At 39.1% G+C, this 66,081-nt stretch overlaps 1 protein-coding gene across 1 annotated transcript; it reads left to right on the top strand.

Annotated features, from left to right (window-relative positions):
* Window positions 1-32,391: 32,391 nt before the first annotated feature.
* On the top strand, window positions 32,392-57,569 carry TARS1 (threonyl-tRNA synthetase 1). Its single transcript, XM_007120254.4, has 19 exons — window positions 32,392-32,424; window positions 36,070-36,150; window positions 38,351-38,541; window positions 43,753-43,876; window positions 45,435-45,556; window positions 46,055-46,172; window positions 46,574-46,638; window positions 46,723-46,801; window positions 47,967-48,113; window positions 49,588-49,686; window positions 50,707-50,873; window positions 51,870-52,032; window positions 52,130-52,267; window positions 52,628-52,705; window positions 52,824-52,924; window positions 53,019-53,123; window positions 54,668-54,740; window positions 56,524-56,638; window positions 57,078-57,569. The coding sequence occupies exons 1-19, from the start codon at window positions 32,407-32,409 to the stop codon at window positions 57,224-57,226; spliced, it is 2,133 nt and encodes a 710-aa protein (XP_007120316.1). The 5' UTR covers window positions 32,392-32,406; the 3' UTR covers window positions 57,227-57,569.
* Window positions 57,570-66,081: the final 8,512 nt, after the last annotated feature.

The following is a 66,081-nucleotide window of genomic DNA, read 5'->3' on the forward strand; positions in this document are numbered from 1 at the left end:
CCACAGGCGGGCCCCTTAGTTGAGGCATGCGGCTCCTTAGTTGTGGCACGCGAACTGTTAGTTGTGGCATGCATGTGTGATCTAGTTCCCTGACCAGGGATTGAACCCGGGCCCCCTGCATTGGGAGTGCAGAGTTTATCCACTGTGCCACCAGGGAAGTCCCTACACTAACTGATTTCAGTTCTTACATTAACTCTGATAGAAAGACGGAGTATGTATGAGCTTCCTCCACAACCTGGCATGCAAATATTATCACACTCTTTTATTTATTTAAAATCAAATTTGGTTCAGCCCCACCTGAGATGGCTAAAAATCAGCCACCATTTGATTCCCTCTTGACTCTCCACACCAATCCCCCACTTCCAAACAAAGCTCTGGGTGGTGGTGGCCTTGGGGGAGTTTAAACAAGTTGCCTAAGGCAAACAGACAGCGAGGAATGGCTTTTCAGTGGATATTTGTGGCTAAACCTATAAGTGGAACACTGGAGCCTTGGTGGGATTTGTTGCTCAAAGACAGGCTATAAATGAGATTCTTGTGTATCAGGTGCTATCCACTTTTCTTGCTTCCTCCATTGACATCTGTGCTTTTGATTGGCAGGAAAGTCCCTTGATCCCACTGGGGTAATGCCAGTGGAAAACTTAACAGCTAACTGGCATATTTATTGGGCATCTTTCACGGCAGTCCCTTTTGCCAGCCTACTGAGGGATTCCTGGGAGATTCTGGTCTGCCGTGCTTCCACCAAACAGAGGATATAGAAAAGAGACAGTCCAAAACTTGACATACAGATGATGGAGCCAATAATTAATTAAGATATCTGTTTCTTTAAACCCCAAATCCAGACATTTCCTTTCTGATTCTATCGGTGTTCACACAGTACAAACAACTTGAAATGAAAGATCATTTCGTGAAAGATTGTTTACCTTTTTACCCTCCCCCTGAACTTAGAGTGCATCCCTCAGAGAATAGTCCAGGTTCAATGCTGAGTCAACACTTGGCTTGACTGTCTTCTAGTCAGCCCCTCACCATGACCAGAGGGAAATATTCTAATGCCATAGAAGTCAGTCTTTCTAAGATTTAAGACCTTCAGAACATAGTTATTGAGAGAAAAATCTCATCAGTGACTTCCTTTTTATTATTTCAATTCAAAGTGTATTTTTAAACCATTTCTATCTGCTTGATGCCATAAGATATATAAAAATAAAATACTTGCAATAGAGTTAGGGGTCTAAAATGTGCAAGAGGAACAACTGAGTTTCTCAGCAGCAGAGACAGAGTTTTCACTCTGTAATCCTGGAGCCTGGCCTGATGAGTGGTACTCTGAAAGTGCCTAATGATTGTGAAATGAATTGAATCAGAGTAAATCTAAATAAGTCAAATATAAGGAGATGAGTGGAACCAGAAATAAAAGATAGTCTGACGACCAAGTTAGAGAAGGCCTTACGGATGGGGCAAGCCTGTCTTGAGGGACAGGTAGGTGCTCAGTACAGAGAGGGTATTCTATATCAAGCAAAAGGCAGAAATTAGAAAAATGTGTGTTTTCAGAAGAGGAGAGAATTTTGTAAAGGAAATTGTGAAAGAAAAATCTAGAAATATAAGTTTAGGAAGTTTGGGGAAGTTTTCAAATCCCTGGCTAAAGAGTCAGGCCTTTCTTCTATATGCTGAAGAGTCTTTCTAGAAAGCAGAGATGTTGCTACTACCTCTGCATCTCGTAAAAGACTGTCATACCTCTGAAAGCCTTCCCATTGTAACTTCAGCCCTACATTTACTACAAGGTATTTTGTAAAATATGTAATAAAAACCTTTGTCACTAAGGCTAGGAAGCAGATAGGCAGGTGTTTGTGTGTGTGTGTTTACTTAGGAGGGAAGTTTCAGAGTTATTGCAAAGAATCAGAGAATCCATATCCACAAACTGTACTATCTGTAAAATACACAAATAACACCTCACAGATACAAGTATCACTGTTTTCAAAATGTATATATATATATATATATAGTTGGTATTAAAAAATATAAATTAGTCTAAACATGTGACAATTTAGAATAACTCTTCAGTTGTTTCCTCCGTTTGATCCAGCTAATATCATGTAAGGCTCTGTGAGTACTTTGTGATTAGAGAGAAGTCTTCAACCTCAGGAATCTTGAGAACCACCGTACTGAGGAAAATTCTTCCACGTGCGATCTCATGGGTCATCATAATCCCAGTGTGTAAATACACACATTGTAAAGAAGCAAACTCCCCTTCTCTGAAATTGTCAACGCAGGGATTATCTTTGCAAGAAGAGGTAGCCAGACCTGTCAGTCCCAAATCTTTTAGTTCAGGATCCATCTTCTACTTAAGGAAAGCAGGTAAAGAATAATTGGGTAATTATTGGATAATTGTCACACAAGTTAATAGGAGACAGAAAAGTGAGAGGGGACATGAGCTCCACCACTGTGACAGGTTGACTGCACTAATGGCCTTGATTTTTCACCTGTCCAGGCCCTATAACTCTGCTCATGTGATTTGATTTGCCAAATAGGATGTTAGTAGATATGACATATGTAGAGATTTCAAGATCACTTATATGCTTCTGCTTGTTGCTCTTGCCCTCTGTCATGCCATGAGATGGACATGCCTAGGCTAGCATGCTGTTGGATGAGCAAAAAGTGAAACCAAGGGCTTCCCTGGTGGCGCAGTGGTTGAGAGTCCGCCTGCCGATGCAGGGGACGCGGGTTCGCGCCCCGGTCCGGGAAGATCCCACATGCCGCGGAGCGGCTGGGCCCGTGGGCTGTGGCCGCTGAGCCTGCGCGTCCGGGGCCTGTGGTCCGCAGCGGGGTGGCGGGGTGGGGCACGGGGGGGCCACAGCAGTGAGAGGCCCGCATACCGCAAAAAAAAAAAAAAGTGCTCCGCAGAGGGAGAGGCCACAGCAGTGAGAGGCCCGCGTACCGGGGGAAAAAAAAAAAAAAAAAAAGTGAAACCCAAAACAATTCCCAGTCATTCCAGCAGAGGTCATCCTCTATCAGCCAATAACCAGCCAAACTCCAGACATGTGAGCAAGCCTAACCAAGACGACAGAGCCACATAGCCATCCCAGAGCTGGCCACAAGAGTGAGACCAGCTAAAATAAGCCAAGTCCAGATGACATTAGCTTTACCCCACAGACTCATGTGCAAAAACAGATGTTTACTATTGTATGTCAATGAGGTTTTGTGGTTGTTTATTATGCAGTATTATTGTGGCAACAGATTACTGAAACTACCACTTACCAGTTCTGTAACCATCAGCTATAAAGTGGAGGTGTAAAGGTACTGACTTCAAGGACTGGCACGAGAGCATTAATTGAGACAATATGCATGAAGTTCTTAACACTGTGTTTGGCACCTAGCCTGTACTCCACAAGTGTTTAACAGTGTATGGAGAGCAAGAAAGTAAGAGTGGGAATGAGAGAGAGAGAGAGAGAGAGAGAGAGAGAAAGGGAGGCAGGGAGAGAGAATGAATTACTGCTACCCCCATCACTCTGACCTCAAGGGGCATTACTGTTTTTTGACTCAAATGGCATAGCATAGCCAAGATCAAGTTTAAGCATTCAAATAAAACTTTTGCTGCAGGTTCTCAGATCACCAAAGGAAAACAGAGTAATACGACACAAGATAATCTATCTTCCAGAATATCTCCAGCTGTGTCTTCCAAAATATCTTCTGCAGGAGTGTCTCTTGGTGTGCCCCCTCTGACTCCAGATAAAAGTAAAAATCTTTCCCCAGTACTCGGTAAGGCCCTCAAGCCCATCTCAAAGTCCAGGCTCACAAAGAAGCAGACTTAAAAGAAGCAGGTGTTGTCTCCCTGTCTAAGAGCTGCCTCCGGAAAATTAGGAGAATCAACGTCCAGTCGGAAGAGTGATGCCTTCCACAGATGTTGTACTCAAAGACCCATCCCCCTTTAGAGGGGGACCCCATTACCTAGTCATGGTAGAGTAGCCTTAACAAAACAACCATGTCCGAACACAGTACAATAGTTCATACACCTGTACAAGATGTACAAACAGGCAGGGGGCATTGGGGAGACGAGTCCACAGACAAAAGAGAAAACAATGCTCATGGAGCCTTTGCTCATTACATCTTCCACCTGCAATGCCAGGTCCCTTCTCTCCCTCCCATTTCCACTGTTCAAATTCCAGCTGGTACTTCAAGGCCATCTCATATGGTCTTGTCTCTGAAGTTTTCTCTGACTGTCATCCCAGTTCAAACTTCTGTAGGCATTTGTCCATAGAATAATCTCATAGAAGAGGGGGAAAATATAATTTTGACAGTCAGAATCCCAGCTATCCACTCATTCTCAGAAGAACCTTGGGCAAGTTGCTTACTCCATCTGAGTCTCCATTTCTTCTTCTAAAAATTGAGATGCGGCCCCCCCCTCCGGTAGCACAGTGGCTAAGAATCCACCTGCCAATGCAGGGGACACAGGTTTGAGCCCTGGTCCGGGAAGCTCCCACATGCGCGGAGCAACTAAGCCTGTGCACCACAAGTACTGAGCCTGCGCTCTAGAGCCCGTGCTCCACACCAAAGAGAAGCCACCACGATGAGAAGCCCACGCACTGCAACTAAGTGTAGCCCCCACTCACCGCAACTAGAGAAAGCCCGTGTGCAGCAATGAAGACCCAACACAGCCAAAAGTAATAAATAAATAAATAAATAAATTTATTTTTTAAAAAAATTGAGATGGTAATAGCACCTACCTTGAACAATGAGGAAGTTTTCTATTAAAGTACTTGGTACAGTCTGGCATATAGTAGATATTATTATTATCATTGAAATAATTATCTTGTAGTATGTGGAGTACTAGCACAATATCTGGCACACAGTAGTGAAATATTATTTTTTTATTATTGAAGCGTTTTATAGCCTATATTTTCTACTTTTCCTCTAAGGATTCTTAATTCACACTAAGGACCTCTTTTGTAGTTAGTCACTTACCCATTTTATGAGTCTAAACTCTTGAAGGCACGTTATTCCAAAACATCTTATCTGCGGAGGGCAGAGAAATTTGAGGTATTCATAGTTTAGTGTTATTTGCTCTCTGGTCAGCAATTGCTAACCTCCCTCCTAATGAAAAAAATACCACCCTTAAATGCAAGTCCAACTGTGCTGCTCTGCAGGGGTAACTGAACTCTTGGAGGGACACGTGGTCTCTTTTTCCCTCAGCAACCAGGAAGAATCTAAATTAATGTATCAAATCTCCAGCATTCCCTAGGCAGCCAGACACACAGACAGCCTGGAGAGAGGGACTGTCATTAAATGAGTTGTGACTAAGAAAACAAGAACTTCTTCCCACATTAATAAATATGGCAAATCCCAGCCTGGGTGCCTAGGTTCTGGGCAGAAATTGCTTTAGAATTTTTTTCGCAGTGAGTCATAATTGTTATGGTCCTAACACCTGTCACTAGGAAAAGAAAAAAATCAGTGTAATCACCAGAGCAGTTGCCTCAGGAATACATTCTTTTAGTAATTTGGTTGGAGGAAGTTCAAGAATTCAAGTGATGAGTTAGTTTCAAATGTAGAGTGACCGGAGTTGCCCTAAGTGCTGAGCTCTCTGAATTTAAGGGCAAGGGGGGGAGGAAAGAGAAGTTATAGTATTATTAACAGCACAAAATCAAGTTATTGAAGATTCATTCAGTAATGAGTAAAATCAGCTCTGATACTAATCTTTCTAGTCCACATGAAAATATGAAAAAAAAAATTATTAGATTCCCCAACCAAGCAATTAGTAATGGGGTTGGCCTGATAAAAAGGTAAGAATTAATGGCCTAAAGAACGATGGTCTGGGATTACACCCACCTTTTAAAATAAAGCCAGATGAAAAGATGACTAAGCAGGGGAAGGGTGTTTAGGTGGTAAGGTAGAGCTTACAGTTGATAGCACACTGCTGGCAATATTATTTTCTTGTTGTCCATGTTATTAAATTCCTTAAAGGTCCCGTTGGCCATCTATATGAAACTAAAACCACAAACCAGTGTAGTCATCTTGTTCCTAGACCACTAACAATGAAATTCCTGTTGCTAATGGTCAATTTCCTTGAAATCATTTTAGCAAATCGAATTCTAATAAAGAGCCTCCAGGTTTGATGTTGGCCAGCTTTCAAGCCCTACCCCTCCTACTGCCTCTTTCTGTCCCACACCAGAGCAAGCCATAACAGGGTACACACACTCTCTCCCTTGGCGCCAACAGACTATTCAAACCACACAAATGTTGGCCAGAGATAACACTTATCCTGCCCTGTCCCCTAACCCTAATAAAAACCAAAGTTACTTGTCTCTCCTTTCACTCAAACCATTCCACACACGCCTGAGTACCAGGCCTATCCTTTCCCAGGAAGAAAAGACATAAAAACATACAGATTTGAAAGGAAACATAAAACTGTCTTTATTTGAAGATGGTATGATTATAGAAAATCCTAAGGAATCTACATGAAAGGAACAGGAAGTAATATGTGAGTTTAGCAAACTGGCAGCATACAAGATCAGTGTAAAAATCAATTGTATTTCTATCAACTAGCAGCAATTGTAAATGGAAATTTTTTTTAAATTATCATTTACAGTAATATCAGAACCATAAAATTCTTAGGTATAAACATAACAAAATATATGTCATGACCTGCACATGGAAAACTATAAAGCATTGCTGAGAAAATTTAAAAGACATAAAGAAATTGAGAGATATACCATGCTCATGGATCTGAATATTCAATAACTCAATATTAAGATGTCAATTCTTTCTAAATTAATTTATAGATTCAATGAAATCCCAATCAAAAATCCCAGTTGACAAGCTGATCCTCAAATGTATATAGACATACAAAGGAACTAAACTAGCCAAAATCATTTTGAAAAAAGAACAAAGTTAATTTCATAACTTACTATAATGCTACAGTAAAAAAGAAAGAATGATACTGGCATACAGTTAAATATATAGATCAAAGGAACAGAATTAAAAATCTATAACAGATAAATTTATTCTATAAATATAAAGTATATATATATACATCCAATTGATTTTCAATCAGTTGGATTGAAACAATGTTCCAAGGCAATTCAGTGAGGAAAAGGAAATCTTTCCAACAAATCATGCTGAAATAACTGATTATCAAAAAAGAAAAAAGAAACCTCTCAACTCTTACATTCTCCACTATGTAAAAATTAACTTGAAATGCATCACAGAACCAAATATAGTTTTAGTAAGAGCTAAAACTATAAAATTTCCAGAAGAAATCATAAAAGAAAAATCTTAGTGACTTTGGCTAGGCAAAGTTTTCTTAAATTGGATACAAAAAGCACAAAATATTTAAAAATTTAAAAATTGAATCCCAACAAAATTTAAAACTTTTGCTCTTCCAAAGACACTGTTAAGAAAATGAAAAGGCAATCCACGGGCTATTATATGAAAATATTTGTAAAACATATATCCATTGAAGGACTTTTTATATTTTTTAAAACCCTTAAAATTCATTAAGAAGGAAACAACAACAACATAAAGAGCAAATGTTTTGAACAGACACTTCACCAAAGGAGATATATGGATGGCAAAAGAGTCTCAACATCATTAGTCATCAGGGAAATGTAAATTAAAACCATAATCGAATACTACCACTCAGACTCTAGAACTCTAGAATTTCTAAAATCAAAAAGACTGACAATGCCCAAGGGTTGGCAAGAATGTGGGGCAACTGAAATGCTCATAAATTTAGATTTCTTAAAGAGTTAAGCATACATTTACCATATGACCCAGAAATTAAAATTCTAAATATTTACTCAAGAAAAATGAAAATGCATGCTTACACAAAGACTTGTGCTCATATGTTCATAAAAGCTTTCCTAATAATAGCCAAAAACTGGGAGAAAAAACAAATAATCATCAGACAGGAAATGAAATAAACATATTGTGATATACTCATGCAATAGAATACTACTCCGTAATAAAAAGAAACGGACTATGATAAACCCACAATATAGATGTGAATCTCAAAAGCATCATAAGTAAGTAACAGAAGTCAGACCAAAAAACAAACTACATATGGTATGACCTCATTTATATGAAATTCTAGAAAAGGCAGAACTATAGTGAAAGAAAGCAAGTCAGTGGTTAACAGGAGCCAAGAAACAGGGAGAGGGGATGGACTGCAAATGGACACAAGGGAACTTTTTGAGATGACAGAAATGTTCTACATCATTCTTACAATGATTGTTACACAGCTGTGCATATTTGTCGGATTTCACCAAGTTGTGCATTTTGTACCATGAATTCTATTCTAAAGACCTGTTCTAAGGAGAAACCTTTGATATGTGGAAAGAGTTTGCCACAGTGGTATTTATTGCATTTTTTAAAATAATAGCAAAAACTTGGGAATAATGTCCAACTGTAAGGAATCTAATTAAATATATCATGGTATATTTACAAGATGGATTGCTTTGAAGCTATTAAAAAATGACGGTGTTGTTGAATATTTAATAACACAAAGATATATGGTTACTTTAAAGTAGATAACAGAGCAGTATATCCATAGTCCATTTTATTATCCATTTATGTGATTGTTACATGGGCATGTGAATATATATGAGCCTATATAGATATTTAGATCTCTATATATTATTAGAAAGTTATGCAACATTATATTAACTGTTTGTTTTTTTCATTTTGTTTGTTGTTTAAGTGTCTGATAACGAACATATATTTCCTCTGAGGGAAGAGAAAAAACAAAAGTCACTATTTAAAAAAATACATGTCTTGCCTTTAAAAGACTTACAGTCTAGATAGAGAAAGAGACATGTAAATAGTGTAATACATGGTAGAATGAAATGAGCACCCATGGAAATAAGGGACAATTGGTTGGGTCAAGTATACTTTCTAACCAAAGCTGGAACCATTGTTCTCTCCAACATCCAGACAATGACCATGAGGTTCTATCTGAAGCACTGAGCCCACTTTCTTCACTCATGATGATTTTCTCTCAGGGGATCCATGATTCCTGAATGCCACCCTATCCCCTAGCCCAGTGCATCAGACAAGAGTGTCAGTATTTGAACTTCAGTTGTAGGCTGAGTGAAAGTTCCCTCCCACAACAAGCCAAGGATATACTTGGACACTTACTGCAGTGTCCTTGAACTGCAGGTCAAGGACAGTTTCTAGAGGTCCCCTGGAAATTCCATGATAAAAGATGACCTGCTTGGGGAAAAAAGCACTTCTGAAAGGCATCATATGCCCCAATGCCTGGCACACAGTAGGTACTTAGTAATATTTGCTAATTGTTTAGTGGATATATTGAGAATAAAAGCATGGGCTCAAGATTTTATCTTGAGGCTGGTTTTTGCCCTGGCTTAATCAGGGAGGGCTTCCTGAAAGAGCTGTAATTCTTTGGTTTGAAGCAATGTCTGCACACTGCCTCCACCCTTGTTGTGCTCTTACATTTGGGGTAATTCCAAGACAGAAATGTTTCTTGCTGGACACTAGGTGGAGGAAAGCATCCTGCTAGGATGCTTTCCATCTCACCAGTTGGGATATTTGTAGACTAAACCTATTTCCAGTGTTTTCTACCAAACTTTCCTGTAGTGCTGAGCAGGGCTGATCAAGTCAAGCAATGAACAGTTTGGTCCAAATTCTTCAACTCTTTCTCAATATTCTAGATTCACTAAAACCCAAAACAATCCTACCTGGAAGTTTTGTCTTTCATTTTTAAACCTCAGTGGATTTTCAACAAAACTGAATCCCTGTTTCAGATTGATTTATGTTCTAGTCCATCCAAACTCGACTTCGCCAGAATTAGACTTTGCCTTCTAATTAGAATTAGTGATTCTAATTAGAAGCCTCCAAAGCCTCGTGCTGAGAAAAGGATAGCAAGCCATCCCAATTTACATTGAGACAAACTAAAAGTGAAAACAATCAAGTGTGGATAGAGACTGTGTAGTATAATAAAATCCAGATCATGGATCTTAATTTGTGGTGTAGGAAAATGAATGCTGTGTTAGGAGTGAGAGGCTGAGTCCAAAATCTGCTTTTATGGCCTGATTGATTAAGGCAGGTCACTTAAACTTTCTGGGCCTCAGTTTCCCTCTTTCTTGTCTAGGGGAGATGGTTTCTTTTATTTGGGCCACTAAGTTCCCTTTAACTCTAGTATTCCGTGATTTTGTAATGTTCCCTTACAGATGCTTGGGGGAGACAGTCTTTGGCAAGATGCTTTGGCCGTCCCTGCCTTGTCTCATTGCTTGTCAGTGTGTGCAACAACAATAAATAACCCATTGGTTGCAAGAAAAGCATGTGTTGGATCAAGCTGGAGTGTCAGCTCTCTGCCTTCTGGAGAGGAGAGAGGAGGCTTTGATGTTGTCAGAATGGGTTCCACATTTTGACCTAGGGACCCCTCAGTTCCAAGTGGGCCCCATTGCCAAGCAGTATTATGCAAAAATTATTTACAATGAAAGAAGCATTTCATACATCCTTCAAAACTGCCAGAATTATTTTATTTTAAAAAGAAAGAAAAGTATAATCCCAAAGATTAAATCCCTGATCTGGAATTGGAAAAAACAAAAAGAGCCAGAAACCTGCTCTTCGTATACTGTTCCTGTTTAATAGCAGGCAAAGAACAGGCTCAGTGATGCAGCCAGTCTGTCTGTTAATATGGAGCTAAACAAGATTCTTGGTTTATAATGGAGAAAACAGACATGAAACACTGTGTAATCCTACGTGGCACCCAAAGGTTTGAGGCCTTTCTCTGCTCAACCCTGGTCTCCAGATCAACCCTTTCTTTGGGCTGGGGCTTTGTGATGATGGCCTGTGAGATTGGTTACATACAAGATGCAGCACAATTCCTGTCACATGAGAATTGATATTTCTCTTCTCCTTCCCCAAATGTGCTGTTAAAGATATCCAAAGGCCTACCTTCCTCCACATTCACTCAGCTCCATTAAAGTAGAATAGCATTTTCTGGAATGTGTTCTATGGAACTCTAATCCTGACAAATAAATAAAGTGATACATGTAAATACTAATAAATTTGAGATGTGCTGCATAATCTCTCCTATTCTTGAGGTTCACTTATAATACCAAAGGCTCTAAGAAGTTCCACACACAATAAATGGTAGTTTGTTACTGGCCAGGGAGAACAAAGACTATCGCACCAAAGGAGTACTTCACTCTCCGTAAAGATTGTCCGTATTTCCTGATCCCAAACTTCCTTCCTGACTTATCGCTCCTGACTGTTCCCTCCATTGGAAATAATCTCTCCTCCTCTGAACTAGATCTTTATTTGCATTTGTCTCATAAACTTTTCAAATTACTTTTTATATCATGGATATATACAGATAGGTCTTAGCTGTTCTAATTGCCTGTACAATACAAAAGAGCAGATTCCTTGTTCTTTGGTGTTTACCATAGAAGACCTTGTACATGAGAGGAATCTATACAAGCTTGATTAAATGGATCCATCAGTCTAGGAGTTAGCATCTTCTAAATATCCACACCGTCTTTGGCAAATAACAACGGAATGTATGTAAATTCTTAAATCATTTAAAAAAACAGTACTATACTCAAAGCTAAAGTTGGGAAAAGGAAAATTTTAACACTAAAGGCAGAAGTGATAAATGTCTCTCCTCTCTTCACTCACTAATTCAATTACAAAAAAACTAGATATCATCACTCTTTCATCTCTAGGTCTGGAAATATGCTTCATATGCATGAAAGTTATTTACCATAATTGAACATGACTTCGGGGGAAATATCAATTTCGGGAAATATCAATTTCAGGAAATTCCCTATAAAGGGATTATATTATTCTTTGTGAATAGTATTATGTAGGCTCAATATACAGAGAACTATGGTATTAAAGGCTCTGATGCCAAACTTTGTTAGAATGGTGTTTGTTTTAATTTTATATTCTTGTTATTTAAAAAATACCAAATAAAAGATCCACATAGATGATCAATTTTGAAACAATTTTAGTTCCATAAAATATGCCTAATATTAAAACCAGATTGACAGAATTAGGTCAGTTTTTGGAGGATGGGAGAAAGAAGTATTGAGCACTATGGAACAAATACGAATAAGATAAGATATTTACCCTCATTAGGCCTACCACACAGTAGGGTTTCTGAACCTTAGCACTATTTATATTTTGGACCAAAAAATTCTTTGTTGTAAGAAGCTGTTTTGTGCATTGTGGAATCTTTAATGGTAACCCTTAACCACATCCACTAATGCCAGTAGCACTTCCCTAATTTTGACAATCAAAAATGTCTAGTCAAAAAAAAAAAAATGTCTAGTCATTGTTACATATATCTCATAGGGGATAAAATTGCCCCAGTGGAGAAGTATTGCCATGCAGGAAGAGATCCTTAAAATTGTACAGGGTTTCAGAGTCACCTTTTAACCACCAATTTCCCATTTAACAATCCTATTGGATGTAGGAAATGTAGAAAACCTTGGGCTAATTGTAGACTGAGTCCAAAACAGACCAGTAAGTGTCTGATATTAATTCCCCTATTCAAAGATGAATAGAATAAAAAGTAAAATATTTCTTCTTTCTGGGGGTTTGAATCAGCCATTAACTATTCATTTAATGAGTTCTTCTCTGCATACAGCACTTAGCTAGGCATGAGGAAGATAGAAGGGTCTGATAATGGTTCTGCATGCAATTACAATCTCCTTGAGCTGCAGGAGTAATAGAATTAAATTAAAAGCCATCTTAGAGATGATCTACCTACTCCTCTGTTTTTTATATGAGAAAAGTAAGACCCAGAAAAGTCAGAAAGGCATTATGACCTAAGGACGTCTACCTAGTAAATGAACTTGGGCTAAAACATTAAGTGTCTTGACTTCCTGGCTTCAGGGAAGGGCCAATCGTATCTTTTCCATGGACTTGGTGTCAAGCTGGGAATGACATGAGAAGAGACAGAGAGGCAAGACAGCATCTGATATGAGCCAGGAACTGAGTTCACACAGGGAAAAATAAAAATAAGATTTGGGATCATTTTCAAAATCATTCTGAGGAATCCCAGACTACCTTCTTTTCTGGGGATCACCCCCACATTTGTTCTCCAATCTTCAACTGTGAATACCCTACTGGCCCAGAGAGGGCCTTTGGGAGCAGCTTTACTAGAGGTGGAAGGCATCCCCAAGTTTTAAGCACCCTTGGAGCTGCCCAGCCCCAAAAGGCTTCATCCTTATGATTCAAATTATGAACTCAAAAAATTCTCACACACCAAAGCACTAGCAACAGAAATAATCATTGTGCTTCTAAAACCGCAACTTTCATCACCTCCTTCCCTTTAGTATTTGATCTTGAACACTGAAATGGACTTGATTCCTTTTGCCTTACACAAGCTAAATTTTCCCTTTGTATCCACGGATGAGTCTGGCATCAGTGAATGGATTATGTAAATCATAAGAAAAGTGAATCTGACTGTATGGTTTTATAAAGTTGAATTAATCCAATACAATAAAAATAAATAAACCTAAAGCATGAAAATTTCATCAAAACATGAAAAAGATCCATTGACAAGACTTCTTCAGGAAAGAGCTGAGGGAAGTCAGCTCACTAATATTGTCAGCTTCTCAGGAAGATTACTGGGAGAAAAGAAAAAGAGAAAGAGAGAAGCCACACCTCACTCTTTTAGTCCAATAAGCATAGAGGTGATCCTTCTAATGTGTGTGTGCACACATACATGTGGAAAGTGAGAGAGACAGAGAGATTCTGGGATAAAGGAGCGGCATGGATTTCAGAAGGAAAAAATGAAGAAGGTAGCTGGTCTAGCTCAGGTTAAAAAAAAAAAAAATGCAGAGAGGCAAGTACAGCTCCAAATAACCAAGGTAAATAAGGTAGTATCGTCTTTCTCCCACTTTCTCAGGCAAAACAGGCCACTAAGGCATTGAGGTGATTTTGCCCACTCTTCAAGCCTTCTAAAACATATTGGCTGAGTACCAACTGTGTAATTCCTTTTCTCTCTTATGACCAAATTTCACTTGCGTGAAAAATTTTGGAGAGGAGAAATCAGGACACACAAACCCAGAGAAGATATCATCGTGCCTGTTTCAGATATTATTCCCAACCTTATGACTGAGTCCAGTGAAGGGGGGACTACAGGCAAAAGCTGTAGGAAATGTTTGTAAAGGGACTCCATGAGGTGTGGAGACCTGCTCAGTAAGGTATTGATGTTCTGGGTGACAAAGTGTGGCACAGAGCTAGGAAGCGGGGCTTCCTCTACAGCTTTGTGTGAAGCATCTCTCCAGTACTGTGAGAACTTTGGGAAGCATAAGGAGACTGCACTCTTTGTGGGTCAACAGCATCCTCAGAAAGAGTACCAACAGTTGGGACCCTGTTGGGGCATGTCTCTCAGGGAGACTTTGTATTTATTGAACACCAATAAATGCTTATGAGCAGCCTCTGTGCCAATCATTCTTCTACATTCTGAGGATACTGCAAGAAGCAAGGGCAGAAGAAAGCAATCAGAGAAATAGAACAGCCCATGAGAAATTAATTATTGGAGCTCTTTTGGAATATCCCAGAGGCTCCCAGAGTTGACTAGGGTGAAGTGGAGCAGGAGGGCTACAGTTGAAGGCTGAACTATGCAGATGGGGATACAATCCAGTTAAATTTTGGTTCATATTCTTACTGTGACCCCACTGGTATGTGCACACTAGTGTGTGTGCACTGTGTATCCATGCATGGATAAGGGCTGGAAGGAAACATACCAAAATGGTAACAGTTCTTATTTATGAGCAGTAGGATTATGAATATTTTTATATAATTTCATATAATATTATCTTTTCCAAATGTTCTATGGTGGTTATATATATATATATATATATATTTATTATTATTATAAGCAGAAAAAGAATTTTTTCTTTTGTAAAGGAGGAGGTGGTACTACCCTGTCATTAATTTAATTTGCTTTGGATAGCATGATTCTCTAAGGTAATTTCTGACCATGCTAGAAATTTAAAAGAGGTGTCTTTCATGATAAACTTATGAAAACAAGAATTGACAAATTTCTCTGCTGCTTTGTAATTTTTTTTTTTCGTATAAACTCTGGTTTAATCTGTGTCAGACGTTCCCTGGGATGGTGCTAGCTAATGAGACCTGCCACGCCCCCATGCAGGGGCCTTACAGCCATCCCCTGGGGCTGTCCCCTCGGAGTCTTTCCTCCTGGGAACTCCTTCAGCCAGTAATAATAGTAATAACAGTAACAGTGATGGTTACTGAGCATTTCTGGGGTTGGGACCTGTACCTACATTCATGAAAACCCTAGGACAGTGGGGTCGGGGGGGACCGTGCACTGCAGGGAAGCCGCTTTTAAATTGTCTGATGATGCTCTCAGGCGGACGGGTGTTAGGGATGCTGGTTTGGGGTTTTATTGTCTTTTCTTTCATTGTTAAAAATTTTTATTAGAGTAGAGTTGATTTACAACGCTGTGTTCGTTTCAGGTGTACGGCAAAGTGAATCAGTCATACATATACCTGTATCCACTCTTTTTTTTTTCCCCCATATAGGCCATTACAGAGTATTGAGTAGAGTTCCCTGTGCTATACAGCAGGCTCTTATTAGTTATCTATTTTATATATAGTAGTGTGCCTATGTCAATCCCAATCTCCCCATTTATCCCTTCCCCTCATATCCCCTGGTAGCGATGTTTGTTTTCTACATCCATGACTCTACTTCTGTTTTGTAAATATGTTCATTTGTACCCCTTTTTTAGATTCCACATATAAGTGATATCATATGATATTTGTCTTTCTGTGTCTGACTTACTTCACTCAATATGACAGTCTCTAGGTCCATCCATGTTGCTGCAAATGGCATTATTTTGTTCTTTTTTATGGCTGAGTAATATTGCATTTTATATATGTACCACATCTTCTTTATCCATTCATCTGTTGATGGACATTTAGGGTGCTTCCACGTCCTGGCTATTGTAAATAGTGCTGCAATGAACACTGGGGTGTGTGTTCTTTTTGAATTATGGTTTTCTCAGGGTATACACCCAGGAGTGGGATTTGTAACTAAATGTTTAATCTTATTTCATCTTTTACTCCTTCCAGAAAAGTAAATTTTACCAGAAATGAAAAAGAAGAGGGTAATTACCTTTCTCTGGGAACAATCATAAAAATAAGCTCTGTAATTCCTTGGAAGATATATTCTACATGAATAAGTAGATAATTAATTGAACTCTTCAGATAATGCAAGAATTTAAATACCACATCTTTGCCCTGGTGTCTCTATAAAGAGATGAAATGGTTTACATGTGTACCTTGTTTTATATTCTGTTACCATAAACGTGGCAGTTCTAATTCATATGTAAGTAGTTCCCCTTGAAACATCTGGTCTTCAAAAGTTTAGTGTCACCTCTAATGTAACCATGTACCTTAACATTTTATATACATAAATGTTTTATTCTCCTGGAGAACTTTAATTCAGTCTAATACCTGATACAATTGATATTCCTTTGTTAGAAAAAAAAAAAGCAATGAGAAATTTTATCTAGTTTTTCCCCCTTCAGAGCTAATTGCAATTTAAAAAAAAATGGCAGATTAATTTTCTTAAAAACAATGCAATGAGACTTTATGCCAACACAAGAAACATGTCTGTGCCAGGATTAGAGAAATGAATATGAAATAGAGATACATAGCAAGCCTGGAAAGGCCAGGCTTGAGTGGGGCACAGAAATGAGGGTTCAGCATGGGGACCCCAAAATGTGGAGATTCCTGGAAGTGAGAGACTCTGGAAAGAGAGGTGATGGTGCTTATGTACATTGTTGTCCAAACGAATCACTAATTACTGCTTGATGACGGTTTTAGTGGCAGCTATGCACCTGAATCACTACTCCAAGAAAATAAACTATAAACGCTGATTTGGTCGAACCCAACCTTCAACAGAGTTTATCCAAGAAGACCTTCAGAGAATTGCCAAGGATGTTTACTGTCCACAAAACATGCGTGACTCCAATACAAACTCCAGGGCAAACTCGCCAAGCTTCAGAAGCCAGAATGTCTCCATCATAAAGAAAGGATGCTCCAGGTGACCTAGCCATGGAAACATACATACATGGATATGTATGTATACTTTGTTCTGGAAGCCCAGATCTTGGGGTCTGTTTGTGCCCTCCAGACCTAATTGGTTAAGAGTAACCTTTGAAGTGAGGAAGTTCACCTTCCTAGGTCAGGTTCATTGGGAATCTTTGATGTACTACAGACCTTCCTTTGAGCCCATGTTTCCTTTCAGAGGCCCTCTGATAAGATCTCCTGGGAAATCTAAAAGAAGAGCTGTGAAGGGCATCACAGATCACAGCCAATGTACAGAAAGTCTTGACAGTTGGTTCTTTCTACTACATTGAAAATATGGGAACCCTCCAGTCAATACTCTGCTGTTTTCTTTTTCAGTCCCAGACTGCCCTGAGAGCCAGGCAGAGCCAGTTGGAAGACATGAGGTATTGGGGAGCTCTCCCCTCCCTGATGGAGATAAACCAACTTGGATTCTCTGTATACGTCTAAGTCTTGACAGATGAGCTGTTCTGCCTGAGTAACAGTCCAACAACCTTACTGTAAAAATGCACACACTTTCCACATTACAAACGCCAGACAGCTAAAAACACAAGCCCTTCAATGACTGTCAAATCTCACAAGAGGATGCAGATGGCATTCATGTTGAATTACAATACAATTCACCATCTTTATGGCATTTGCCAAAGCTTTCTCATTGTTTCCATTTCTTTTCTTTTTTTCTCTTGGGGGGAAAACAGAAATAACATGCTTTGGGTTTTTTTCACTTAAAATGAGGAACTCAGATCTAAGTAAACAGTACATCTTAACACTTCTTCTCTTGCTTTCAGGGGAGAAAAACAAGTAAAAAAATTGTTAAATACATTTGGAGAGAAGAAGAATCCCTCCCTTGTAAGCTAAAATATGAATGAAACAAGTAGAGTCGTATATCTGAAAAAAGATTATTTTGACCCCTATTACCAAAGCTAAATTACAAGAATCATCTGGAAAATATGTTTGGTGGCAAAACATACTATAGCACTCACCAGCTGGAGTTATTAAGATTTGGGTCACATTTCCCAGTCTACAGTGATGTAGCCTAGCAGTTCTCTTATGGAAGCTCTCTTAGGTAGGTCAGTCTGTCTTGAGGCTGAGGCAGGTGGATGTGATACCAGCACTCAGCTCTGCCATTTACCAGCTACATGTGTTCTTGTGCAAGTGGATTAACCTCTCTGAGCTTTGGCTTCCTCATTCATAGGCTGATGACAATAATAGTACCTTCCTCGGACTTCCCTGGTGGCGCAGTGGTTAAGAATCCGCCTGCCAATGCAGAGGACGCGGGTTCGAGCCCTGGTCCAGGAAGACCCCACATGCCACGGAGCAACTAAGCCTGTGTGCCACAACTACTGAGCCCACGCTCTAGAGCCCGCGAGCCACAACTACTGAGCCCACATGCCACAACTACTGAAGCCCACGCGCCTAGAGCCTGTGCTCCACAACAAGAGAAGCCACTGCAATCAGAAGCCCGCGCACCACAACGAAGAGTAACCCCAGCTCGCGGCAACTAGAGAAAGCCTGCTCGCAGCAACGAAGACCCTATGCCGCCAAAAATAAATAAATAAATAAATAAATTAGAAAAAATAGTATCTTCCTCATTAGATGTACTAATGTATGTAAAGCAGTCAACACGGTGCCTGGCACATAATAAGTATGCAAGCATGCATTAAACCCAGAGACAGCGAATTATGGCCTGCAGACCACCAGTTTTTGTAAAGTTTTACTGGAACACATTCACACTCATCATTTACATATTGTTTACGACTGCTTTCTGTTTACAACAGCACTGAGTAGTTGCAACAGAGGCCATGTGGTCTGTAAAGCTGAAAATATTTGCTACTTGGCCCTTTCCAGAAAGAGTTTCCAATTCCTGGATGAACAATAAAAAACAACTGTTATGATAGTGATAGCTCAATTTTCTTTTCTTTTCTCTCTCTCTCTCTCTCTCTCTCTCTCTCTCTTTGTGTGTGTGTGTGTGTTAGAAAGGAACTGACTTTCAAAGAAGTATAGCAACTTACTGAAAATCACCCAGCAAGGTGGTGACAGGGATTCTCTTATCCCCATTCCCCACCCCATATTCCTTCCTGCACTTACAGAACCTTAAATGAGGTCATTTCTTTCAGGAAGCATGTTTAGCTTGGGGTCCCATAACACATTTGCTGTTTTTTTCAACTGATTGGCTTTCAATTCAAATTGAACTTACTAAAACCAAACATTATCATTTAGGGCTTTGAAGATGAGTAAATGTTGTACTTAGCTTTGTTCATCCCAAGAACCCTACCCCAAAATATTCTTGAAAAAAATTTGGCTCAGACATCCCCCCACTGTGTTTATCTCCCTCTGGGCTCAGTTTGCTTTGAAGTCTGTGAATGCAGAAAACGTCCCCAGGGGCGTGTCCCCAACTGGAGTCTTGATCTCTGAACGTAAGTTCAACAGAAGCCTCAGGGTCACTCCAATTATCACTGAGCCCATAGGTTAAAAACTGAGGAGTGCAGACAAATGGGCAGTTACAAATTAGGTGTCCAGAAAGACAGTTCAACTGAAAAAAGCATTTTACTTCTACAACGCCCGGGCTCACTTACTGATAAGCTCTAAAGAGACACTTTTACAAAGTGAATTTGATGTGTAGCTTTGTTCTCTTCACTTCTATCCCCAGAACACCCTTGCTATTAAAATAAAAAGTAGAATTTGAACTAAATCCTTAAAAAGGGAAAACATATGCAAGTAACTCAAGAGAGAAAAGGTTAATAAACAGGTTTCATAATCCTGCTTATTAAACCCCCTCCATGGGTTTATCACTGAGGTTGAAAAAAGACAGCATCAGAACACACATAAATGGTTTCTCCTGGCCCATTGTGTTGTTTGCCCTTCTACTATGTAACCCTTACAAAGCTACTTTGTTAAAAACAAGAAACTTTTACAAATAGAATTATTTTCTCACCCAGATGTTATGTCAGTTTATTTGCAGAGATACAACGTCTTTCTCTGATCCAAAGATGAACTTCCAAACTATACTAAAAGTCATATAGAATGAAAGAACTTAGTGAATTCAAAAATTATGCTTTAGGGTTTGGAGTTGATAAAAAAAATAGCAACTAGATTTGAACCATTGGAGGTTTTGATGTTAATTTTTTTAAAAATTTTTATTGGAGTATAGTCGATTTACAATGTTGTATTAGTTTCAGGTACACAGCAAGGTGAACCAGTTATACATAAACATATATCCACTCTTTTCAGATTCTTTTTCCATATAGGCCATTGTAGAGTATTGAGTAGCTGTTAATTATTTTGATTCTTTAACATTTTATTCAATTTAAGGTAAATTTATTTTCTTCTTTCCTAAATGGCTCTGGGATTAAGAGCAAGTCTCAGACTTGAGGCAGAATTTTACAGCCAAGTTACAAAAGCCTGACAAACAAAGTTTATAATGGGAACACACAACAACATGACCAGCACTACTATGATGGAATCAAAATATGTGGGAAATAAGTTATTTTCCAGTAATATACAGGAGAATATGAAATTCCCACATTGAAATAAAGTATATTTGCTGGTTATTTACTAGGAATAACCAGTATTTCTATGTTGAGGGAATACAGAAATTCAATCAGCACATGCCTGAAAAATGCAAACACAGGTAATGGCCAACTTGTCTTGCTTCCTCATTGAAACCAAATGGAATTTGCCTACAACAAGCAACTTTTATTTTGTGAGTATAAATTCAACAAGTGATTTAAAAAGAGGGAGAAAAAGACTGAAGCCAGACTACATAAAAGAGGAAAAACAGCAGAATACCCCAGTTGTCCAACCCAGGGCAGATATAAAATAAAACTGAAAATAGCGTAAGGAAGATGTTATACAGGTGCTGGTGTTCCTTCATGTTGCATTTGAGCAGGAAAAAAAAAAAATAGGGAGAATACAAGATCTGGTCCCTTAGCTTCACAAAGCTCCATCCCAGCTGGAGAGCCATAGTGTTAAATGCATTCATGAACACAGATGGGTCACACCTCAGTACTGGTTCAGAGTGTCCCCATTTTCCAATCCCTGGCAGAATCTCTCTGATCATTTCTTATCTTTCAGAAAGTAGAAGATCAGTCCTGTTATTTACCACCACAGAGAAGTTAACCCATGGCCCACTCTCCCTTCTGTTCTTCTGTCTTTTTTAAATTCTGAGCTCTTCTGTTTTCTCAGCTCATCTCCCCACAGAGAGCTTTTCTTGGGAGGGCATGTGCATTCACTTTTCCTTACTGTCATCATCTTAATAGCTTACAGTTATGTAGCACTTTCCACTTTCCACACTCTTTCAAACATCCCATAGCACCCCTATGCAGTAGCATTATTATTCTCAATTTACTCAGGAAATGAAACCAGTATTAACAGACTCATTGTTTATATACATGATCCATTCCCAGCCCCATCCCGAAAAAAGGATTTTATAAATTATAACTTCTCATTTATAAGCATTACAAAAATGACTTTCTCATATAAACAAAACATTCCTTTTGGACACCAAAGCTCCATTTTAATCATTTTGTAAGAAATCCTTCTCAAAAAACTTATATGTCATAAAGGATAGTCAATGCAATTTAACCTTTTCTTGAAGAGCCGAATATAAATATAAATATCATTATTTTATAATTATGTAATATAGTTTTGTTTCTTTGAGTCTAGCAATTTTCCCCCTTATTCCTTTCAGGCTATCTGTTGTAACTTCCTATTTTAGTGGGCCTGCCTCTTACAGTCCCATTTCTGTTTCAAATACGCTGAAGTCATCTAAACCAAGAATTGGATAACCATGTTTATTAAAAACTGCATGTCAGATAAGGTTTAAGGAATGACGTAGAAATTATTGTTAATAAGTTTGGTGCAGAGATCTTAAGAAAGCTATTTCACTTTTCAAAGAAAGCCCTTTTCAACTTTTCCATCCAGGACCGTGTTAAGAAAGGAAAACCTGAGGTTGCCAAAGTCTAACCTTCAGATAAGCTAGGTGGTTGTGAACTTTGATTTGCATTTTCATTCACATCTACCCAGTTTCTTATATCCTCCTGTGAGTTATCTGCCAACAGGTCTCAAAGCGGAGTAGGAATCTATGAACAATATTACTTTTTTGCCCAGTGTTACTGGTACTACATTAAATCACAACAATTTGAACAATCTACTCCAGACCCCCCAAATTACTTTGAATAATTTCAAGAAGAAAAAGAAAAAAAATCAAAGTCGATAACTGATGCAAAAACATCTTTTCCAAGATTTACTTACTTTAATGAGAGGAAAGTCCACTGGAATAGAAGTCAAGAAATCTAGTTTTAATGCTAACTAGCTATGTGATCTTAGCTAAATCACTTGATTTATCTAGTTCAAATAGTCTATTTTTGTTTTTAATTAACTGACATGATTGAACAACATGAATTTTAAGGTCCCATTCAGCTTCCCATATAACCTGGCATTTAAAAATAGGGTTTGATAAGCAAAATCTATGAAGTGTATGACATCTAGTGGCTTCTCAGTTCATGTACATCCTGACTATCCAACAATTCCAGTGAAGTCACCATGGATTAGTACAATCTCATACATGCAAATATTTAGAATTTTAAAAGAGCGATCTAGAGGATAATCTAGTTCAACCTCCTCATTTTACACTCATGACAACAGAACAAATAGTGGTCATATCCTTGCTCTATTAAGGACCCAGAGCTAGAGGTTAGCCACAGTCTGTTGACTCTAAATCCAGTGTGTTTGTCTTCTTTATTTTTATGTTCCCCACAAATGCCAAAAAAGGCAAGAAATAGTACCATAAAAGACCAAGAGGATTTTATTCCTTTATGCAAGATCGTGTCAATGAAAAATTAATCAGTTGATCTAAGAAAGAAATGCAAAATTTTATTCAAGCCAAATTGAGGATTTTAACATGGAACAGCCTCTCAGAAAACTCCAAAAACTACTTCTGGTGTTAGAAGTCAAAGCACAGTTATAGGGCTTCCCTGGTGGTGCAGTGGTTAAGAATCTGCCTGTCAATGCAGGGGACACAGGTTCAAGCCCTGGTCTGGGAAGATCCTACATGCTGTGGAGCAACGAAGCCCGTGCGCCACAACTACTGAGCCTGCGCTCTAGAGCCCGTGAGCCACGACTACCGAGCCTGTGTGCTACAACTACTGAAGCCCGCGCACCTATAGCCCATGCCCCGCAACAAGAGAAGCCACCGCAATGAGAAGCCCGCGCGCCGCAACAAACAGTAGCTCCCGCTCACCGCAACTAGAGAAAGTCCACGTGTAGCAACGAAGACCCAATGAAGCCAAAAATAAATAAATAAAATTTTAAAATTAAAAAGAAAAAGAATTACCAAAAAAAAAAAAAAGCACAGTTATATACGTTTTTGAGATGGGGCTATACATTAAATGACGTAGATAGTTTGCACAATCCAAATCTGAAAATACAAAATGGTGGATCATTGTGACCCTTTACAAGAGGAGACAGGTTAGGGGGTCCCCTGAGAACCAGAAATGGCTTTCTTGACATAAGAGAATCCATTTTGGCCTAAGCCATTTTGTGACCTAAGCCTGGCCACAATGCTTGCCCTTAAACAGGTCAAAGTAATTAATGATTTTAAGGGAGGGAATGCAGAAACTAGGGAGGAGCAGTCAAGAAACAATAGTGCAGCCTTGGGGCAGGGTCCTGGCTCCTCAAGGTATATACATATCTTTGAGTTCTGCAGGAACTAAGGCCCCCCCACCCAGGTGGAGGATAGAATGATGACTTCAATCAACCTGTGCCCCAATTCTAGGCTGAATTCTCCTCTGCTCAAGCCCCTTCATGACTATACATGTACCCTTAGCTTAAAACTTCCCCAATTTTGCTGTTTGGGAGACACTGCTTTGGGAGTGATCTCCAGTGTTCTCCTTACTTCCCGCAAGTAATAAATCCTTCCTTCTCCTGATCTTTAGCTTTGTTGTGTCTACTGGCTCAACACCCACCAAGAGGAGAACCCAGTTTTCAGGTAACAAGATCAAGAAGGAAACTTATCTTTTAGGAGTTGTTGGTGCTAAGAGAAAGCTGCTCTTTATGGTTGAGCCAGTATTTCTGCCAAAAGGGAGGTTTGGTTGATGCATGATGCAGCTACACAATGCACAGTAGAGGCGAAAGAGGAGGCCAAAGGGCAGAGAAAAAATTTTATGTTTAAATGTTCCATAACTTGCCTTAGAATATGAGTTTTTATTTCACCAATCATTATCTGTCATCATACCTGTTAGTGATTATCACACTGTTTTATAATGGTTGTTTCCTTGTTTAAATTTCCTCATTAGTCATGAGTTTCATGAGACTAAGAACACCAGGTCTCACTCATTTTTGTGGCCCCGGTACCTACAGTTATATTGAGCCTATCACTGATGCTAAAATCTATATATTTACTATCTATCTATCATCTATTTATCTACCTACTTATCAATCAAGGATTGGTAACATATTGTCAATATATCCTTTTTAAATGTAGTGAAGAGTGTGCAATTTTATAAAATAAAAATGTAATTGGGTGTTACTTGTGTGGCCAAAAAGAAGATAAGTTTATTGGACTGTTTTTCCCACCTTCCATTGGAAAACCACTTATCTTCATTCTGCATCACTTGGATGGGTCTCCCTTGGCCCCAGAGGAGATTCAGCCCCATAAGTTCATGACCCAGGCTTGGCCAGTTTGTCTTCCCCATTTTTCTGGGTGTGTCTGTGAGGGTATTTCTGGATAAGAGTAACATTTGAATGAATAGACTAAAGCAGATTGTGCCTCCCTAATGAAGTGGGCCTCATCTAATCCACTGAAGATCTGAATAGAATAAAAAAGCTAAGTAAGAGGAAACTCCTCCTGCCTGAATATTTGAGGTGGGACATTGTCTAGTGGAAACTCAATTTCCCACTGACTAACAGGATTAGGCATCCTGGCTAGTACAGGAATGTGGGAAGTTGGGTGGGGCTGGGGAAGTAAAGCTAGATCCCAAATACGGGGGACCAGATCACTCTGCTTCCAGCTTCACTCCACTACAAGCCACTCTCTCTGGTACAGCCAGCATAACATTCCTAAGACAGATCTGATAGATCTAATCCTTCTTATGCCTCTTCATTGGTCCTGAAAAAAAGTGTAAACTCTCTATACATTGGCCATCATCTCTAAATTCTGCTTCTCTGTCCAGGACTTTTTTTTTAACCACGACCCCATTTCTACGTGGCCCGTTATAGACACACAATTTTAAACATCTTTTGGTTTTGCTTTGTTGTTTGTCAGTCATGTGCTGAGATCACTCGTCACTTGTGAGATTGTCACTCAGTGAAGAAAAATTAGAATTATGATCCTAGTTACACTATACATAAAAAAGAAAACAGGTAAAAGAAGCTATTTATTCTTGAAAACCTTTCTGAAACAACTAACCAATAAATATATGGTAAACACATGCTATGCATTAAACCCTTAGTAAAGGTGCATTGGCTAATACAGTGACACATAAAACAATGTTTCTGTCTTTGGTTAGTTTTATAAAGAATACGGAGACAATATTCCTAAATATTAAAATAAAAATTAAAAATGATAAAAGATACAAACACTAAGATCAACATAACAACAGGAATGCCTTCATATGCTTTCATGTGATAGTCCATGATTGCCAGGAAATCCCCCAGTGTTGAGGTAATGCAGTTTGGAAGAGTGGAAGAAACATACATTTTGAAGACAAATAGACCTGTGGTCCACTCCTAGGCCTGATTTCACTAACTCTATAACTGTGACCAAACCACTTAACCTCCCTAAATCTGTTTCCAAAATGATGAGGTACCATGCAGAATAATTATGGGGATTAAATAAGTTGCTCAAAAGTAGTAGAGATTTCCACCTGGAACACAGATGTTTAAATGTGAAGCACCTAGGCTGGAGCCCCTGGGATGTAAATGACCATCCTACAGCCAGAGGGCCCCTGAATGGTGAGGAACTGGAGACGTGGTGCTCCTTGAGCTCTGTGCTGAGATTAAAGAAGCAGATCACAGAGCAGGAAAGGACCCAGAAAACACAGGTGAAGGAAGGAGAATATTAGAACACTGTAAAATTGATCACGTGTCTCCCTATTTGCTACCTCTGTCCTCTGTCATTCCCCCATCTACTCTCTACAAAGGCAAATACTTAAAATAAGAAACACTATGGACTTCATTTCAGCGACATACTCGAGAGAGTAGGTGAGAAGAATCCCATCTCACAATCTGTCTCGGAGGAAGAAAAGTCTCTGGAAAGAAAGTAGCTTCTGGCATCTTCAGAGAAAAGGGAAGTAAGCTGAGTCCTATGAGCCTGCACAGAAAAAGGGAGAAAAGGTGAGAAACGCTGAAAATGTGGCCCTTAATTGCCATGAGGCACATTCAGGTTCCCAACATCTGATTAACTTCCAAAAGAAATATATACCCAACACATGCTCTAGATACAAATGGTAACTATGAGGTTTGCTAAGACCTTATGCTGGGCATAGACAAATGGCAAGATTTAGATGGATGTGAAGGGCTAAGATCATGAGCAAGTGAGCAAAGGCCAGGATACAGAAAAACACTGTCACCTCTCCTGGGGTACATCTATTTCACTGGAATTTATGAGGGCAGAGAAGAAACAGAAACTGGAAAGTTACTAGGGTCTATGTCGTGAAAGTTTATTGCTAGGATAAGGACAACCTTTGCTCTAGGCAATGAAATATCATTGTAAGGTTCTCAGCAAAGAAGAGATATAACAAAACTGAAGATTAATTCAGGGGGATTTTTTAGGATAGTTCCTAATGAACCTAGAGTAAACCTGAGAGGGTAATTAGCCAGAACATTCATTTCCCCAAACATAAATTAACTTTTATAGCCCTTTAGAGTTTGCAAAGGACTTTTCATACATCTAGTTTCATTTTATTCTCCCAACAAGTTCCAGAATCATGTGTTATTCTTATCTACATTTTATAGCTGAAGAACATGAAGATATCAGACAGGGTCTGTAGGATCTGCCTGAGAGAGTAGCTGCTTCAGTTCTTCCATGCACTAAACATTAGGCTGGGGCATTCTGTCAAGTATTGTCAAAAGGAATAATATTTGCTTTTTATAGTCTTTTTCTGCCTATGTGCAGGATATTAAAGCACAAAGGCAGCTAAGATACACACGGACTATAGAGCACTGCTCTATGGTAGTACTAGGACTAGCTGTAGTTTTAGAACTAGGTCTAGGTATCCAGATCTAGATCAGCTGTCCCAAATTCCACTCCTCTTTGAATGACTTTTGAACTGTATTTAAGGATAAAAGCCTGGAGGGAGTGACTTTTTTGACTTTTGTGGTTTATCCAGTGATTTCACCAGCTATGTGATCTTAAGTAGACTCTGGAGGATTAAAAAAAATTTTATTTAATTAGTATGTGTTATTGACAAAAAGTCAAGGATATAGGTCTTTATTACAAAGACAATATGTTCTTTTGGGGGATTGCAGTAGAGAAACAATTCAATTAAATTACTGCAAGCCCAAAGGTGAAGAAGGTAATTAAAATATTAAAAAGACCTGTGTCTGAAGTCTCAGTCTCAGGGAAGCGGGTGTTCTTAGAAGACCAAGAGGAAGGAGAGTTGCTTGAAAAATACACTTCAGTTTTAGTGTTAGAAATCAGCAGTGTTACACTGAAAGTAAAACAAGAGAAGACAAGCTGATTAAGCTGAAGAAAGAGAGAGATTCCCTTAAGAAAAAAATTACTATGGTAGAGGCAAGAAGGGAAAAAGTGTATCTTGAAGGAAAGGATAGATAGATAGAAAATGGAGTAACCTCAAAAGGTAGAAGAGAACTAAGGTAGTCTTCAAAACAGCAGTAGAAAATGAGGAATGTGTTAGATGTTATTAGGTCAAAACATTGAGATCCACTGAAATAAAATCTGACAGGATGGGAAGCAAAGCCACTAAACAAACTGGAAAACTCAGAAGAAACCAGGATTCAAACACCACAGAGTGCCCTCTTCAAGGTGTAGACAGGTTTTCTATTTTGGAAGCACCTACTAAAGGTTGACACTGTCATTCAAAATGCCCATAGAACATTTGGACAGTTTTGAAAAGTAAACCAGAAACATTGGTGTAAAATACTCAAAAGAGTTAGACAGTGAGTTGCAATATGACCAAGTAATTATACTTGTGCCCTGAGTAAACATATGGTTTTATATATATATGCATATATATGTATATATATAATAAATCTGCATCAGCATTATCTTCTGTGCTGTGGTCTATAGCGATGCTATATGCTATGAATCTGCATGATGATTGATATCTTCAACAGCATTCACAATTTTAACCATATTTTTCAGATACAAAATGATTTGCAGGATTAATTGCAAAGAAATCAGAAAAAAAATTTATATCAGTAAGGACCATATGTCTGATAGCTCTAAGGATTTCAGACTAAAACATAAGCCAAGATTTATTTGGAAAGCATTATGTCACTCCAAATGTGACTGGTAAGTAATTTTATCACAATAATGAACACCTTATAAGTGGTGTCACATTTTCCAAAGTGCATTGCATGGAACAACTAGTTTTGTCAGATGTTGTTAGAAGTTAAGCACCCCTGCATCCCCTCCCCAACAAAAACCTCCACACAAACACCCTCTTAGTCCTTTTTAAGTGAAATAGCACCCAAATTCCTTTATAGTAACTGTAAATACTGCCAAATGAATCACAAATACGTTTTGCCTTAGAGATAACACTCGTAGCACCTGTCATGCTCAGCATCTCCTTCTAAAGGTGCCCACAGTCCATGAGGAAAACAGCTGATCCCTGCAGCACGATGGCTAAACCACATAAGCAGCCCCTCAGCCATTACAGATAAGACCAGGGGAGGCACCCGACCTAAGGAACAACCAATCCATCCATAAGTTGGCCTGTGACTTATGATGACGTGGCTTGGTAATTAGACAACTACTCTGATTCTCCCTGGTAACTTGAACCAGGACATGTGGAATAAATTGGCCAGCTGGTAATAGGAGGAGGAGCAAAAGACAAGACTGAGTGAATCTTGTTAATAGCAGAGTATTAGAGTTCAAAGGCACAACTTCCTTATACTACAGAGCACCTCGGATTCTGATCAAACATCAAGCTGCAGTCTTTGCAGCCTCGCATGAGGCCCAATTGTCAATTTTCCTGCAATCCACCTGGCCTGGCTACACAGATGAGATTCTCCTTTCCTTTTCTACTTCATGTTGTTTAAGAATAAATTTCCTATTTGTCAAAATCACCAAATAAGCTTCTTGCAACCAAAAGACCATGCCTCCCCATTCTCACTGTAATCAGGTTCATTCTTACCTGGTTATGTTCCAGCTGAATGTTTTCCTAAGATGTACTAACAGCAAAGGAGAACTTTCCATGCAATCTTCCATTGTTACACACCCTCTGTACTTCCTTTTTTTTTTAATGTTCTTACATGACTGAATAAGAGATTATAGATCATCTTGAATCTTCTCTAATTCATATTTCTAAAAAGTTGATTATGTGCAATCTTCTATTATTTTTAACATTTTTTATAGCGTAGCTCTTAAATAATTTTTTTCCACTTCGCAAAGCAGAGATGTTGAGAATCACTGTCCTAGAAAGTATGTAGAGTAGTAGGCATAAATTATAACACTGGATGTCAGTCAATATTTTTTTTGTTGGTAAATACAAATAAAGTTGCATAAGAGCATGTTGTGCTCTGGATCTGAGATCTGTTGGAAGCTCCCATCATCTTTGCTTAGCCCTTAATGTGCATATGATGAAAGTACCCCTTCCTAACACCAGAGAGCACTGTGCCATCAGGATACTGCCAGCAATTGATTTTTTTTTGCAGCTGCTTCTATCAATACATTCCCGCACCACATTCAACCTTTCAGAAAAGCCTTCTGCTTTTTCTTTTTGCCATTCTTAGGCCAGGACTGGTTCTGAGGTTACATGAGAACAGGGGATTAAGAGAGGCTGCTAAAGACCAAGTTTCACAGGGATAAGAACAATCTGTAATTTTTTAGCCATTATTATTCTGCCTCTAGCAAATTCAGTATCTTGATCTTTCTGGTCCTCATTATTCTCATTTAAAATTAAGATACAGTTCCAGCTTCCCTGGTGGCGAGGTGGTTAAGAATCTGCCTGCCAATGCAGGGGACACGGGTTCAAGCCCTGGTCCCAGAACATCCCACATGCCGCCGAGCAACTAAGCCCGTGCGCCACAACTACTGATGCGCTCTAAAGCCCGCAAGCCACAACTACTGAGCCCACGTGCCACAACTACTGAAGCCCGCGCGCCTAGAGCCAGTGCTCCACAAGAGAAGCCACCGCAATGAGAAGCCCGCGCACCGTAACGAGAGAAAGCCCGCGCGCAGCAGCAGACCCAACGCAGCCAAAAATAAATAAATAAGTTGTTTTAAATTTTTTTAAAAATAATTAAGATACAATTCTTGGGAAAACATGTCTAATGAGCATAATTAAACAGTTTTGCATTAGAACTAAGACTAGATCCTGTTGATTCTCATGGCAATTTAAATATGGGAAGTCAGATTGGTTTACTTAAGCCTATAAAATTGTGTCTAACTACTGGAACTTCTTAGAGAATACCCACCAAGCACTACCAATAATCCACTCTTATTATAAAGCTTATTCTAAATTTCATTAGTACAGGGGTTTGGGCTTCTTTCTTTCACAATCCAGATTAAGAGGTAGTTTTTCAAGCAAGGATTGTCTCAACACTCATTAATTCCCTCAACATGCATTGAACATCAACTGTGTGCCAGGCTTATATCTGCTAGATGCTGGCAAAAATACACAAGTTGTGCTTTCGTGAAGTTTTCAATCTGAGGCAATAAAATAATTTTTAATTGTAAAACTGAACTGATAGGTGCTATAAAGAGAGCGCCAGGAAGCTACCAGAATATATAACAGGGAGACTTGCCCCATCTGGTAAGGGTAGTCAAGAATGGTTCCCCTAAAGAAACGATTCTTGAGATCTAACTAAGTATGTGCTACATATGCAAAAAAGGACGTGGGGCAGGCAGACATGAGGATGGGGAGAATAATCTCAGCAGGTACAAAAAACTCTGTGGGAGAAGACCTGAGAAATAAGGTCACTAAGGTTCAGTTCAGTGTACGGTGGGGAAGTGGGAAAGCAGGGCAGAGGCCCTCAAAGCCACGACTATTTTTATACTGAAAACCACTTAAAAGAATTTTAAGCTGGAGGTTGCCATGATCATATTTGTATTTAAAAATACTATTCTGGTGCCATGTGAAAAATGAACGCAAAGTCAGGTTAGGTTAGGAGGTTAGGTCAGGTTAGGAGGCTACTGATTATTGAGCTTCATGGAAGGATGACCCTGGAGGTGGCAAGTTGTCGAGGGCTGATGTTGAGAAAGTAAAATCCACAAAACTTGGTGATGGAGTATGTAAATTATAAACGAGCTCATTGCGCTTGATTTCAAAGCAGCAACTGTTTTAAATTGGCTGGTAAAACAAATGAAAATAAAGCCATTCGATTACAAACACTGCGTAAGAGAATCCCTGGGGTCGGCGTGGTTATTTTCTTAAGCAAAAGTTTCGCTGCATTCCCATGGGCTCTGTGGAAATGCTCCCCGATAGATTGGCGGTGGCGTGTACAAAGGAATGTTCGAGGAAGGGCGCTCGCCCCTGGATCACCAAGGCTTCGGTCTTGGGAACCCTGGACTGCAATAAGGAGGGCTCGGTCGATTCACCGCCACAGACTTCGGGGCCCTGAGTAGTCCCCAGAACTCAGCAGTCACACCAGGTCGGGTGGCGCCGAAGCAGCAGGAGACTTCAGCCTGATTCCGGTGTTCATTCCACTGCCAGGGATGGTATTCAGGTTGCCGGAGACTTGCCGGAAGCTCAAGACTTAGCCCCTCTTCTTCGCTACGGTGGCCGAAAAGGCCCTGGAATAATAAGCTAAGTGAGACCGAAGAAGGCGCACGCGCATTGCGGACTTCTGGGCTCTGGGGAAGGCCCAATACCTGGCGGGCAGAGAGTGCAGGCTTAGCGTCTGTAGTTTCCTCCCCCGCCCCGCCGCACCCTGATTTCCTAGAAGGGTTGTCGCCCAACAAGCTTGGTTTAGAGAAAGGAGGACCCGCCATTCCCCGTTGTCGATTAGCTGCCAGTCATCCATCAGGTTAGGAGGCGGAGTTTGGGCGCTTTCCTGTTGCATCAGCAGGTCCTTCCCGGACCACGTGGCGCAAGCGCAGTGTTCCTGGGCGTTCCAACCCACCTCTGCCTGGCGACCCCTGTCCTTTCCTCCCGACCGAAGTTTTGGGGTTTAGTTTTCTCTTAGTGGTTTGCCAGTGTCCGAGGAGAAGGCCAGTAGCCCTTCAGGGAAAATGGGAGACGAGAAGTCGGTGAGTGGGTTGAGTGGGGCCTAGAGGCCGGGCTGGGGCTCTCCTTGTACCCGTGTTGCGCAACCGGGGGAGGGATGGGGTGGAGGAACCCGAGGGGGGCGATGGAGCTCCCGGACAAGTCAGGGCCCCCTTTGGAGAGGAATCTCAAATTGATAAAGCAGGGCGGGGCTTAAGATCGTCTCTGGGTCCATCGTCTTTGAGACCTTGAGTGAGTGTCTTGCTCAGAGCCACACAACTAATTAGAAGCCGAGACAGAATTAGAATCTAGGGCTTCGGACTCCTAGACTAGGGTCTGTGGCTCACTTTAGTCGGGAAGAGTGTTGCAGAGCCTCATTTACTTTTAAAACCACGTACGGGTAAAAAGCCCCAGTTTAAGGAAGGGAAAACCAAGTCATCGAGATCTGCCCGAGTTTTGGGTGGTTTATAATAAGTGGTGGAGACCGGATGACCCCAGCTGACAAACTCTAGAAAAGTTACACACTTCCCTGCGTGGTGGTGGAGGCATGCCTTATCCCATTCATAAATGCTCATTTCACCTCTGGACTTTCCCTTTAGTGTCATAATTTGCTCAGGAACATCTTTCCAATCCTCTTTTGTGTACCAACTTTTGGGTTGAAATTTTAGATTGCTTTTACGTAGACATATAATATGTAAACTCGCCCCTTTTTGTTTTGTTTTCATTGGAAGTAAAGAACAGTTGGCCATCATGATTTCACTTGTTATAGGAAAGGTGAAATGGGCCTCAGGGTTCCAGAGAGATCCATTTTAACGCCCTGGTTCTACTGTTTACTAGCGATGTACAAATGGGAAATTACTTACTCTCTTTGAGCCGTTGTTCTCATTTGTAAAACGGAGAGGTATTTAGAAGACAAAAATCCTTGATGTTAATTCCCTTCTTCTTTACCGTTATTCCTGTTCATTTAGCAAATATCCATATGACCCAAACCAAAAACATTTAATCAGAGAAATAGAATTATTTCCCTCTCTTTCTGTTTTAAAGCTATACAGACAGACTTGCAATTAATTTTTCCCTCTTTTTTAAAAAATAAATTTATTTATTTTATTTATTTATTTTTGGCTGCACTGGGTCTTTGTTGCTGTGCGGAGGCTTTCTCTAGTTGTGGCGAGCCGGGGCTACTCTTTGTTGTGGTGCGCGGGCTTCTCATTGCGGTGGCTTCTCTTGTTGTGGAGCGCTGGCTCTAGGCGCGCAGGCTTCAGTAGTAGTGGCACGTGGGCTCAGTAGTTGTGGCTAACGGGCTCTAAAGCACAGGTTCAGCAGTTGTGGCGCACGGGCTTAGCTGCTCCACAGCATGTGGGATCTTCCCGGACCAGGGCTCAAACCCGTGTCCCCTGCATTGGCAGGTGGATTCTTAACCACCGCACCACCAGGGAAGTCCCTTTTTACCCTTATTTTCACCTGATATATTTGACTAGTTACATTAATCATATAGTATGGAGAAGGCATGCAGATAATCTTATAATCATGTTGGTTAGTACTTTACTTTATTAGAATGGACTTAAGGTGTGTTCATTGTTCATCTATTGACTAAATGAACCTTAGAAGTTCATTAAATCGTGAATTCCTGAGTGGGGGAAGTGTTAGCTCAACATGAAATTTGGAATCATATTTTTAAAATTTGTTTTGTTTTTTAAATTATACAAGTCATAAGTTTTATGAAATTGAAAAGAACAATCAGAATGTCCACAAGGGATAAATGGATAAATAATGGAATGTTATTTGGCAATAGAAAGCAGTGAAATACTGATACATGTAACATGGATGATCTTGAAATCATTATACTAACTGAAAGAAGCCAGTCACAAAAAACCAATATTGAATGATTCCGCTTATATGAAATGCCCAGAGTAGGCAAAGCTGTAGAGGCAGAAAGATTAGTGGTTGCCAGGTGCTGGGGAGAGGGGAGAACAGGGAGTGACTGTTAATGGATACATGGTTTCCTTTTGGGGTGATGAAATTGATCCTGGTGATAGTTGGGCAACTGTCAATGCACTAAAAACCATTGAATTATATGCTTTATGTGGGTGAATTTTATGGTACAGAAATATATCTTAATAAAACTTTTTAAAAAAATTCAAAGATCAAAAAAATACATGAAACAAAAGTCCCCCCGTCACATGCCCAGTTCTACCCTCAAAACTCCTTCACTGCTGATGATAACATCCCCCCTTAGAGCTGACCGCTGTCAACATCTGGGTGGGTATCTTTTTTTCCTGCCACTTGTAGATTTTCTGAACCTAGAAAAATCATCTAACTTTTAAAAATTTAATCTTATCTACAAAATGGGGATAATAATAATCATCTCACAGTGTTTCTATGAGAATCAGATGTGATTGTGGAGGAACTTTGTAAACTGTAAAACTTTATGTAGTGAAATTTGCATTAGGATCTTTCTATCTGAGCAGTTACAAAGAAGTAAGTATTTTACTTCTGAGAAGATACTCTTTGGAGTATCCCATAATGTGGTTCCGTGTTTCTCGACCTCAGCACTCTTGACATCATGGACTGAAGAATTCTTTGTTGTGGGAATCTGTCCTGTGTGTTGTTGGATGGTTAGCAACCTCCCTGGCCTCTACCCACTCTCTGCCAGTTGTACATACCACACCACACCGCCCTCCCCACCTTCCCCCCGCTCCCCACCCCCGGTTGTGACAACTGAAAAGGTTTCCAGACATTGCCAGGTGTCTGCTGGGGGAAAAATGGCTTCTGGTTGAGAACCACGGGTAAGACCAGTTCTTGCCATTGGTTGCCTTTTTGCACAGGACTTACTGTAAAACTTTCTATGACTTCCTGGAATTGAATTGAATTGAATTGTAATTGAAGTCCACATGTTTATGGTAACTTTTAGTGCTTGCTTCTGTCTAAGCCCTCGTCTGTCTTAACTGACAGTGTTTCCTAGAAGGTTTAGTAATTTTCTCTCTCTCTCTCTCTTTTCCAACAATAACTTTCTGTGTACACCTAGAACGAAATTTCCTCCATTCTCAAAATCCAGCGTCTTGAAATCTTCTCCATCCTTTAAAGTCCTTTAAAGCCCTAACAGTTACTGGTGGCTTAGCTTATCTGACATCTGATCAGAGTACTACAGCTGTGTTCTTTTCTCCTCCAGGAGTTTCTCACATATGTATGCCTTATTTTCCCCAAAGAGATTAAGTTTGCACATGGTAGGGATTGGGTCTTATGTTTGCTTCTTCTACAGGGTTTAAGAAAAAAATACTGTGAGCACAGAGGCTCTGGGTAGTACTTGTGGAATGGATGGATATATATTGCATTAGATTTTTTTTTTCTGAAAATACTACTGAATAAATTGCATGCTTCTTGTAGCTATATATTTAGTATATATCCATTTAAACCTGAAGTGAGGGTCATGTGAACAGGTAAAATGAATGAAATTTGAGGACTTGAATATTATCAAGTAACTCTTCTACTTTTTTAGGGCTTGTCTTTATTGTAAGTTGTTAACTTGTCTTTGACAGTGGTGAAATTTTCTAGTCTTTCAAAATCAGATTTCCACTTAAAAAAAAAATAGATGCTAAAAATAACATCCTCAAAACTTTTCTGGAGGCAGCATGGATGGGTGTCAAATGAGATTAAAATGTAAAACCTTCATGTCTTTTTTGCTTATTTAGGTAGGTGCCAGTGAGGAGAAACGAAAGGAAGGAGGCAAGAAGAAGAACAAAGAAGGCTCTGGGGATGGAGGTCGAGCAGAGGTAAATGTTTTCAGGGCTCTGTCATCAAAGATTGACAGAGTCAGGGAGCTGTCTCAGACTCATCCTATGCGAGATTCTAATGGTTTTCGTGGGGTTTATATGATGGCACTAGATGGAAAAATCAGGGAGAAGAATTAGGAAATTGTGAGAGGGGAAGAAAGACTTGCAGTTACTTGTTATTGAAAAAGGAAAACAAGTGAAGTATGATTGTAAAATAATCTGTGGGATTAGATATGAAAACAGCTGAAGTATGATTGTAAGATCATCTGTGGGATTAGATATTAGAACAAAAGTTGGCGAAAAGAGGACTGTGGTAATTAGTTGCCAGGTCAAATGCTAGCTGTCTGACCATTTCATTCAATGAGACGTTAAGAGACTTGGTGTTTGGGCTTTTACTGAGTACAGCAGAAACCAAAGAAAGCCTTGTTCCTTCACCCCATTAGCACTGTTTCCACCTGGACCTGCCACTGGAGTTTGGTTTTAAGCCAGGACAAATCTCCTTGATGCCTCTCAAGTGTAGAGAAAAGGCTTTCAGTTCACCAGGCTCACACTAAAAGGAACTGGCATTTCAAGAGTCATCCCAGAATTGACCTGGTTCCTGGGTCTTGCTTTAGGAGGCAGTTAAGCTTGTCTTCCTACTTAGTTTTTGAAATTGAACTGCTGTGAACCGTGCTTGACTTTCTGCTTTTGTCATTGCAACCGTTTTATTAGAGACTCTTTAGAAAACGACCAGAATGCAAGACAAAGGAATAGGCTTTAAGTAAGTCAGAAAGAGAAAAACAAATACCGTATGCTAACACATATATATGGAATCTAAGAAAAAAAAAAAAAAGGTCACGAAGAACCTAGGGGTAAGACGACGCAGACCTACTAGAGAATGGACTTGAGGTTGTGGGGAGGGGGAAGGGTAGGCTGTGACAAAGTGAGAGAGTGGCATGGACATATATACACTACCAAAGTGGGATAGGGAGGGTGGGAGGGAGGGAGACGCAAGAGGGAAGAGATATAGGAACGTGTGTATGTATAACTGATTCACTTGGTTATAAAGCAGAAACTAACACACCATTGTAAAGCAGTTATACTCCAGTAAAGATGTTAAAAAAAAAAAAAGTATGCTATAGCACAGTAAACTGACTTTAAAGAGCTGTTTTTATAAATGTTGCATTGCTAAGTTTATAGTGCCTCCACTTAATTTAGGGTAAGTTTGTAGGTGATCAAGAATCACTAAATGTTGCCGAGAGCCCTGCATAACCACTTCTGTTGTGTTTTGTCCATTATATCCCACTGTAATTGTGGGGAATTGTTGATTGTGAATTTCAGAATTTGCAAGTAAGTAAGAAAATGCGTATGTTCCCTAATTTCTTTTTTGTACTTTCAATACAAGTAGTACATGCTGTTCCGTTACAGCTTGAGATTTAGCCTGGAAATAGGAAACAAAGGGTATAATTAGAGGACTTTTTTGAATAGAGAATTGTGCATGTGACATGTGGTTGATTATATATGTTTTAAATGATCTGTCTGGAAAAAAAGTATACAGTGAGATGTCCAAGACCTTTCCTCCTCCTCCATGCTCCCATCATTTGTGTACTTGTCTTGTTCCCCTTCTAAGGGCAGTGGGCAGGTCTTGCTCTTCTCTTGCATCCGCAGAGCCAGGCACAGAGAGTATCTGCTCCGTGAATGTTGAATAAATTAAGTTTGACACTAAGTTCTTCTGATCAGGAAGTGCCAAATGGATGTGGAGATAAACTGCAGTAAGATACAGAGGGTCATGTGGGTGGGTAGGACTGTAGTGATGTCTGAGTATGTGGGACGAGGTGATGTGCTTTGGCCTGAGGGATTCAGAGCAGGGTTGTAGAATGATAGGCTTTGAGCTTTTAGTTAATTTACTGATGCTTCTTCATTGAGGATTATGGACCCCTGTGACAATTTAATGAAAAGCCCCCAAAGAGCACCTAAATGACTAAAGAAAGGGAAGGACTGTGGTCGGAGGGAATTATAAGGATATTAAGCCTCTTCCATTTAAAAAATTGAAGGCCAAGAAAAAATATGATTGAAATGAGAAGGAAATTTTGTAAAAGGGAAAAACAATAAAAGCACTTCTTCATATAAGGTAAACTTTGGTTTTATTATTTCTTCCACTTTTCTAAAAAGGAAAGCAAGTGTGTACTGATTATTTATTTCTTCATTTGTTGTCTTGCAGTTGAATCCTTGGCCTGAATATATTAACATACGTCTGGAGATGTATAATAAACTAAAAGCAGAACACGATTCCATTCTGGCAGAAAAAGCAGAAAAAGATAACAAGCCAATTAAAGTCACCCTGCCTGATGGTAAACAGTTGGATGCAGAATCCTGGAAAACTACACCATATCAAATTGCTTGTGGAATTAGGTATAAGCTATACCTGTCTTGACCTTCTGTTGGTTGTAACTAAACTTTTTTTTTTTTTTAATCTTGCCAAGTTTTATCCTCATAATATTTTTTATGTTCCTGTTCAATGTTTTTATTGTTTAATTTACCTTATTTGGGATTTTTTTAAAATCCAAATAATGTAGAGCTTTATAGTCAAGATTCAAAGTTAATATCTGAAAGAGTCAACTTTGGTCTTATTTTACAAAAGATTTTATATAATTAGTTCTTCTACTTTGATCATAAAATGTCACATAACCAAGTAGAGAGTACTTCACCTATTTTGACTAAAAAGTCTTAGTTTTAAAGTTAAAAATAAAGGTAGCTCATCTCAAAATGGGAAAGTTAAGAAACTAATATGTGAAATATATTATGAAACTATATATGAAATATATGAAACTAACACATGAAAAAATGTACTATTTTTATAAAGCTAATGTTAAAACTTTGTCAGGCTGGGGAGAAGTTACTTCAGGTAACTGAGAATTAGATGCATACTTTGTAATAGAGTAAATGCTTTCCTAATCTAATATGATTGGAATGAATAGTTGGTAAGTTGATCAAAAAAATGATAAAGTTGGGAAAGCTTAAATTGATACATGTATCTTCTACCAAGTGTTGGCAAACTGGTCATAGCCTGTTTTTGTACAGCTCAAGAGCTAAGAATCGTTCTTATGTTTTTAAATGGTTTGAAAAAAATAAGACAACTAAGAATATGCAACAGAAACCATGTATGGCCTGCAGTCTAAAATATTTATATGGCTCTTTACAGAAAAAGTTTGCCAACCACCATTTAAACATTTTAACTTAAAACATGTATATATTCATTTATTCACTAATATGTATATAAGGCCAAAGATTGGGGGCTGGAGTGCTAATTAAACTTTTACATTATCTTAACACACTTGAGAAGCCATCTGAGTGCAGAATCCTTCCAGATTTTTTTTTTTTTTTTTTTTTTGCGGTACGCGGGCCTCTCACTGCTGTGGACTCTCCCCTTGCGGAGCACAGGCTCCGGACGCGCAGGCTCAGCGGCCATGGCTCACGGGCCCAGCCGCTCTGAGGCATGTGGGATCCTCCCAGACCAGGGCACGAACCCGCGCCCCCCGCATCAGCAGGCAGACTCTCAACCACGGCGCCGCCAGGGAAGCCCATTCCAGATTTTTATGTAGTTGTTTCATCCACACCTGACTTGACAATATTTTTTTAGTGACTTCCCTTTATCAAGCCTTCCCAAACATTCAGCTTGGTTTGAATGTAATTCAAACCAAGAAACTGTAATTTCCTCGTTGTATTACTGATATATTTCTATTTATTTATAATAATTACCTACTGAGCTGAAACAAATGAAATCATATATGAATTGTCAAAAATGGTTGATTATCATCAATTTTATATTGTTGAACCTAAGACATAAAATAACAAGTGCGTAAACAAATTTGGGAACCATCACAGCTGATTCTTGGTAAGCCTACTATGCAACTGGTGGCGGTAGGAGCAGTTAGGCCCACGAGCTGTGTATTGGTGTATGCCCTGGCCTTCTTACAGAAAGAATGGCATGTTGCTGTTAATTTGACAAGTACTTCTGCCTGACATACTACTGCCTTACTCCAAAGGAAGTAAGTAAGAAAGTTGTAATGTTAAGCAAGTTTCCATGTGAGATCATAAGTAACTAGATAGACCTTTAAATATCAGTTCAGCCTTTCACTTGAGAGATAATTTTGCAGGTGAGGTTAAAAGATTCCCCCTTTGTTGCACAATGAGATTGTAGCTGTGTCAGTACTAAAATCCAGCCTCCTGTTAGTGCAAGAACTTTTTCTCTACGTGCTACAGTATTGTTCTTCAGATTATGTTGTAATTTATCAAGTGGCCAATTGGAAAACTAATTTTCTCTTTTTTTGAATTAAAACTTTTATTGCAGTGTAAGCGTCATAACATATTAGTTTGAAAATATTTGAGGCAGGAAACTGGTAGACTATTATAGACTGTCATTTCTCTAGCTGCACATTCACATCTATAATCTGACTAACCTTACTCAATTCTGCTTGAGCCATGCAGCTTCCTGAACCTCTCCTAACTTATATCTCTGCTTTCATCCATGCCCATTCTCAACATTTGAAGTGCCATCTCCTCTCCTTTTCTTCCTGTCCAAATCTTTTGATGCTTCATCCCCTCATTCCTTTATTTTTTAAAGCCTGTCCAGACTACTCTGAACTGTGCTTTCCCCTCCTCAGAACTCCTGCAACTTCTACACTTGGTGGGTCTAACATCTCATCACTTGAGGAGAGAGTTGTCTTTTGTACTGTGTACTGTACATTTAGATGACATTTTTATCCATATTATAAAGTGTTTCATTAAATAGTATTTGACTTCACCTGTATATTTGTTACAACTAATATCATCTTAGGCATTTGCAGAATTATGAGATTAGCATTGCTTCTCAGAGGAAAGATCTGTTACAGATTTCAAGCAGGATAAAAGCACAGAGGTTATTTAGAAGCACCTCCACCCCCCTTTTTTTCCTTTGGAATCTAAATAGCTTGGCTTTATGGAAAACTAATTTTGGAGAAATTTAAAGATAAACTACTGGAAACTGTTATTGTTTATCACAGTTGCCATGTCTGCTTAAACAAGAAGCATTAAATGAGGTCAAATAATAGTGTTCTGAATTTTCAGCATCTTCTAGATATATTCTTAGGGACTTTTTTGAATTTTGTCCCTTTTTCATTTTATTTCAGAAAGGTAAATGTACATCTATATATAATATACAGGCATACCTCAGAGATATTGCGGGCTCAGTTCCAGACCACCAACTCAGATATTTTGAGTCAGTTCCAGGGATTGACTCAAAAGACCCCGAGGCCATCGCAGTTAATAAGACAGTCACATTGTGAGTGCCTGTTGTTTTCAGGAAACAAAACCCATCCCGTTTAATTAATGATGCTGAATTTGTATTTTAATTAGTTTGAAAACAACTAAACCAGATAATTTCTAAGGTACAAATACGATTTAGTAATTAGAATCATTTTAAATTATTTTGGCTCTGAATAGAATCACACTGCAATCTATAGATTTGTAAATTTAGATTTTCACGTCTTAGGTTTATTTATAATAAACTTTATGTATCTTTTAAAACAAACAAATTAATTTACAGCTTGTATACCCAGACTCAAACCATCCCATTTTTCTTTGATTTTCAGGTATATTGGCACTCGAGTGCTCACATAATGGGTGAAGCCATGGAAAGAGTCTATGGTGGGTGTTTGTGTTACGGTCCACCAATAGAAAGTGGATTCTATTACGACATGTACCTTGAAGAAGGGTAAGTTATGTAACTGGATAAAGAAAAATAAAATCTGAATTACTATGGGTCCATACATTATTTTTAAAGCGTTCTCAATTAAGGAGGAAAGATATAAAACCTATAGCTTCATAGTCACCAAGTACTCCCACTAACAAAACTTGAAGTGTTGTAGTAACTCACGAAGTAGTAGAGAGCTCTCTTCTAGATCAATGGAGGTGGAACCCTAAGCTATGTCGTGAAATAAAATGAAGCTTGGGCCTCTCCTGTTCTTTAAACCCGGTTATAAAGTTAGAGGAGTGTTCACTAGTCGGAATGGTCTTCATGATGACCAAAGTCAAAGCCACTGAAAATATGAAAATCGTTTATAAAAAATGTCTAGTTTAAAATTCTTAATAAATGATGCAGGGGTCTAATTTTTTATATTAAAACCCCTGAAGTATTCTAAAGAAATGTTCCCCCAAGCTGCGGTGTGAGTGGAATGGAATGGAAAGAGATTAATTATATTTTCTTCTTCAGGGGTGTGTCCAGCAATGATTTCTCTTCTTTGGAGGCTTTATGTAAGAAAATCATTAAAGAAAAACAAGCTTTTGAAAGATTAGAAGTTAAGAAGGAAACTTTACTGGAAATGTTTAAGGTAAATTGAACTGTAACATGGCCTCCAGTTTTATTTCACTCATTAATGTTACGTAAAGTACATTGGGCTCTACGCAATGCTCTGTGGTGACCTAAATGGGAAGGAAATCCAGAAAAGAGAGGATATACGTATATGTATAGCTGATTGACTTTGCTGTGTAGCAGAAACTAACACAACATTGTAAAGCAACTACTCCAATAAAAATTAATTTAAAAAAATAAAGTACATTGGGGCTTAGTGTACTAAGTTCTTTAGAAAAATTTAACAGTGTTTTTAAAACATGAAATACATATTTATATTCATACGGTGCTTAGATGTACTTTGAATTGTATTTTAGCTATAGTATTTAGAAGTAAAAATTAAAGGATGGTGATTTAAAAAATAATTTTTCCTATTTTCAGTACAACAAGTTCAAATGCAGGATATTGAATGAAAAAGTGAATACTCCAACTACCACAGTCTATAGGTGAGAATACTAAGTGTCATTCAATACCTTTGGTGTATATGTCATTTTAAGTCTATGTTAAAATTCCTTTTAATTTATCTGTAGGTGTGGCCCCTTGATAGATCTCTGCCGGGGTCCTCATGTCAGACACACTGGCAAAATCAAGACTTTGAAAATACACAAAGTAAGCAATGTAACTCTGAGAAAGGTAAATGTACATCTATATATAATATACAGGCATACCTCAGAGATATTGCGGGCTCAGTTCCAGACCACCACAATAAAGCGAGTATCACAGTAAAACAAGTCACACGAGTTTTTTGGTTTCACAGTGTATATAAAAGTTGTTTACACTGTATTGCAGTCTATTAAGTGTGCAGTTGTTTGTCTAAAAAGAAGTACATGTCGTAATTTAAAAATACTTTATTACTAAAAAATGCTGACTATCGTCTGAGCCTTTGGTGAGTCATAGTACTAACATCAAAGATCACTGATCACAGATCGCCATAACAAATACATATAACAATGAAAAAGTTGGAAATATTGTGAGAATTAACAAAATGTGACACAGAGACACAAAGTGAGCAAATGCTGTTGGAAAAATGGTGCCAATAGGCTTGCTTGAAGCAGGGTTGTCCCCCCCCCCAACAAAAACCAAAAGGCAGTATCTTCAGAGTGCAATAAAAGGAGAGATATGCCTGTATATAATGTTTATTTTCCTGTTCTTGTTCTCAAATTAACTGTTGTGCTGCAGAAAATCCTTTTTTAGAGTCTTGTGTTTTTATACATGTGTGTATGTTTTTTAAAAAGTCAAGGCCTGGCTGACAACACTGTTATTGCTAAAGTGAATAAAGTCGTCTGGGACCTAGACCGTCCTCTGGAGGAAGATTGTACCTTGGAGCTTCTCAAGTTTGAGGACGAGGAAGCTCAAGCAGTAAGTTTTTATTCAGATTCACATTTGCAGACTTTTCCAGCTTATTACTAAAGCCAGCGGGTGGCTAAAGTTGATTGATGTCTCATTGTCATATTTGAAATCTTCATTTTGTCTTTCATGTAGGAAACATAGTAAAAGTGCTTGTCTTATAAAATTAAGAAGTGCACTTATTCAAGTTTATCTTTACTCTAGATACTTCAGTGGGGAAAAAAAGTGCTGGGAATTTTATTAAAAATTGATTAAGCAAGTAAAAATTGTTTTCTACATTATTAGTCAACACTTAATCAAGATGCATATATTTAACAAATTCGAGCATGATTTAAAGTTCTCTTCCTGTTGGGCAATTGATTTCTGTATTTTTCTTACCTTAAAATGCAGATCTGCTGAAAGCACTGTAAAAATCAATCTGCATTTGATGGCAAAGTTTTCTCCTTATTTCCCCATGATGGAATACCATATAAGAAGAAGTAAAATACGTTGTTTTAGTGACAGTGGTTTACTTATGTATATATGAATCAGTGGTTTTCAAATGTATTCTGGAGTCCTTAAGTTTTTTATGAGAATTTAATTTTACTTATTATTTATTTATTTATTGAAGTATAGTTGACTCACATTATTAGTTTCAGGTGTACAGTTTTTATGAGAATTTTAAAAATCTTTATTTTGGTACCTTACTAATTAATCTTAAAAACATTACTTGGGGTATATTCTGTCTCATCTGAATTACCACCTTAAAACCAAGTACTACCTTTTGATTTCAAGGTCCGTATGTTGGTCCTTGGTTTTATAGGTCCTTGGTATTGTAGGGTCAAGTTGTACCATCTTAGTTTTGTTTGGGGCCAATAAGAGAAAAGCAGATATAATTCTTAAGTGATGTTCCACAGCCAAGTAAAGGCCAGAGCATAGTCTTTACTAATTTTGGAGAAATTTAAAGATATAAACTACTGGAAACTGTTGTTGTTTATCACAGTTGCCATGTCTGCTTAAACAAGAAGCATTAAATGAGGTCAAATAATAGTGTTCTGAATTTTCAGCATCTTCTAGATATAGTCTTAGGGACTTTTTTGAATTTTGTCCCTTTTTCATTTTATTTCAGAAAGGTAAATGTACATCTATATATAATATACAGGCATACCTCAGAGATATTGCGGGCTCAGTTCCAGACCACCAACTCAGATATTTTGAGTCAGTTCCAGGGATTGACTCAAAAGACCCCGAGGCCATCGCAGTTAATAAGACAGTCACATTGTGAGTGCCTGTTGTTTTCAGGAAACAAAACCCATCCCGTTTAATTAATGATGCTGAATTTGTATTTTAATTAGTTTGAAAACAACTAAACCAGATAATTTCTAAGGTACAAATACGATTTAGTAATTAGAATCATTTTAAATTATTTTGGCTCTGAATAGAATCACACTGCAATCTATAGATTTGTAAATTTAGATTTTCACGTCTTAGGTTTATTTATAATAAACTTTATGTATCTTTTAAAACAAACAAATTAATTTACAGCTTGTATACCCAGACTCAAACCATCCCATTTTTCTTTGATTTTCAGGTATATTGGCACTCGAGTGCTCACATAATGGGTGAAGCCATGGAAAGAGTCTATGGTGGGTGTTTGTGTTACGGTCCACCAATAGAAAGTGGATTCTATTACGACATGTACCTTGAAGAAGGGTAAGTTATGTAACTGGATAAAGAAAAATAAAATCTGAATTACTATGGGTCCATACATTATTTTTAAAGCGTTCTCAATTAAGGAGGAAAGATATAAAACCTATAGCTTCATAGTCACCAAGTACTCCCACTAACAAAACTTGAAGTGTTGTAGTAACTCACGAAGTAGTAGAGAGCTCTCTTCTAGATCAATGGAGGTGGAACCCTAAGCTATGTCGTGAAATAAAATGAAGCTTGGGCCTCTCCTGTTCTTTAAACCCGGTTATAAAGTTAGAGGAGTGTTCACTAGTCGGAATGGTCTTCATGATGACCAAAGTCAAAGCCACTGAAAATATGAAAATCGTTTATAAAAAATGTCTAGTTTAAAATTCTTAATAAATGATGCAGGGGTCTAATTTTTTATATTAAAACCCCTGAAGTATTCTAAAGAAATGTTCCCCCAAGCTGCGGTGTGAGTGGAATGGAATGGAAAGAGATTAATTATATTTTCTTCTTCAGGGGTGTGTCCAGCAATGATTTCTCTTCTTTGGAGGCTTTATGTAAGAAAATCATTAAAGAAAAACAAGCTTTTGAAAGATTAGAAGTTAAGAAGGAAACTTTACTGGAAATGTTTAAGGTAAATTGAACTGTAACATGGCCTCCAGTTTTATTTCACTCATTAATGTTACGTAAAGTACATTGGGCTCTACGCAATGCTCTGTGGTGACCTAAATGGGAAGGAAATCCAGAAAAGAGAGGATATACGTATATGTATAGCTGATTGACTTTGCTGTGTAGCAGAAACTAACACAACATTGTAAAGCAACTACTCCAATAAAAATTAATTTAAAAAAATAAAGTACATTGGGGCTTAGTGTACTAAGTTCTTTAGAAAAATTTAACAGTGTTTTTAAAACATGAAATACATATTTATATTCATACGGTGCTTAGATGTACTTTGAATTGTATTTTAGCTATAGTATTTAGAAGTAAAAATTAAAGGATGGTGATTTAAAAAATAATTTTTCCTATTTTCAGTACAACAAGTTCAAATGCAGGATATTGAATGAAAAAGTGAATACTCCAACTACCACAGTCTATAGGTGAGAATACTAAGTGTCATTCAATACCTTTGGTGTATATGTCATTTTAAGTCTATGTTAAAATTCCTTTTAATTTATCTGTAGGTGTGGCCCCTTGATAGATCTCTGCCGGGGTCCTCATGTCAGACACACTGGCAAAATCAAGACTTTGAAAATACACAAAGTAAGCAATGTAACTCTGAAGGCGCTATATAAACATTTGTATACTAAAGATGTATGTTTAAACTTGCATTCGTTTCTCTTTTCAGCCATTTTTCTCTTGCGTATTTAAGGGTGGATTTTTTTCTCGTGCTATCTTCTGACTGTGGGCACTACATGTCACTAGCCTTTTTTTTAACTGAAATTCTCTCAAGCAGTGACTGAGTGACTCACCGCTCATCACCAGAGCACAGGGGGATGGAGATTTGGAGGATTTACAAAATAACAGTCATGGGCCATCGTGGCTCTAAAAGCTTTGAGACTCACTGTAGGAGTGTGTGCTCTTGCCTTTTGTATGTCTAAGGTAGTAATTACCCAACTTGTTCTTTTTTAACCAAACTAATCCTGCCAGTCAGATTTTTTTTTTTTTTGGCTGGTTGGTTGGTTTTCCATTTTTGCCGAATCATCTTGTGGGAGATGCCCCTGCAGTCAGTCGTGTTCGTGGAGTTGTGGTGTGAGTGGATCTTGAGGGCTGGGCAATTTCAAGGGCATTAAGCAGCCAACTTTGTGCTGTGGAGTGAGTACAACCACCCTAGCGAGGCCTCAGCAACTGAGATGCTTACTACATGTGTACTTTTTGTGCCATTTTTCTTGTCATAAGGACTAAATATGAATTTGACTCATGATGTGACTGAGAGAGAAAACGTCTAACTCTTAAAATAAATGAGATATTAAAAAATTGGGGGACTTCCCTGGTGGCGCAGTGGTTAAGAATCCGCCTGCCAATGCAGGGGACACGGGTTCGAGCCCCGGTCCGGGAAGGTCCCACATGCCGCGGAGCAACTAAGCCTGTGCGCCGTAACTACTGAGCCTGTACTCTACAGCCCTCATGCTCCGCAACAGGAGAAGCCTCCGCAATGAGAAGCCCGTGCACTGCAAGGAAGAGTAGCCCCCGCTCGCCACGCGCCGCAACTACTGAGCCTGTACTCTACAGCCCTCATGCTCCGCAACAGGAGAAGCCTCCGCAATGAGAAGCCCGTGCACTGCAAGGAAGAGTAGCCCCCGCTCGCCACAACTAGAGAAAGCCCGCGCACAGCAACGAAGACCCAACGCAGCCAAAATAAATAAATAAATAAATTTATTTTTCAAAAAAATTTGAATATTATCTCATGGTTGTTCCTTCTTTTCAGAATTCCTCCACCTACTGGGAAGGCAAGGCAGATATGGAGACTCTGCAGAGAATTTATGGCATTTCATTCCCAGATCCTAAAATGTTGAAAGAATGGGAGAAGTTCCAAGAGGAAGCTAAAAACCGAGATCATAGGAAAATTGGAAGGGTATGTTCAAAAAGAATAATGATGTGTGTAGACTGAGTTTTCCTTATTTTCATTTGAATTGAAATTGTATTACGTACCAGGAATTTACTTCTGCAGAGATGCTGTAGCTTTCAGTAATTACTGTACTGTACTGTGAAAGCTGTAAATCACTTCCTCATTGTCCACACCTTTCTAGAGTGTGTTCAGCACCGCACACAAGTTCCTTTTGACTACTCCTTTTATTGAGAACAAATGCTGATGACCTACATTTTTCTTTAAAAAAAGTATAGCAGCATTTCATAGAGCTGGGAGATGCTTTAGAAATCCCCTGGTCTTGGGCTTCCCTGGTGGCGCGGTGGTTGCGCGTCCGCCTGCCGATGCAGGGGAACCGGGTTCGCGCCCCGGTCTGGGGGGATCCCACATGCCGCGGACGGTCTGGGAGGATCCCACATGCCGCGGAGCGGCTGGGCCCGTGAGCCACGGCCGCTGGGCCTGCGAGCCACGGCCGCTGGGCCTGCGCGTCCGGAGCCTGTGCTCCGCAAGGGGGGAGGCCGCAACAGAGGGAGGCCCGCATACCACACACACAAAAAAAGAAATCCCCTGGTATCACTGACTTTTTTTTTTTTTTTTTTTTTTTTTTTTTTTTGCGCCACCAGGGAAGCCCATCACTGACTTATTTTAAAGATGTGGAAACTTAAGTCCCAGGAAGATTCATCTGCTTGTTGCCCAAGATGACACAGCAAGTCATTGATGGATTCTGTGGTGTCCTTTTCTTTATTCTTCTACCCCTGACTGTTTTCTAAGCTGGCAGTTAGGTTTGGTAAAAACACTCCTTTCTAGAAGAGTGTTTACTCTGTGCTGGGCATCAGGTCACGGCTGTTAGGTTGCGAAGTTTGAGCAGGAGGCAGCATCCACTGTCTTGTGCTGCTGACTGCCTGAAATAAGATCCAGCAGGAAGGAGGCCGGCAACAATTGGTGGGGTCCCTCCCTGAGGACTTGGGCATTTGGCGGGCAAGAAGGTAGGAGGGTGTGCCTCTTTCACCGTGACCCAAAGTTAGCCAACTTCTTCTCCACCTTCTGTTTCATTATCAGCGTCTTTTTCTCAGTCTCCTTCCTGCTGTTCTTACTTTAAAAAAAAAAAAAAAAAAAAGAAAGAAAAAAGAGGGAGGGAGGGAGGATCTTTGAGGTTTGAGGCATTAAGACTCTGAGAGCCCCTGCTGTGCATAGTAGAAGAGAACTAAGACCCTTGCTCCATGTGACTCGGGTAAACTTGACTGGATTCAGGAATGTAACAGTCAGAGAATGTCAGAGAATGTACTTGTGCTAAGTGGTAAAGCACCTGCAACACCAGAAATGTCAACATGTTTTCCTTGATTTGGGAATGGCACCAGTTAAAATATGAAGCATGATGACCACATTCTGAACTCAAGAACCCTGAAATTTATGTTGATATTATATACATATATAAACTTGCTTTTGCTTTTGTTTTACCCAGGACCAAGAACTATATTTCTTCCATGAACTCAGCCCTGGAAGTTGCTTTTTCCTGCCGAAGGGAGCATACATTTATAATACACTTATTGAATTCATCCGGGTAAACCATATTCATTACTTTCTTCTGTAGATTTAAGACATGAGTTGATTTTATTAAATAAGATCTGCCAAAGGGAAAGATAATCTTTTGTTTGAGGAGAAACATTTCAAATAATAAATGAAAATGGAAGTATTAGGTCTCACAAAATGTTTAAAAAATTCTTTCCTTCTAATACATGATCTTGTCCACATACATGGGTGTGTACGCATGAGACAGGCTGGTGAGCTTGAAGTGGGGCCCGTAACCCTTTACACAGGAGCTCTGTGGCTTTCTGACCATTCGTTTGTGTTTTCCTAGAAAAAGCAAGTTAATGTTTACATTGCTTTTTTTCTTTGTAAACTATGAAGTGTTTCAAGCATACATTTATAGAGAATAATACCGCCAACATCTCTGTACTCACCACCTAATTTAACACATAACTGCACTGGGCTATATTTGCTTCAGATTTTTTAATTGAGGTAAAGTAATACGTATATAGTAAGGGGAAAAAAACCTCCCCTTTGAGACCCCTTTCTGATCCATTGCCCTCCTTTCCTAGAAGAAACTACTGTTTAGAAGTTAGCATGGATGGATCCTTTTTGTCCATGTTATTTTTACATCTACCCCATAAATATGTACCCTAAATTATAGTGTGTGTTTGTGTGCTTCAAACTTACATACATGAAGTCTCATTCTATATCAGTCTGCACTGTGATTTTCATTTTAGATAGGTACAGATCCAGTTTGTTTCCAGTTGTTAAGTATTAGTCTGTCATATAACTACCACAGTGTTCATTTCTTTACTGGGGGACACTGATGTAATTTCCCATTCTCCCATATTACCAGCTGTGCTGCAGTAGCCTCCTCTGTGCATGTGCAGGAGCTTCCTCTTTGGTGTATACCTCCAGGTGGAGGTTCTAGATTATAAGATGTACATCTTGAACTTTACTAGATAGTATAAAATCGCTCTTGAAATTTTTACTTCTACCAGAAGTATAAGCATCTATTCCTTACACAGGCATTGTATTTGTTTTCTAACAGAGTGAATATAGGAAACGAGGATTCCAGGAGGTGGTCACCCCAAACATCTACAACAGCCGACTCTGGATGACCTCGGGCCACTGGCAGCACTACAGCGAGAACATGTTCTCCTTTGAGGTGGAGAAGGAGCTGTTTGCTCTGAAACCCATGAACTGCCCGGGACACTGGTATTCTGCACTTCTGAGTTTCTAGCGAAGATTTTCTTGCAATCAGTCCTAGATTGCTTTCCCTCCTTTGAAAGTATTTTGTGAAAAACAAATTATGTAATCAGAAGAGTATTTAAATGCATCATCATTGTGGTGGTGTAACATCTGTGCCCAGCTAGATCCTCAGATCTACAGATACTCAAGAATGGAACTGGGGTAGCGGCAGTGAACAGGCAGAATACAGAACAGGGGTGACTGAATGTGGGGCGCAGCAGATTTTTTTTTTTTTTTTTTTTTTTTTTTTTTTTTTTAAGAAACATGTATCAAAATCTACTGCTGATGAATTGACCTCCTTGGAAAATCTTCCTTGCCTTGAGGCCGCTCACTTTCTATCCTTGAAAGTTGGGTGAAGAGCAGCGTGGCGGCGGACGAGGGAGAGCTGTGGCTGTAGGTAGCGAGTCATCGCTCCTAGCACTGATCCCAGTAGCAAGACCTCGAGGGCAGAGGGGTGAGACAGAGGGGTCTCCACGAGGGGACTGGCTTGTAGGTCAGGGAACCAAGGTCAAGTTCATTCTTAGTTTTCCCAGATTCTTCAAAGTTTCTGAAGCACTTTCAGACTAAGAGGGAACTGAAGCACTTTTGGGAGCAACAAGAAAGTACAGACTTTAGTTTCTGCTGATATAAATGATTTGTATATAGCTAAGATTTTCTTTAAAATATGAGCCTTAAAGGCAGTCCTCAGATTAATAGAGATTGAGCACAAGGCTATGATTCCAGACTTAACGGGAATACATTTTTTATTTTCTCTTAGTTATAGATGGTTGTATTATAATTTATTTGCTACTTTATTCATGCAAGTGCTTACATTGTTGTATGAAGCCCAGACTTTGAAAAGTGTTGTTTGTGTGAACAACTAGAACCAGTAGCTTTTTGACAGCCTTCCTTATAGTATTAGAGAAGCAGTTTTATTCTTGTGAAAGTAAATATCAGTGGATTTTACTTTGCTGTTTTCTTTAGCCTTATGTTTGATCATCGGCCAAGGTCCTGGCGAGAGTTGCCTCTGCGAGTAGCTGATTTTGGGGTGCTTCATAGGAATGAGCTGTCGGGAGCGCTCACAGGGCTCACTCGGGTACGAAGGTTCCAGCAGGATGACGCTCACATATTCTGTGCCGTAGAGCAGGTATGAGACTCTGGGGTGAAACACTTGGAAAAGAAGGGTCACAAAACTTGAGGAAAATTAATTACCACTGTGTCCCTGTTTTTTTTTTTATTTAAAGATTGAGGATGAAATAAAAGGTTGTTTGGATTTTCTGCGTACAGTATATAGCATATTGGGATTTTCTTTTAAACTGAACCTGTCTACTCGCCCAGAAAAATTCCTTGGAGATATTGAAGTATGGAATCAAGCTGAGAAAGTAAGTGGTGATTTTCAGCGTGCTTCAATATATTTGACTGAAATTGGCTTGTGCCATAATGTGAGAAAGCAAAGCCTCCTTAAATGGATAAAAGCAAAAGAAAATTGGAAATGGTTTCTAGGCTTGTATAAGCTAGTTTTTTTTCTCTATGATTTTGTATTTTAGAAATGGCTGAATGTTCTTTCAGTCGTCAAGCTGTAACCTTTAAAGGGGTTTGTGTATGAGTATGTCTAGGTGGACAGAATGGTAAAACAAAGAATAGTGACGCATGAAAGTAGTATTGTAGTATTTTTAGTCTCAAATTAGGCTGGAAGAAGTTGCATTTGAACAAAAGTTAAAATCATTTTGCTTTATCCTTAGCAACTTGAAAACAGTCTGAATGAGTTTGGTGAAAAGTGGGAATTAAATCCTGGAGATGGAGCTTTCTATGGTCCAAAGGTCAGTACCAAAGTCTCTTTGAGAGTAATATGTCTTTCATTTTTGGGTGAAGAAGAGATTACTTTAAAATAAGTTTAAAAAAATTCAACCCTAATACAACCCAATCTTTGCTTCTTAGATTGACATACAGATTAAAGACGCCATTGGTCGGTACCACCAGTGTGCAACAATCCAGCTGGATTTTCAGTTGCCCATTAGATTTAATCTTACTTTTGTAAGGTGAGTTTCTAGTGTCTGCTCTGAATATTCTTCTTCGAGGACATATAAAGGAATATATATATATAATAAAGCAAAACAAATCTTTTCTTTCTAGCCATGATGGTGATGATAAGAAAAGGCCAGTGATTGTCCATAGAGCCATCTTGGGGTCAGTGGAAAGAATGATTGCTATCCTCACTGAAAACTATGGGGGCAAATGGTAATTTTTGTCATTGTTTCCTTCTGTTTTCGTCTGGACCGTGTAAATTGACTGTCAGAAATGTCTGCTGTCCAATTTAGTTATATGATGGAAAGGAAGAATGATTCTAGTTGGTCACTTCTAATTAATGATAAGTGTTCACTGAAAAGTAAGGAATCACAATCTAAACCCAAACTTTGTAGCTCTGCGAATGTTTGTTATGAGTAATTATTTTAGTACTTGATTTGTTTGAATATTGTATAAATGCTTTCTGACTAGGAATTATTATTCAGTAAGAAGCTTATTGTTTTGATTGCTTTTCAAGTAACTCTGGGAATTTATAAAACTTTGATGTTTTTGTCTGAGTAAACAAGAGTAGGCTTTTAGCAATACTTTGTTCAGTGTTGCTGATCATAATAAACAAGTATTTTAGGCTCTTTGGAAGCCAAGGGTTTTTTTTGATTGAAAGTACAGACTCCTAACTGATCAACATTTTTGTGTCCTATTTCGAGAAGCTTATGTTTCTGCTGGCAAGATATAAGCACATGACTTGCATTTTATTTTCTAAGCAGCTTTATCTGGGCCCACATTTTGTAAAGGCAGTTGAAAACAGCACATGCTTATAAAACAGCCATTTTGTAGAGCCTGACAGACTACACTGCAGTCATCTCAGTTTCATTTGCAATTTGGTTAGTTGAGACATGGGGTGGGGTGACGGTGTCATACTTGTAAATGAAATAAGCTAACCTTCTTTTAGTTACAGGCCACGAAATCAGATCAAATGTGGGCCGTATTCGCTATGCACAGTCTAGAGAGTAGGGGGATCCTCAGATAACTGCTGTACGAAACCTGTAGTAGGTGGGGGAAAGCCCACAGTTTGGGTAGAATTTAGTGCCTACTCCAGCCTTTTCCCTAATGTAACAAAACAACTTGAACATAGAGGAGTGACCAAGAGAAACACTGGCCTATGTCTGCAGCATGGGGAGGGGTTGGACACCTGAAATACCTGAAAGGTAGAATTGAGGATGGGGTCACCTTTTAATAAGTAGTGAAAACACACTCATTTTTACCGAGTACCATCACCAGTTATTATCGGTTCCAGTTTGTTGAATCCTGCAAAATGGATCTTGAATAAGCTGAAGGTACAGTCTTTGTCCCCCAGTGAAGAAAAAGTAATAAAATAACACTTGAACAGAATAACTTTTTGAGTAAAATAACTTGAAGCACTAAGTGTTTCTTAATCTATGTTAAGCCCTCTGGCAGCAGGCATATGGTGTTCTGTTACCTGATGTGTTGGGTTGTGGGGTGTAGTCCCTGCCCTCTGTTTGCTTTGCTATAGTTGCTTAGCAAGACAAATCTTAGTTACAGATTTTCCTGATTTAGGGTTAGTTTTCTGCTCCTGAATCTCCCTTTAGTCCTTTGTGGATATTGAAAAACAGCCAAGTTTTTTAAAGTGGCCCTTGCATGTTTCAGGAAATGGTACTGAAGAGTAAACTAAGAAATGTGCCATCCTTGTTGAGGAAAGTGCCCAAATCCACATTAAATGTTTTTAATTTCTTCTAAAGGCCCTTCTGGCTGTCTCCTCGCCAGGTAATGGTAGTTCCAGTGGGACCAACATGTGATGAATATGCCCAAAAGGTAATCCTTAAGTATGACTTACTTTAAATTTAAGAGCTGTCGTTCAGCTTTTCAATCTCATAAACTACGTGTATTCTTGGTAAATCAAGCTGCTTGCGATATAGAGAAATGTTTCTATTTTCAGTCTGTGGTAAGCCTCAGTAGATCATATTACCTCTTTAATGCTTCCTTATGTGGTTCCATGGTTAGTAGACTTAATTTAGAGAGTGTTTTGTACATACTGGTATTTTTTAGTTTTTAGCATTAGTAAATAGCAAATGCCTCAGTATGACATGTAAATTCAAATGCATAGTGCAGTTTAAGCTGCTCTTTGACTCAGTAATTTTGCTTTGTTTCTAATGCACATTTCTTTAATTTGAAACTTTTTTTCAGGTTAATGGCATGACAGAGCAATGTTTGCCTTACCTACCAAAAAGCTACCTTACTAACAGATGTACAAATACAAATATCCATTCATACTTCATACCTTAAAGACTAGAGCAATCTGTTGTGTTATAGCAACAATTTCATACTAAGGAATTTCAAATTATCAAAAGCTGTGTTATTAAAAAAAGCATTGTTTCATAACTGGCAAAGTAATAAATTGCCTAGTTAAAACAGACAAAAATCTAAATATCAACAAATAACATTGTAACATCAAAACCACCGTGTTTTCAGGCCATCAGAATAAATTGCACTTGGGTCTCAACTGTCTTTAAGAAATAAATGATCATTAAACCAGCTGATAGGCAAACCATTCAAGATATACTGTGTTCCTATTACTGCACATGGTAGCTTTAGTTAGAAATGATCAGAATCAGCTACGCTCCATGTATAATGGATTTTACTTTATCGTATTTGCACTAAGAAAGCTCACACAGTAGGAAAAAAAATCTATTAGTTAATCACTTTTCAACGGGAGATAGTACTGACTTTCTCCTTTCCATCTGGGGGTGGAGTAGCGTTTAGAATTATGTGGGGTGGATTTTGGTTATATTGAGTGGAGGGGAGGGTGAGCACTGCTATTGATACTTAATGACTAGAGACCACCGTTGTTAAACAGCCTAAAATTACCAGCCTTCCTCCCCAATTACAGAATAGCTCAACTCACATGTGCAGAGGACTCATGTTAAAAAAAAAAAAAAAAGACACTGGTGCTTTATTCTTTAAAAAATAGGTTACAGTTGAGAGTGTAGTCTTATCCTGGCATTCTAATAAACTAAGTAAGAGACCTTCTGAAATTTGCATACTTATAAAATCCCAGGAGGTTCATTGGTTAATGATCACTAAGGCACAACCACCTATTAGTGAAATAAAAATGGTTCATTCAGATCTTTTTGTCATATTAGTGGTAATTGGTTGTCGGATGGAAAATTTAAGCTAGTTTATTTAATTTAATTCACAGTTTATCTCTCGAGCAGAGTATATAGTTTTGTAGTTCAAAGTCACAATAATATATGCTTCAGTATATCTATTAACATTCCTTTTTTTGTGTGTGGTATGCGGGCCTCCCTCTGCTGCGGCCTCTCCCGTTGCGGAGCACAGGCTCCGGACGCGCAGGCCCAGCGGCCATGGCTCACGGGCCCAGCCGCTCCGCGGCACGTGGGATCCTCCCAGACCGGGGCACGAACCCGTGTCCCCTGCATCGGCGGGCGGACTCTCAACCACTGCGCCACCAGGGAAGCCCAACATTCCTTTTTAATGCTGGCATGATTATCCAAATTGTTTATTAAATAAAATCATTTAAGATCAAAATATAATTCTGATTTTCGATCTGAAGAATCCTCTATCTCTGTTTAAATAGGTATGGCAACAATTCCACGATGCTAAATTCATGGTGGACATTGATCTGGATGCGGGCTGTACATTAAACAAGAAGATCAGAAATGCACAGTTAGCACAGTATAACTTCATCCTAGGTAAGAAAGGAGACTCACCAAAGAAAACCTGCCAACCTTTAGGAAAACTTGAAATGCTGAGACTTAGGCTTACGAGAACTGCGGTCATCAGTAGTTCTTTCCAGTCCTGATCTCAAACTGTATGTTTGTTCTGTTGATGTAACAAAGAAACACTTTGGTTTGAAAAAGAGTACTGGAAAGGTTTGTCTAAAAATCTCCCCTTCACCTCCTGTTTTTTCATATGGTGGATTTTTATTAAGTTGGCTGGATTAAGTGACTTGGTAAACACAGCAGTTCTAGTCGTTGCAAAATGGTAAGCTGGGGTTTTTTGTTTTGTTTTTTAATGACTAGATTTGGTCACCTGTACATTTTAATGAATCAGAAGCTACAGGGTGGATTTCTGTTCCAATATTCAATAGGAGTCCTTTCACCTAACAAAACTTTGTGGGTTTTGGTTTAGTTGTTGGTGAGAAAGAGAAAACCAGCAGCACTGTCAATATCCGTACCAGAGATAACAAGGTGCACGGAGAACGTACTATTTCTGAAACCATCGAGTGGCTCCAGCAGCTCAAGCAGTCCCGCAGCAAACAGGCAGAAGAAGAATTTTAAGGAAGAACTTTGCCCAGATTGGCTCAATGGAAAAGGATGAGCATGTTTCCATAACAGTAACTTTGTACAATTGAAAACATCAGCTTCTACTGACCTTGGAATAGTTTGGCAGAGTCTGCAGAGATGACTGCAGGAGCAACCTTTTTTGACCTAGACAGATTTTAGAAAATATGTATTTGAAGGAGGTAATTAAAAGTGACACAGTAAAGTGATTTTATTCATTAAATTTCTGAGCACTGGAATAAAAACATGAGGAATGCTCTGATGTAATGTGGAAGAATGTTTTTGTAAATTTAATACAGCTAAAATAAAAATTTTTTCAAATTTGATTAATGGAAAAGAAAGATTAGAATTGGATTATGATATAGAAATAAAAATTTTAATTCACATAAGTTTCAACTGCTCTGTCCCTCGTGTCCATACAAACCTACCTGGAACAAATTGCGTGATTCGATATTTATCTTTCATCTTTTATAATACAAATGATGTAAGTTGGGTGGAGGGGTAAAATCTGTAGTGTACTGCTGTTCTCAAACTGAGGTATGAACCAGGTGCCTGCTTCTCAGTCACAGGGTGACATCGTGTAGGAATGTCACTTAACTGTTTTGGGATACAAACCTTTTAAAACAAAACCAACCATGAAGCTAATTTCGAGTAGATGTGCACAAATGTTTAAGAAGAAGGATGAGTCTTCAAAGAAATGCATGCTTCACAGATACAGAGAACAAACTAGTGGTTACCAGTCGGGAGAAGGAACGGGGGAGGGGCAATAATAGGGGTAGGGGATTAAGAGGTACAAACTATTAGGTATAAAATTGGCTACAAGGATATATTGTGCAACACAGGGAATATAGCCAACATTCCATAATGAATATAAATGGAGTATAACCTTAAAAATTGTGAATCACTATATTGTACACCTGTAACTTATATAATATTGTACATCAGCTACACTTCAATAAAAAAAAAGAAATGTGTGTTTATGGCAGACTGTTCTGGGCCATAGAATCCTTTATACAAATTCCCTGTTGTCTCATAAAGGATAATTTATGATTTTTTTTTTAAACCATTGAATGGTGTTTGGGAGAACACCACAAAATAAGGAATTTCTTAGGTGGATACATATCAATTCCTCTTTAGTTATTTTAAAAAGACAACATCTTGTCAGTTCGCCAGTAACTCCAGTAGTTTGTTTGCTAGGGTCACTTCAAAGCAGAGCCCATTTGCATAAATTAATCCTCATTTTAATAAAGGAGATAAGATCTTCAATCAGGGATTTTTTTTTCCTGAAACTTCATAATTAAGCCTTGCTTATGACTGTCTTATAACTTAGCCTTTGATAGTTTTGTCATTAACTTCTATGCTTCTCCTTGGGAAACTAATTTTGTATTTGAGCCAGAACTTTGCATTCTCAAGTCATGACACCAAAATTTCTGATTCATTTTAAAACTGTATTTGACTTTTATTTTTTTTTAATTCACAGAATCTTAGTTTGGATTTTTCCTCAGTTTTAAAAAACTCATATCACAGCATTATTTTAAATGGCTTCTGTAATAACGTAGTCCAAAGACCAACTACGGATTACATAGATTTTTTTAGTACCTATTTTACACTTAAAGCAACAAATGGCTTGTATATTAATAATTTTCTTGAAATATTTGGAGGAGCTTCATAAATCTTACAACACTTAAGATATAAAAGTATAATAAGGCCATAGGTAGGCAGGACTGGGAATCAAAGACTCCTCTTTGTAACTGACACCTTCTTAGCTTAGTCCCCGCTTCCAGTGGAAGCACAGGGGACCCATCAAAGCTCTTATGTCTGTAGTTTGTTTTCTTTTCCTTCTCTTTTCTGGAGAGCAGAGACTTCTATCATTGTACCCTTCTGACCTCTTCTGGCATATAATGAAGAATTGACAACCCAACTGCTGGGAATTCCCTGGTGGTCCAGTGGTTAAGATTCCATGCTTCCACTGCAGGGGGCACCGGTTTGATCCCTGGTTGGGGAACTAAGATCCCACATGCCCTGCGGTTCGGCCAAAAAGAAAAAAAAAAAGAAGTGACAGAACCCAATTGCTATGACTATGGAAAGTTATATGATCTGGTAATGAAATATACAGACAGGAACTATGTGAGAACAATGACATCTGCGAAGACAGATTTTGTCAAGTAAAATAGGTACCAAAAATGAAGTAGGTACCAAGATGTGTAAAACAGGCACCAAAAAAACACAATCAGGTTAAACCAGAATCTGTAGAGACATAACAAAGTCAGGAGTACTGAACAGGCAGGTAAAGATGGTTTAGGCAAGTGAAAGGGCGAAGGACCTGGGACGGTGAGCTGAGGTCACACCTGAGCCCCTGGTGACCTCGTGTGCCCAGTGCATCCACTTGCTTCACTTCCTCACCTTTATACATCCCCAGACATCTGCGCTGTGACTGCTAGACTGTGCTTCTCAAATTGTACTGGACATGGGAATCAGCAGGAGATAGTGTGAAAATGTTCATTCGCTCTGTAGGTCTGGGTCCTGGGATCCTGCATCTAACGAGCTCCAAGTTGATGCTGAGAAGCACTGTCTGAGGAGAAAAATCAAATTGTAGTAAAAGGCCTATAAGGAAACCAGCCTATTGTACTTTGGACCCTCATCTGATTCCCATGCTCCCAGGCAACCACATGAGCCATGCTGGTGTAGGCTTCTGTTCCTGTTTCTAAATACATTACTCTGATTCATCACTTTTAAAACCCTTCTTCCGACTTACTGTTTTAGAAGATGTGGATTTTAATTTACACCTGTTTATTTCCTCTCTCCATCCTAATATATCTCAACTTTTTTTTTAATCCATAGTAGGTATTATTGTTACTATGTCCACAAATATTATGGTCTAATAAGTCATATTCTGTGATTACATTTTCCTAGTACAACTTTTTTCTTTGGGACTTAATTTTTTCTTTCTTTTAAAATGTTTTCCTTGCGTATCTGACTTAAACAGCTCTTTTTTATACCTTTCATTACAATTTTCCCAAAAGTCAATTTTCTCCCCAGCTTTATTGAGGTATTGACCTATATGTAATAAGTTTAAGATGTACAATGTGATCATTTGATACACATAAATATTGCAAAATGATTTACTGCAGTAAAGTTAGTTAACATCTCCATCCCCTCTAATTACCATCCAAAAGTCAAATCTGACAGACAATTCACTAGTTCCATTTATCTTTCAAGACAAGTCTCTTCTAGAATCTTCCAGTGTCCTGCTCATGGCAGCCCTCACCTGGGTCAGCTCCCACCTTCTCTCCATGTTTGATCCTCTTCCCTGGATTCCATGTCTTCCTTTCTCTTCGTTTACTACTTCATGTTGGTGGACAGGATTTTCCAGCTGCTTTTCAAAGAAGGATGCAGGAGGTTAGGTATAGAATCCTTGGTTGAAAATAATTTTTTTCTCAGACTTTGGAAGACATTGCTGTCACTTCCTTCTGCCTTCTAGTGTTTCTCTGAGGAATCCGTTCCAATTCCCAGTCCTTTGTGTGTTACCTGTCACTCTTTTCTATGAAAAGTTTAGATCTCTTTTCTTTAGTCTTATTGTTCTGAAATTTCATGGTGATGGTGTAGGTCTTCAGCCTTCCATCCTGGCAAGCAGCCTTTTCATTCTGGAGATGGTGCCCTGCAGTTCTGAGAAATGCTTTTTGTGTTGTCTTTGATGGTTTCCTCCCTTACCTCTGTTCCTAATGGGCCTTCTATTATTTAGGTGTTCTACTGTAGGAGAGATTTCCTTAACTTTCTCTTTCCATTATTTCGTGTGTGTGTGTGTGTGTGTGTGTGTGTGTGTGTCTGTGTCTGTGTCTGTGTGTCTGTGTGTATACATGCACAGATTGGAGAACTGTACTGAATTGTGATCTGGTGGGCAGTTTATTTTTCCTTCTGCTCTTAGTGGAATTTCTATCATTTAGGTGATTTACTTTCAAGAGTTCTCCTTAACTTTGTCTTCCCATTCATTCTATTGATTTAAAAAAACAGGTTTTAATTGTCACTTTTTTAGGTTTCCAGCATTCTTCTTTGTTCTCAGCCTATTCCTTATACAATAACATACTGTAGCGGTTATAAGTTTCTTTAGAAAAGTTTCTTCCAATCTCCCTGCAAGGTAAGCCTATGGCTTTTTGGCGTTGCATGCAGGAAGGGTTTGGGAGGGGAAGTCTTATCATTCAGTATGTAGACTGTAACTTAACTCTCCCAATGTCCAGGCAGAACCTCAACCTTGTTCTCCTCAGACCCTGGTGTCCCAGAAGGCTACAATCTCTCTGATTCTCCAGAGAATAAACCAGTCTTCTGAGAGGTGCAGCATGGAACAATCACCTGACTGCGCAGGTAAGGTTACAGACAGGGGTCTAACTACTCTTTATGCAGACTTTGAAATAATACCCTTATATTTAGTCCCCTTTCTTCCATTGTACCCAGTGCCTCTAATTCCTGAGACTTCCTGGGTTCTTCAGGGCAAATGATCTTGCTCTTTCTACCCTTTACAGGCATTTAAATTTGACCTTCCTTTTCTCTGCTGCATCGTATACCAATGCCCCATTTACCTTCTGTTACCACAAAACTGGGTTCGCCTCTTGGTGTGTGTTGAGCCAAAAGACACAACCAAGCCAAAGATCTGGAGAAGGAAGGATTAATTACTTGCGGGAAATAAGGAGAACACTGGCGATCTCTCCCAAAGCAGTATCTCCCCAACAGCAAAATTGGGGAAGTTTTAAGCTGAGGGTACATGCATATTCATGAAGCGGTTTGAGCAGAGGAGAATTCAGCATAGAATTGGGGCAGAGGTTGACAGATTCCAAGCTTTAGTTGAAGGAAGTCACAAGGGTCAGAAAATGTCAACATCATCATCCCTTAGGCTCCAGTTGATCAGGTGGTTGAGTGCTCAAGGGGGGTTTAAATTCTGCAAAAATTTGCTTCAGGCTAATCCTTACCATTGAAGCAGAACTGGGAGTCTCTACAACTGATTTATTAATCTGTAGGTACTATCCTTAAAGCAGACATTCCCCAAATGCAATTATTCCTAAAAAGTTTACTTAAAAGCTCTTCTCTCATTTACCTCTATTTTATTTACTTAAAAGTTTTTGACAACCAAAAAAAAAGGAATTCCCTAATTCCCTGGCTGTCCAGTGGGTAGGATTCCATGATTTCACTGCCGAAGGCGCAGGTTCAATCTCCCTGTTCGGGGAACTAAGATCCCGCAAGCTGTGCAGTGTGGCAAAAAAAAAAAGTTTTTGTCATATTATTATTTTTCTTGCTGACAAAATTTGTAACAGGAATAATAAGGTCTTATTTGATTTCAGTAAACCTAGGTACAATAAAAATATACTTAATATTGAGGATTCTGAATTAATCAAACCAACAAGCTTAAGCTAATGTTAATACCAGGTATTAATTCAATACTGAATATTTCCCAGATCACGTGAACCTGAAATTCATTCTGGCCAGCTTCTTTTGTATTTCTTGAGTAAGTGCTTAATTTCCTTTAAGCCAATTAAATAGATCTTTCACAAATTAATTTTGGCAACTCCATACATCTACAGCACACACATAGATACGTACAAACACACAAACAGAGACCATGAGTTCTCATTCCAAAATTTCAGCCATGAATCAGGCACAACAATGTAAAACCCATCAGTTACAAAGGAGGTTGGATTCGAGTTGAGTTTCTGGTAGATGGAACAAATTAAGGTCACCTGTCTAGATGACTAAACCCTCTCTACTAATATTTATGGAAAAGACCCCCATAACATATTTGCATTTTAAAAAGCTGGCAGAAATAAGGGTTCCTGGAGAAGTGCAAGTAGAACACTTGTATCTCGGAGGCATAGGAGGAGAAAGGCAAGTTCCTCCTTGGAAAACTTTTGTTTCCTGAAGGCCAGAAAAAAAGTCTTTTTTCCTCAGTACTTACAAGCCTCTTAAGAGAAGTAGGGGCAGTTTGGGGAGTGGTAAAAGGATTGGTGGGTTTTCGGATTATTTCTGGAGCCACACCTCTGGTCCCATAAAGACTAGATTTGTAAAACAAGGACAGTTCTTTTTTCCTCAGAGAACTGGGTGGTCACCTCAGTGAGATCGAAGGACTGACGCACCCGTTCCCTGTGCTGGAATGCTTTACTCTCCCTCCTTTTGCTTAGCAGAGAAGCTCTCCCCACCAAACTCCTATCAGGCTCCAAATATCAGCTATGGTCAGTTTAGTCAGACTGGTGGCCTTGCATTTTGGTAACCTATTTACAACCACTTTTGGGGGGGGTCACACACCTCAAAAGTGCTGTGTGATCCCAGAAAAATTTCTGGGTTTAAGAAATTCTTCAACTATGGCCCTCAGTTTGGCCTTTGGTCTGAAGAGATTTGCCTACAGCCTCAGGTAGTCCCATTTCCAAAGGTAACTGTTTAGTAGTGTCTTCAGAGTGGAGAGGCAATCAGACAGAAGATCACTAGAATGAGCACTCAAAGAAGGATAGAGGGGAGCGGCGGTTAAAGTTGTAGGTACATTTTATACCATTAATCTTTCATTAGCCTTCTACAACAAATCTTTCAATGAGGCTATTTTGGAATTTTGAAGCCCTTTGGGGCTTCTGCATACCAATTAAAATAGGTACAATAGTTTAAAATGAGGGCTCTCTAGAATTTTAAGTTTAGATATTTCTCCAATTCAAAGGACCCGTGGAGTTAGCTCTACAAATATTTTTCCCTGCTAAAAAAAGATGAAAATGAAACAGGAGGGAAGGGCAGGGGACAACCTTTAAAAGAATGACATAGTCATAGGACATGACAAAAACTGGTTAAAACCAACTAGGTCCAAGATGGCAGAAGATTCAACTTCCAGTAGAACTTGAGCCTCATTATATGCTCATTGTAACACATTAGCATATGCTAAATGACACATCCACTAGCACCATGAGGCCAACCATAAAAGGTCACAAAGTGGGCCAATTCCTGGAAATCTCTGCCCCTTCCCCCTGAAATAGTTGGAATAATCCTCCCACCCCACTCATTAGCCAATGAAATTACCTAGCCCATAAAAACTAACCACACCATATTTCAGGGCTTCTCGCCTTCTGAGATGGTCCACACTCTGTCTGTGGAGTGTGTTTCTCTCTAAATAAATCCACTTCTTACCTATCACTTTGTCTCTCACTGAATTCTTTCTGAGATGAGACATCAAGAACCTGAGCTTCATTAAATCCTGAGACCAGGTGTGTGATCTCAATTAAAAGACCGTGGGTTCAAGTCCCAATCTGAATTGCACGGTTTCAAAAACATTTACTACTGCTGTTTCCAGTAGACCCTGCAGGCACAGATCCTGAAGACCGATGGCTTTAACTGTGCCCTCAAAATTGTTTTGGAGTGTCAAAAGAACCCCAGCTTGGCCATTTCAGGGCCTGATTTCCTTTAGTTCCCAATTAAGTACTTGCAAGCATACATAAACCCAGCTGGTATTCCCATAGGTGGCTGTTTGCACTGGAGCTGTTTGGCTCTTGAGGCACAATTTCCCAGTATTAATTTCGTAGTTCAATTCAGATATGAGATATCCGAACAACTTTCTGAGGACAGTGTAGTGGATCGCACATGTGCTGCTTCTGAGTCTAGCTCCCCAAGGAGGGTCGGTTTGACTTCTTTTATTTTTTTATTTATTTTTTTTAATTTAATTTTTTTTTTTTTGCGGCACGTGGGCCTCTCACTGTTGTGGCCTCTCCAGTTGTGGAGCACAGGCTCCGGATGTGCAGGCTCAGCGGCCATGGCTCACGGGCCTAGCCGCTTCGCGGCATGTGGGATCTTCCCGGACCGGGGCACGAACCCGTGTCCCCTGCATCGGCAGGCGGACTCTCAACCACTGCGCCACCAGGGAAGCCCCTTGACTTCTTTTATGAGGCTTGGTTTCTCCCAATGACAGCCTAAAACCATCACGGGTGCTCAGAGGCGCTCGGTGATTAGTTTCCATCAAGCCCCCTAGACGAGCACTATTTACTTAGTGGTCACGGTGAGGGTTCCCCTATGGGACCACTGCATGTCGCGAGGATTGACCCTCAGACACTTCTGCAAGGTCCTCAGTCACCTGAGGATGCCGTGTGGCTGGAAGGAGAAAAATATCCTTTTATTCTTTGGAGCTGAATAATTCAGTCTCTCATTTCAGTAGCAAAAGTTTTGTTCAGGCCATATATCAACTCATTTTTTTCCAATTTAAGCCAAATTTAACAAAAACCTGACCACCTATGTTTCCCTGGGCCTCTTGCCCAGACCCCCTAGGCCTTGTCCAGGAAACGCACCAGTGCCCCTTAAGATTCCAAGTCTTAAGTGAAAACCAGCTCAAATAAAATTTTGAGGATCATCACCCAAACAATAAGATCCAAATACCAGGAGAACTCACCGGAACACCTGAGGAGTACCGAGAAGCGGTGGGGCTCAATGGGCCCATGCTGGTACTGAGGGCTGGTTCCAGGTGGACTCCAAGTGTCCTCTGCCAGGTGTCTCTGATATCCTGCCGACTACACCAAGCATATGTCAATGAAAAATAAATCAGTCGATCTAAGAAAGAAACAGAAATCTTTATTCAAGCCAAATTTGAGGATTATAACCTAGGAAGAGCATCTCAGAAAAAGCTCTGAGAACTGTTCCACCCATTAGAAGTCAAGGCACAGTTATATAAGTTTTTTGAGACAGAAGCTGTACACGAAATGACATGTTATTGACAGTTTACACAATCCAGATCTAAGCACCATGCGACCCCTATCAAGAAGGAATGTTATTTTTTTTTTTTTTTTTTTTTTTTTGCGGTACGCGGGCCTCTCACTGTTGTGGCCTCTCCCATTGCGGAGCACAGG

Source organism: Physeter macrocephalus, chromosome 8, assembly GCF_002837175.3.
Source record: "Physeter macrocephalus isolate SW-GA chromosome 8, ASM283717v5, whole genome shotgun sequence".
Classification (NCBI taxonomy): Eukaryota; Metazoa; Chordata; class Mammalia; order Artiodactyla; family Physeteridae; genus Physeter; species Physeter macrocephalus.

Bases quoted from the DNA above. Each gene is read 5' to 3' on its own strand.
- TARS1 (XM_007120254.4), top strand. The intron at 49,687-50,706 runs GTAAACCATATT...GTTTTCTAACAG, and splicing joins CACTTATTGAATTCATCCGG to AGTGAATATAGGAAACGAGG. The intron at 56,639-57,077 runs GTAAGAAAGGAG...GTTTTGGTTTAG, and splicing joins ACAGTATAACTTCATCCTAG to TTGTTGGTGAGAAAGAGAAA.